This window comes from Sylvia atricapilla, chromosome Z, assembly GCF_009819655.1.
Source record: "Sylvia atricapilla isolate bSylAtr1 chromosome Z, bSylAtr1.pri, whole genome shotgun sequence".
In the NCBI taxonomy this organism is placed as follows: Eukaryota; Metazoa; Chordata; class Aves; order Passeriformes; family Sylviidae; genus Sylvia; species Sylvia atricapilla.
The window spans coordinates 33,494,609-33,563,128 of NC_089174.1; the positions used below are offsets into that span (position 1 = coordinate 33,494,609).

The 68,520-nt window shown below is 38.8% G+C and overlaps 1 protein-coding gene and 1 long non-coding RNA gene across 4 annotated transcripts; one reads left to right on the forward strand and one right to left on the reverse strand.

The window, feature by feature from the left end:
* Positions 1-34,178: 34,178 nt before the first annotated feature.
* On the reverse strand, positions 34,179-36,218 carry LOC136373742 (uncharacterized). The gene is made up of 2 exons (XR_010745718.1): positions 35,964-36,218; positions 34,179-35,878 (listed from the first exon to the last, which is right to left on the reverse strand). It is a non-coding gene; the product is annotated as an uncharacterized lncRNA (long non-coding RNA).
* Positions 36,219-36,321: 103 nt separating this feature from the next.
* ARRDC3 (arrestin domain containing 3) lies at positions 36,322-48,476 on the forward strand. 3 transcript variants are annotated; one of them, XR_010745800.1, is made up of 9 exons: positions 36,322-36,812; positions 40,097-40,178; positions 42,690-42,837; positions 44,028-44,130; positions 44,520-44,776; positions 45,178-45,340; positions 46,161-46,315; positions 47,706-47,857; positions 48,366-48,476. XR_010745800.1 is itself a non-coding variant. In XM_066339186.1 (8 exons), exons 1-8 carry the CDS (start codon positions 36,533-36,535, stop codon positions 47,760-47,762), a joined length of 1,245 nt encoding a protein of 414 aa, XP_066195283.1. In that variant the 5' UTR covers positions 36,322-36,532; the 3' UTR covers positions 47,763-47,905. The 3 variants fall into 3 exon arrangements, 1 of the variants encoding a protein (XP_066195283.1); XR_010745801.1 differs by lacking the exon at positions 48,366-48,476 and having other exon boundaries at positions 46,123-46,315; positions 47,706-47,905; XM_066339186.1 differs by lacking the exon at positions 48,366-48,476 and having other exon boundaries at positions 47,706-47,905.
* The last annotated feature ends 20,044 nt before the right edge of the window (positions 48,477-68,520 follow it).

Genomic DNA, 68,520 nt, shown 5'->3' on the forward strand with positions numbered 1-68,520 from the left:
ACAAAGGGCTTTCTGAGCACACGTTGCCAGCTCATGTTGATCTCATTCGCCAAAACACCCAAATGGTTTTTCTCAGAGCTGCTCCCAATCCGTTCTCTGCCCAGCCTGATCTTATACTTGGGGATTGCCCCAACACAGGTGCAGGACCTTGCATTTGGTCTTATTGGACTCCATGAGGTTTTCACATATCCAAGTCTCAAGCCAGTCTGGGTCCCTCTAGATCTCTTCCCTACAGCATATGACCAGGCACTACAGCCTGATTTCGTCAGTAAACTTGCTGAGCATGGATTCAATCCCACTATCCAGGTCACCAACATAGATGTTAAACAGGGCTGGTTCCAATACCAACCCTTGAGGACAAACACCACTTGGACATTTAAGCCTGTGACCACAATGCTTTGAGTGTGACTATCCAGCCGATTCCTCATCCACTAGTGATCCACCTTCTCCATACTTCTCCATCTTAGAAACAATGATGTTGTGCAGAACAGTGTCAAACGTTTTGCACAAGTCCAGGTAGATGACATCAGTCACTCTTTCCTCATCAACCTCTGCTGAGGCACCGTCACAGAATTTGTCAGCAAATTTTTCAGGTATGATTTGCCCTTATTGAAGCCATATCAGCTGTCATCAATAATTTCCTTATTTCTATGTGCTTTAGCATACCTTCCAGGAGAGTTTCCTCAAACTGTGTCACTTGTTGACAAGAGTGCAGAGATCAGTCCCTATCCCTACACTTTCCCTATTGAAGATGTTGAAGACACAATGAGATCTCTGTTCAGTCTTCTCTCCTCCAGGATGAACAGACCAAGTGACCTCAGCAGCTCTTCATACGGCTTCAAGGCCTTCATCATCCTCATGTCCCTCCCTTGAGCAGTCTCTAATAGCTTAATTTCTTTGGTATATTGCAGTGGCCAGAACTGGATGCAATATTGAAGGTGAGGCTGCCCCAGCTCAGAGCAGAGTGGGACAATCCCCTCCCTTGCCTGGCTGGCCATCAGCTGGGCTGATGCCCCTCAGGACACACCTGGCCCTCCTGGCTGCCAGGGCACTGCTGGATCATGTTCAACTTGCCACTGACCAGCACACCCAGGTCCCTTTCCATGGCACTGCTTTCCGGCCTCTCGTTCCCCATCCTGTCCATACATCCAGTTCAGTTCTTTTCCCAGTTAGTACCATTGGCAAACTTAGTATTCCTTTCAGTCCTCTGTCCAGATTTTTAATGAAGACGCTGAAGAGCACAGGGGTGAGGATGGAGCTCTTTTGGTGCCCCACTAGTGACAAGTCACCAGTCTGATGTCACCTCATTCACTATAATCCTTTGCAACATGTGAGCAGCTTGCTCGCTCATCACTTAACATGCTTATTGAGCTGATATTTTGTCCAGAAGGAGACTGTAAGAGCAGTATCAACCCTGAGATTAGCACAGTTGGTTAGAGTATGGCACTAAGAATGGCAGGGTTGTGAGTTTGATCCACAAGCTATTCACTGTAGGACTCAATGATCTTTGTCAATGTCTTCCAACTCACAAGATTCTGTGGTGACAAAGTCTGTGACACATAATTTTCTGCTCTTGTTTCAGCAAGTGAAATACCTGTACATAGGATACAAGAATGTCATCATGTAAGTACTGGGTTTCCAAAGGCCATAGTCATAAACCCAAGCCTTTTTATAAAAGACATAGCTATAAAAACACACTTCATAGGAAAAAAAATCTTATGAGAAGAAATTTAATGCATGGATGACAAACATGAACTTAAGTTTGATCCATAACAAGAATACCAACACTAATAATTCTACATGCTTATTCTTGTATATCAAGGTGGAAAGTCATATTACCAGACTGATATTAATTAACTAAATATATCTTTACATTTTGACTTGCTACCTCATTCTGTTTCTCAGATACTTTTATAAATAGGTCCATTAGATTGCATTATATTCGGAACACAAGGAAGATTCACAAATATTCAAACAGTTGTTTCATATAAAATACCGCACAGAGTTGGTAAGGATATTGCAATCTTTTCTCAGGATGCTATGTTTTGTTTTGAATTATTGCTCTTATGAATTTATGTGTCTCAATATAGAGCCATTTTGATGGAATTTGGGGATTTTTGGATAGAATCCATTAGTGGTTTCTTCAGAGGAGAACCACTATGTCCCAAAAATTCAGGCTGTAAATAATAATTTTATTTTTAATATATATTCAATGTTTTATTTACAAGCAATGCTTCTAATTGTCTATTAATCAGTCTCTTTGAATTTGATAATTTTCAAAATATTGACCTAATACTGATTGTCTAAGTTTGAATAAATCATGGCAAGATCCTGAAAACTTGAAAAATACCCTGATGAATTTATATCTGCCATCCTACACCAACTACTTGTTGATGGATGGAATGAAAAAATCTTCCATTTCTTTACTTTGCTTCATTAGTCATCATGAGGTGATGCATGCATTATCAAGAGCATGCAGCCTGCATCTCCCATGACAGCTAGAAATCTAGCATTCTCATAAAATTCATTAATTACTTTCTGCAATGATGATTATCTTGTGCAAAAGTTAATAAGATTATTATCTCTGCTGAAAAGTGTATTTATAAATCACTGTCAGTGAGAATATTAACTTGCACTCTGTCAACAGAACCTGTTGAAGCAACAGTTAATGTAGGAATAATCTTCAATTGTTATAAGCACTCTGCCAACTCTAAATCAAGGCACAGAAGGCAACAGCACTTATTTTTCCAGTTCATTGTCCACAGGTGTTTTTCAAATAGCTGTCAGAAAATGCTGCATGCTCAAAAGCCATGTGGTAAATTGAGTTTGATGGATTTGATATTTCCTTATGAAGGCATAGAACCAGCCTTCATAGTTCAATTGGTGACCTAGGGTCTTAAATTGCTGCAAAGTTGAAGGTCACTTTTCAAGTTGCAAGTTAAAAGGGTGATAATGGCTTGTTATTATCAATCTATGAAATTTCCAACCTGTATAGCTCATTTTTACATATATTGTGTGAGTCAGGTGATTGTAAGCATGATTCACTGAGATCAATCAGTATCTTTCCATACCTTCCCACAAGTTGAAGTTCATAGAATATTAAGGGGTTGGAATGGACCTTAAAGATTATGTAGTGCTAGCCCTCAGGGTTTGAAGGTTTACCTTTCTCCTCATGGCTGCTCCCAGTCACTTCTCTGCCCAGCCTGTAGCTGTGTTTGGGATTGCATGACCCAAGTGCAGGACCTTGCATTTTGTTTTGTTGAACTCCATGAGGTTTGTGTGCACCCACGTGAAGCATGTCAAGGTCCCTCTGGATGGCATCACTTCCCTCCAATGTGTCAACTGCAACACGCAGCTTGGGATCGCCAGAAAACTTGCTGGGCATGCACTCAATATCACTGTCTGTCGCCAACAAAGTCAGTGAACTGTACAAGCTCTGGTACCAACTCCTGATTCTGCTTGTCACTGGTCTCCACATGAACAATGAGACGTTGATCACAACTCTTTGCATGCAGCATGAAATCATGTCCAGACATTGCATCACTTCCAGTGAGAAACAAATTTTGCCAATTGCAAAAATTAAAGGAAAAAATTTAATCAACTAATGAAGAAGAAGAAGTAGAAGAAGAAGACAAGAAGAAGAATGAGAAGAAAAAAAAGTAAAAGAAGAATGCTTGTAATATCAACCAAATCTCCTAATTTGCATTCATTTTTATTCTTTTTAATTATTTGTTCTGTAGATTCATCTTATATTAATATGTATCAAGCTTTACTGTTATTTTATAGTTTTTTTAGTTTACTTATATTAATATGTATCAAAATTTGCTGTTGAGCTTCAACTGGTTATGGAATTGCTTCTACATTTCTCTGCATAAACAAGTCCTTTCCCAGCAGGTTGTGTGCAAGGGTGAGCTTAAAATGCAGCTCCTATAACTATTCATTCATGTGAATGATACTTGCTCTTCTGAGTCCTGCCAGCAAGTCTCATAGCATCTGCTGAGAAAGTATAAAGAAGAGTAAAGCATGTTTTAACACTTCCATATTTGTTTGGAATAGGAGGGGGCAGGTTTTTGTAGGGGTGTTGGGTGTTTTCTGTTATTTTATGGGGTTGATAGTATTTTTTTTCCATGAATCACTGAGGTCTAGTTACAAAGAAAGCAAGCAGAAAAAAGGCCAGATTCTAAGAATGGTCCTAGTGTGATGAACCTCCATGACAGTCTTTTAATATCCATCTGCTAGAGCCAGAGTCTAATGTGTTTCAGCTCATAATTCATGAATAAGATGTATGAAAGTGCTGTCAACTGGCAGTGGGTGGGAATGGAGGGGATGCTTTCCTAGACTCCTGGGAAATTCAGCTCATGCTGAAATTCTGCGATATCAAAGGATGCGACAATTGCTTTTTTTCTCTTGTCACTTAACCCATGTAGTTTTTTCTATCTCAACTCTGTCAGTGATTGCTTACTATTGAAGCTAATAAAATACTGCAGAAATCTCACACTTTAAGTTTCCACAAAATAAACTGCAATGAAAAGACTGTCAAATGAATTCCTTTTTTCTTTTCCTTTCTCGCATCTCTGAGCTGAACAACAGGACAGACACCAAAATGTCAAACATGACATTAGGTGTTTATATATAATAACTTCAGAATGCAGGTCCAAAATTTGTATTGCTCTTATGAATACAATTAGGATGCCTCAATTCAACCAATGGAAAATTTTAAATAAAAAACTTTTTTAACAAAACAAGTGCTGGAAAGAAATCTTAAAAATGTAAAATTGATAAGGAGAAAGAAAATGAGTTGTTTTTTAGAATTCTTTTGGCTCAAAGAGCAACCTTGCACCTGGGAGATGTTAAAAATACTCAGTGAGGAAATTTCATGCATTTGTGTTTGTTTATGGTTGTTTTCTGTCTCCTGAAAGAAATGGAATTCTGTCAAAGAAAATAACATGATGTTTCTAAAGAGTTAAGGGCATTTTTCCCGTAGACTTGGAGCTCCTTCTAGGGGTGGGAGAGAGACAAGAAGTTTGGACATTGTAAAACACACCCTTATGAAGTATTGCACCTGCCCCAGGCCTTTTTAATATGTGAGGGAACAGCCTGAGCACTTTTGCCCCTGTTAATATGGAATAAACTTAGCAGTGTATGTGCCCTCCTTTTGCCAGCATAGTGGTGGAATTAATCTATTCTTCATACTTCAGCTGTTAATTTTGGCCACCTGCGTTACCTGCATACATTTCTATTCACACAATAATATATTTGAATCTCTACAGTATGGTGGAATTGCTTCTTTTTCTCCTTAAAATGAAATAATATATGTTTATAAATAGATGTATAATCTATTATCAATTATACTTAACATTTTTTACCATTAATATTTATTTAATTCCTATCTAACATTAAAAGGAAAAGGCAAAAAATAAGTATTCCTCATGATTTCCACAACAACTTACTAAAGTATCTTCTCCCAGTTTTGAGAGAGAACATTTTTATATGAAAGTTAAGGAAGAGGTTACTTAATTCCTTTTTTCTTCCATCTGATAATAGTAAGGGTGGTTTACAGGGCTTTTCATAAGAGAACTGATTTTTATTAACACAATGTCAGATCAAAATCTATCTGTGTATTTAGTGATAATTTCAAGTTAAAGAAAGAAATACTCAGTATGATAAGTGGCAATAACTACTATCAATAATAAGGGAAAAGACTGAATTTTAAACCCTACATTTAATATCCTTGCAGCACTTAATTCAGTCATCAGTATTCAAATCCATTGACATCTGTGGGAGCTCAGAGTGCTCAGCAAATTGCATAAGTACCAAATAAATTGCTAGATTGAGCCTTAATCCTTCCGACAATGTTATGGGCGAGGGGAAAATCTAACTGCAATAAGATTTTTTCCTCATGTTTATTTACCATATGAGTTCAAAACAACACCATTGACCTCAAACTACAATACAATTAAATTCAAGAAATAATTATGAGTTGCTTCATAGGTCTGATCTTCATAAAAGCCTTTTATGAATTATGAGTCAAAAAGAGATTATGAACAGTTACACATCTCTGAGGATTTAAAAAAAAACCATTTTGCAAAATACACTTGCATAGTTGTGATTAGTGAGATCATTGCCATGGCCACTAGTTGAATGCAGGAATAGAGTTGGCTGCTGGTGGCTGAATTTCCATGATTCACAGGCGTGTCCATGCCTACCACACAGTCTACCACACAGATTCAACCCAGGATCTTTGTGGTCCTTAAGCAGCAAGTTTTCCATGCAGTTTCACCAGTTGGGTCTCCCACTAAACTGAGTCAAGAGTTGTGCAAAACTCATCTCAGCTAGACCTTGTCTTTTGCAACAGTAAAAATAAGAAGACTTAGCTGCTGAGTAAAACACTCACATAATGATGCTCCCAGTTGTGTGTGCTCGAATGAAGTCTGCTTTTTTAAGACTTTTAGCCACTTCAGTGAAAGGAAGCTTCCAGTGGAATGTGAAACAACTTGTCATGGTGCAGCCTGATTTTCAAAAAATACAAATATCTGATAGTTTCCCTAACAGAATGAATGAGCTAGAAAGAAACATAGAGGTTAAAGTACTACTACTTTATAGTAGCAGAACTTACACATGATTTTTTTAATTTGTTTGTTTGGTATGCAAACAGTAACAAATAAACTGAGGGCCTGATTCAGTTACATTCCTAACCACTCCTGTATTATCAAAACTCGAAAAAAACCCATAGAGAAAAAAAAGATGATAGTTTTTCTTTTTACTCTACTTACTTAGTAGCAGTGCAAAGTTCTCTGATGAAACTACTACCAGAAGCTTCACTTCAAATCTTGAAAAATAGCACTTTTTGAGGAAAAAACAGTCCAAATGGATAACAGTATTTAAAAATAGAGTTTATTTTTTAAATTCTTTCTAGCAAATGTCCAAATCCTTATGTGAGGTTGAGAGTTGTTTCTTGTTTGTGAGGGTTTTTTAATTTTCTATAAATGAAAACTTTTTTTTCTTCTGCAGTATTCCAAATTTAAATGGCATAAACTAAAGATGAACTAGTAATCTATCAACAAGAACCTCCTTAGAATACAAAACAGTTTTTCTTTTCAGTCTTTGAATAATTTCATTCAAAGATTCATAGAATGATTTGGGTTGGAAGGGACCTTAGAGACCCATTTAGTGAGTTCCAACCTCCCCTGCCATGGGCAGGGACACTTTCCACTGGACCAGATTGCTCAAAGCTCAATCCAAACTGGCCTTGAACACTTCTAGGGATGGAGCAGACACACCTTTTCTGGGCCAGTTGATTGAAATCTCTGCCAGTTGATTGAAAACAAAGATACTGAAAAACATTCATGTAGACTCTAGAAATGAAATTTAAATGCAAATAAAAAAACTAGCCAAATTCTACCACTATTTAGTATAACTGTGAGAAGAAAAGCTTCCCTTTTAGTTTATAGTTTAGAAAACATCATGTCTCTTCTAAACAAGTACCACAGGATTTAATACAGTCAACTAGTTGGGTTTTACATTTCTTATTTTCAATGGAGCAAAAAAGGTTCACACTGTCTATGCACGCTCACTAGGTTGAACTGCTTCATATGTGATAATAAAAATGAGATCTAAAAGACTTGGCTAATGTATCAGTGTGCAGTGACATTCTTCCCACATATTAGCTACAAAAGCACCTAAAAAAAATGGAAACCCAAGATATTCCCTGGTCACTTGAAGCAGCATATATTTTTTGCACACAGGTTCTTTCTACACCATTTTTGAGGGTTTCAGGAATCAAAATATGAATTAAACATGAAAATAGGCACTCTCAACCATCAGGGAATGACCACCAGAGATTTTGCAACCTGTTTCTCAATTCATTTCTCCTGCTCCTAAAAAGCATAAGAGTTATTGCAATAAAAGAGCCAGCAATGTCTCAAAACAAATCACGTTAGAGACTTTAATCTGAGGACAAGATGTTAAAGGTCTGTCGCCAGTGGTAGGAGATCATCTGGTAGGGTTGCAAGAAAAAATTGCCTGAGCTGTACATAAAAGACTATCTCCTGCTGTGGAGCATCATACAAACGCTGAAGATGCTGAAAAGATGCCAGAGCTCCCTGGAGACGGAGACTGAAGACATGAGGTACACACCTCTGTCTTGCCAAGCAGTAGAGGAAAACAAATTGCAGAATTTGATCAAGCACAGACACAGTAAGTGCCAGTGGGGACCTTTCTTCTACAGAACTGTAGAGGAAAAATCACGGCCTTTTGTAGAGAGTCTTCACTACAGTGATCCCTCCTTTGTTTATCATGAGTGAGGATGACTTAGATGGGGAAGAAATACAGAGAAGGGAAGTAACAAGACACTAACTTTTTTTTTTATAAATCATCTACTTAAAGAGTGAACTCAGCCCATGAAAAACAATTCTGTAGCCTAAGCTCACAGATTACGTCACCATCAGCTTTGTTCAGAAATATTTATGATAACTGAAAAATCATAGAAAAATGAAGAGCTATAAAACTTCATACATTTTAGAGAGCCATGCTGAATGAAGAAGACATTTACAATTGTCTAATACAGGTAAAAGACAATTATGTATAATAAATTTGCAGATAAGCAAACACATGCATAATATGAATTGATCAGAAAATAGAAGCAAGTCACAAATTGTGTTAGTTACAGTTTGCTAGCTTTTTAGATGTTCTGCCCTATCAACATTGTGCTGGTCAGTGTGCCAGAAAACAAAAATGGAAGAAAAATGCGGAAGATGTGCTAACCTCTAAAATCTCAGCAGATTCACAGCATTAAGACTTTGTGCTTCAAATGAATCAAAATAACTGTGAGGTTGGGTGGTTTTTTTTTTTTTAAAAAGTACCGTTGACATAAGGTAAGGCTCAGATTTGGAGATGGGTAAGGTTGGCAGTAAACAGTTATGCTGGTGAATATGAGAAGATGTTTATTACATTTATCTTCACAGAAAACAAGTGTGTGCTGATATGTTTCATATATGGATGAAATAAACTCTTAAAAAAAAAAAATCCCCAAACCCAGAAATTACAATGCTTGCCAATACATGCCCTCATTCAACATCACAGTGCTTAGGAAGGCCAAGCATTAAAATCAATATGTATCTTCCTCTTTTTTATTACTATGCCACAGTAGTAATCAACAGTACCTACAGCTCCAGCAAGTGTTTCAGCCCTGTCAGAATTTGCATGAAGTAAAAGATATGATACTGAAATATGCATGAAATATGCATGAACATGATATGAAAAAGCTTTTATATGAATTTTAAAATCACATTCATGTACAATACTGTAAAATCCATTTAGGTTCAAACACCTCATTGTTTCAAGCCATAGTGGTGTTGCTGTTTAAACATATTAACTCCACTTGAACACAAACAGCCATTCTCTGGGCAGTTCATTAAAATCTACCTTTTCTGATGCTCAAAGGGACTCCTAGCTGTTTAGTTCCATGGGAAATATTAAAACAAAGAAAAATAAAATGAAACCAAAAAAAAAAAAAAAAAAAAAAAAAAAAAAAACCACCCAAAAACCACAGAGAAAAACCATAGCATGTCACAACATTTAATAATAGCTACAAATGCAGTAATTTTAGATAGCTTGATGCCTTAGCTTGATGGGATAAATATTCTGATGTACTCAAGACCCTTAGGGAGGAGTGTTACAGTGATAAGTCATAGTATGAAATTGCTATTTGAGCACAGAATACCAATTATTTTTGATTTACTGTAATTTACTGTTAAACCCAAGAGTTTACCCAAAGCAATCAGTGTATGTTTTAAATGATGCATCAAGGATTGAGATGTGAAATATCCACAAGCAGCAAGAGAAACACCCTCAGACAATGTTCTAGTTAATTCCATCTACCATATGTAAAAAAAAATGAGGGAAATATGAGGTAAGAAGCACTGAGAGTGACACATTCCCAGATAATGCTGCATCCAGGAAAGTGCAGTTCTGCAAGCTAATAGAACTATATGCATTATTTTTGAGTGAGTTTACACTTGCAAAGAGCTGAACTGCAAGTGGAATGAAAGTGTTATAAATCGTTAGAAACCAATTCAAAATAAAAGAATTTGTTTAGCAATTTTCCAAAATCAAATTGAAAGGCCACAATAAAATTGGACAACATCGATCAAATGCTGGGTGGGCAGTGTGACAGTAACAAAGGTATCATCCAACCTCAACCACACACCACTGGGTCTTGGTGTATGGGTTTTATACAGTTTATTTATCCCAAGGTTAAGTCCATTGAGAGTCCAAATATTAATGTATTTCTTTATTTCCAGGTGAGGTTTTGAAAGGGGTTCCCTTAAGTAAGAAAAGACGATTCAATAGTCTTCCTGGATTTCTTCTTTGGAGTATTGATTTGATCATCCTCCAGATCCACCACCAAGATTGATATCAGATGTCGAGCAGCTGTGAAGTGGAGGCCCGTCCTTGAAGAATGGGCCACCTCCAGTCCAGCCCTGTCATTTCTGTTGCAAACGTTGTGGTTTCACAGCTTGCACCACAGGTCTTGGAATCCCAGAGACGCCCTCGAGTAGCTTTTTAATAGACCAAACTTTTGATACAATATTATGTACACAAATTTACCCGTTACATTTACCATAAGAGCCTTCTCAGTCATGCTCATTACATGGTTGTTGCATGTAGTTAAGAAGACAGATTTTGTCTTGCTAAATGGACCTGACTGGAAAACAGAGAATCTGGTTTGGGGAGCAATCTTATGCTTGGACCTCTTCACGTCATTGCATCCTGTCCTTTTAACACCTTTCTCATGCTTGTGGACCAACCTCTCCCTCTCCTCCAAACAAATTCCTGAGCAAGGAACTTCAGCATAGCTGTCTTGCCTGGTCTTTTGGAGAGCAGACATTACCTTGGAGTGGCACTCAATGCACTTCAGTCACCTGAACATTAAATTATGCAGCCAGAGTTGGCTGCTGCAGGCACCCAACACCATCGGTGATGCTAGAGAGGTACCTGCAAGAAGTGGTGCACTGCAGCTCCTGATTATAAGCTAGAATACAATATAAGCTACATGCTGTTTTCCATAAATTATTAAGGTGAGTCAAGAGTTTTGGCTGGTAATCACTTGATATGTAGTTGTTTCACTGATCTGAAATTAATCTAAAGCACATCAGTCTAAAGCACATTAATCTAAAGCAGAGTATTATTTACCTAGAATATGCATACACATTATGTAAGAGGCTGTATTTGCAAAATTTCTGCTTGAAGATATCAGTAGTTTAAGGCTAAATCCACACTGTACTCCAAATAGAAATTTCTACCTCTGACAAGTCCAAATCTGTTCTGCTCCCATTCTACAAGATAACAAGCCCTTGATCAGGCACAAGAATAAAGAGTACTAAGGAAGTAAGTAATGAGAAATTTTCAGAGCTCTGCTGTCCACTAATGAATATTAATTTGATTGTAACTTTCTATCCTTTCAGCAACCCTATCGAAACTTCTAGGAGCATCTAGTTGACACTCTTACTCATGTCATTTAGTTTTAGGTAGTCCTGTGAAAAGCAGGGAGATGGACTCAATCCTTATATGTCCTTCCAACTCATAATATGAGATTCTGTGCATCTTACACCTGGTCCATCTTAGGATATAGTAATGCCCTTTGCAGGTGCAGATCAAAAGTTATAAGCCTATTCATTCTCATCCTACAAGCTCTTGTTCTGGTTGTGGCCCCAAATTCTTTCTTAAGTCAAATAAAATTCTCTCATGCACAATTCTGCATATTTCCTGCAACCAGTGAGCTAATCTGTATTTTTTCAGATATTGTTTGACTGCATTGAAAAAGTAAATACTTGTAGAAGTTACCCAACACAGACTTCGGGTTATGAAAAAAGCATCTTTTACCTGATCCATAATGTCAAAAATACAAAGAACCAGCAAAGCTAACTATAATACCTGCAATACTTATACAGAAGACCCTGAAAATCTCACAGCCCTTTTACTTTCTGAAATTAAGTCTCTCTTTTTTATCTGGGTTGCACATTTGCACCCCAATTCTGTCTGAAAACTCTCTTTTAAGTTTTTCTGCTCTCAAGTTTTTTATAGACTCATTTTAACAAGTCTTTCAAGCTATTTCTTCCCAAACTAAAGTCTTAAATTGCTAATGTATAATCAAAATTAAAATAAATGTCTTGCTGACTACTGCAAATTTGGTACTTCTATAACTCAGCAGAAATGGCCTTCTGTGGTCAACCCTGAACATGTGGTAACCCAAGTCCCTTAGTTTAATTCCCCAGTTCCTCTTTGGATACATGGTGTTTCTCTGCCTGCAGTCTCTGGCTCTGCCTGTCGTCTCTGGCTCTGCCTGTCTCAGCAGTTCTCTCCTCCTTGGAGAAACTCGGTCCTTGGGGCTCAGCTCTGCATTCCAGGATTGGTGTTCAGCTGAGATCCTCTCTCATGAAGATTTGGTCTGGAAATCCCCTCTTTAGTTTTCAGACAAGTGTGTTTTTTCATGACCAAAAACCACCACAAGTTCGCATTATAAAACACAAACTAAGGGCAAAATATGGCCTAGCTGATGGAGGGCTGGTCAGCAGGAACTCAAATTGGCTGTCTTAATATAAGATGTCCAAACTTGATCACCACGTGATGGAATCTTGTGCAGGGTTCAGATATGATAAATCCCATGAAGGTCCATCACCTCTGAGGAGTCAGCCCTTCCCGAGAAATGGCTTAAAATAATTTTGCGAGACAGGTCTTCAAGTGTGTTTTGTAAAGCTAAGGTTTTAATAAAAGATTAAATAACAAACAATACAGAAACAAAATAAAAAGCCAAGCACAGGAGTCAGAGAAGCCTCTGACACCTTGCTAAGACACCGTAAAAAGCACTGAGCAGCTCTGAGCTTGTTCTTAAGTACAGGATGACCAAGGAGGGACAATTTCAGCTTACTGCCAATAGAAGTAGCTACAGGTTTTGAGAAACATTTCCAAAGCCCAATGGATGCTTCCATGCTGGCACTAGTACAAAGCTGATGAAAAGGACACAGAACTTTCTAGTTTGGCTCCTTATATGTTCAAAGGTAAACTGAAACATTTTTCCATAAATAGAATCATTTCCTTAGGTGCAAAAATGCACTTCTGCAGTCATGGGCTGAGATAAGAGCAATGTATTAGAAACAACAATAGAATAGGGCAACAAACTGTATGGCAACAATATTAATGACAGAATGCAGAAAAATGTGTACAGAGTGTACAGCTTGTACTACTGAAGTTCCAACATGTTCAGCATTGCAGTGCTCAGGTATGGTGTGACTTAATTCACACCGGAGTAGTTCACTCTCAGTCTCCACTGCACTTACACATGGGCTGTGTGGGACTACAAAACAGTGAGTGAGTCTTGCTGGCCACTCCTTGGCTCTCCAGCACCCATCTCATGGCTGGAGTTCAGAGTCCTGGCTGGCATGGTGTTGTTGACGGTGCACTGCTGTGGTAGTGGTTGGTGCCTGTTGTTCTTCAACCCTCAGCAGATGGATCCTCTGACAGACCAGGCGAGGCATTCAGCTGTCTGACTTCCTCTGTCTCTGCAGCAGCTCTCCCAAAAGCCCAACAGTGCCCTTTTTGGATCCTTGAAATACCCTCTCCTGAGGTAATCTAGGCCAAGGATTCACGGGGCCTCTGGGCCAGTCACAATGGGGTGTGTTTGCCATTTGTTCCCAGTCATGGCCACTTCAGCTCCCAGTACATTCAGCTGCCCAGCTCCCTGTCACCTCAGAAATAGAGATGGATTATGCCCCTACATATCTTGATGACAGCAAGGCTCCTTGTGCTCCTCAGTCTCTGATGTGCCAAGCCATTGGATCCACACAGTCCAGTAGACCTGATTGTCCCTTTCCTCCACATGGCTGGAGGCAGGGCCTCTCTAGTTCTGGTCATGGTACTCGTTGTTATTTCTTGTAAACATCAGCTCTGATTCTATCTAAGAACTTGCCCACTGGAAACTTGAGCTGCATTTATCCTTGAGTTTCCTCTGATATTTGCTCTTCCTCTCAACTCATGTACCTGTGCTGCCAGGGCAGAGGTAGATTTTCCATGCCACATCCTCTCTGCAGTCACACAACAAAAACCAGAGGTTACCTTGTGGTTTGTACCCTCTTTCTTGAGCAGAGGGATACTTGCTCCCAACAGCAGACACTCTGGTCCATAATGGAGGAGCATGGGACATTTCCTCTCTCATCTGCTCCAGTCTTTTGAGTCTGTCCACAGTCTTGGACAGTCTTTCCACAGACAAGGTGCGGATCAGCAGGGAACAAATAAAGATGATTATCATATTGCTCTAGCTAAGTAATCACCTAAAGTACTTTGCTTGTTCTTCTCCTTTCATGGACATCCATGCCAATGAGTTGGTGCACGATGATCGTGTGCTCCACACAAACTTCTGCCACATGGATTGTGCACACTGGACCTCATCTGGATCTACAGGGGACTGCACATTATTTGAAACCCTAGAGATTACCTCCAGCACAACCAGTTCCCTCAGGTACTGGGTTCTTCCCTCCGTGGTGTCACACCTGCCCGAGTGTGCTGCTAGGTCATCCTTGAGAGAGCACCTTTCTCTCACACTTGACAGCAGTCATCTGCAAAGGCTGAGAACTTCTGTCCTCTTCCCAATCCCCTTGTCAGTTCCCACATCCTGGGAGAGGGATGCCAGCTACTCGGCTCATTATCATCTAGTTTCATATCCTGAGCTGTGATAATGCAGCACTGGAGCAGCCAGGTCAGACTGTGTGCAAGAAATCTTGCACACTCTGCAGCTCACCCAGGGATAGGAATTGGTGATCATCTCTGCCTTGCCTCTTCTCCCTGCTCTATCAGCATGGGCTGTTCCTGCAGTTCAGATGCAGTTTGAATGGCCACAGTGGCTGTTGGTCTGATTTCCTCTTTCTCCCCTTGAAGGTGCTATCACGTGATGAGCAGCGTCTGATAAACAGTAGACAGGGCCCAGCTATAGACCACAGATGATCTACCTAGAACTTGAAAATTGAAATATTTTTTGCTGCACCAGTTGGTTTCATAAAGGAACTATTTCCTTTTCCAGAGTTAATTAAATGATCTGCAAAATACTTCCAGAATTTGGACTCCTCTGGAGTTTTTACTCTCTCCATAATTTTTAGCTACTATCTTCTGGTTCTATTTTTATTTCTAGTATCATGAATTGACAGTTAATGAGGTTACAATTGAAATTCTATTTAGTGAGAGCCAGGAGGACTGTTAGATACTAATGCTGGTTAGAGGAAAAAGTTGGTGAAAGCCCAGATCTAAGTTTTTCTGCAAGGATAACAGAATAATTGACAACTGATAATTAAAATTGATTGATTGAGACTCTCCAGGTAATGCAATGTTGTAAAGCAAGTCACTTAGGGGGTACTAATATACCCTTAGAAGTTATGGCCATGAAAAAAATAAAAATATTGCATTGCAGATATATTTTGTAAAACTCTATGTGTACTTTAGATTCCCCTCAAAGAGGCTGATTTAACTTAGCATATTAAGAAAACAAAACCCTACAAAGCTTGACACTTTAAAGACTTAATAGTAGATGTTGGATAATCAGGAACTCTTTAAGTTTTAAATTACACTAGAAACACAGCACTTTAACTCTTAAGTCAATAGACAGGAATTTCTGATTTTAAAACCATAAATATTTCAAAGTGATTTATAGCAGAGTACTGTAAGATTTAAAAAACAATTCTTAGGAAGATATACTGCCATACTGAAATTCTGCTTACATTATACCCAAGTCTTTAAATGCCACATATCTAAAATATTACTTTCGGCACAATGAAAAGATAGATTGATGATACCTGTTGTCACAATGAGTACCATATTGTTCTAAAGCTTAATAGAAATTAACTACCTTTGCAGCAGACCTCTTCAACAGCAACTGTGTTGGCATATTTGTCAACCCTCACCTTCTGCATAAGGGATTGGAGCTTACTCTGAGTCTGAACAGGACCTATCTTGGACATATGGGAGGCATGGTTGTCGTACAGCTGGCTAGTGCATTCCTACATCCTGTCAAATCTTTTAGGCAAGAATAAAGAATTGCCAATTTTGTAAATAATTTAAATCACTGTGGAGGGGGAAAGCACATGCATGTGTCTGGTATCAATCAGACCTACCCTATTCTACCTAAAGAAAAACAAAACTCCAGCTCATAATTTGGATGCCCTCTTCTGAACCTTCACACAGATTATCAGTGATTATCAGTGCTCACTGAATACTTTTTTTTTGGTGAAGATTGACAAACTTAACTTGGTAATGGGTGAAGGGTCTGTGAACAGCTGACTGTGGTTGCTTCTTGCCAAAGGAAAAAAAGAAAAAAAAAGCACAGAGCTCTTTAACACGAGCTTGATGCATCACGTTTGGATCAAATTCCAGCACAGAGGTGGCTCTGTAAGGATCACAGCCTGTGTATAATGTCCACATTTAGGATTATATTTTGAAACTTCTGCTTTTCTCACAGACAGTGGTGACTGGAGGAAGGGAAAAAGTCAGCTTTGTAAATGCTATGTGCCACATAGCTGCCCCTGCCTTCTCTCATGTCAGAAACCAACCTCCATCCCAATCTAAGCTAGAGATTCTTTTATCCATATACTGCTAACTCAAAAATAGGCATCAGGGCTCCTTTCCTACATTAGTGGTTTGTGAAAACTCCTCTGGTCTCCAGAATATTGAATTTCATACTCACATTAAAAAAAAAAAAAAAACAAAAAAAAAAAACCTCCCTCTCACAGTAACGAGGAAACGGAGGCTTATTTTTGCCAATGAGAGAGCCAGAAGTTTTGCCATTCTGGAGTGTGGAGAGTACTGTAGTGAAGGCAAGTGGCATGTGCTCTAAAAAGGCAATTAAATAGGTGGAAAAACTACTCATTAGGAATAAAAGCAAAGACTGATCTCTGCCATGTTTCCAAAACTTATACATAAATTTCAGAACACATATACAAACATATTTTATCATGCATAGTGTGTCTCAAATCCCACCCCTTCCTATGTCAGTCATTCTTTATGAACTTGCTGCAAGCAAATCAGAATTTTAGAAGTGATAGATTTTTCACAGGAGCTTGTTCTACACTCCTGGATTTAAAAAGAGACTTGCCCTTGCTATATTGCAGAGGCATGAAGAAGTTAAACATTGCAGCGCTTCCTGTTGGGGTAACACAATAACTCTTTTAGATTTAGTCCAGAAATAACATATATGGTGATGAAGAGTAGCAGCAGATGAGCAGAGAGACAAACTATATTGTTGAGACATGAGGAAAGGGAAAAGATGAAGACAAAAGTAATGCCATGAAGACAAAAGTAATGCTAAGTAAAATACAGAAACACAGTGGCAGCCGTGGAAAAAAAGTCACAAAGGAAATATCACTGCAGTAATAAATAAAGGAGAAAAGTGAATGGGAAAAAACCAGAAAACTATATGATAGCAGGAAAAATACATAGAGACTGAAATGTATCCCAAGGGACAGTGTAAGCAGAAAACACTACATCCCAAGAAAAAAAAAGGAAAACAGGGTAAAAAAAATCATATCAGCATTCATGAGAAAATTAAGATACAGGTAAATGAATTGTTGAACATTGTTAGCTGTAAAATAAAAATAATACCTACATCAAGAAGTATTCTTTCTTCCATTTCCATTACTAGACCAGGACTGGCAGCATGAAGCTGTATACATACAAGATGAATCACAGCCTCTTTCTCTGATGAGCTTTTTGTTCAAATAACCTGAAAGAAGCATAACATGACAGACACAACTGTGGTTAGCAAAAAAACAGTATCTGTTTTCCTGCCTTCTTCTTTAGTGTACACATACACTTCAATCTCTGCGTATTTAAGGCTACTCTTCTGGGCTGTACTGAAGTTTCAATTCCTCAATGAGGTATTTCTTGTACCTCTTCTTCCCACCTTCTGAGCACTTTTAAACTCAGGAACAGCTGCAGTTCTTGTGCAAAGACCTACTCAGAAAGGTCTTGATACTGGAGAAGAATGTTTTAAATTTTTCCAGATTAAAACTTCTGCACCACACTGGCAGCTTGTGAGTTTCAATAATTCAAATGCAGCATTTTTAAATTTTCTGAGATGCAAAAACATCCTCTATATATAGATGACATCCACAATTTTAATTAGGCAAAGTAGCAACCTGATGCTGTAGTTCCTTTTATGCTTTCTCTTCTGTGACACCATCTAACTCAGCACAGCTTCTATGGTAGCTCTAATCTCCCTTTAAAAAACTTTTATGTTGGCCTCTCTTTGTGCAATGAAGGATATCAGTTTAAACCCTAGTCAAGACCTTCTCGAAATATGTTTCTTATCTTTTATCTGGCTTACAGGTGGCAATTTCTATTACAAACACTGTCTTTTATTTAACCCAAACAGCAATAAAAATTGATTGCACTCAATTGTCTTAATATTTTGGCTGATATCTAGTAAATAAATTATGGAGAGCTGAAGAGAACTTCAAAAAAGCCCCAGTTATCTTTGAAACTCAAGTGTGCCATTAACAGTTGTAGCAAAATCAGACTTGCTCAGAAAGCATTTGCTTGGAAAAGCAATCATCATCCTGTTCCTTTGCCTCACAGGAACCATTAGAGATTTCCTTCAGATGAGGCTCAATAACAGTGCAGCCTGAGAATACATGTAAACTGAAGTAAAAACAGTAAGAAGAGTGTCTGAAACAAAAATAAAATAAATGCATACAGACCATGAAACAGAAAAAGTAAATGAGTATACAATAACACACCAAAAGTAGCTAAACAAATGAGAACAGCACGTGTAGGAAAGAATCTGAAATACCTGAATTCTAAATAATTGATTCATATTCCAACTTACTATTGCGGTATGCAACTAGCAGCACTAGTATTACACGTTTTCTGAAGGATTCACCCAGAGCTTTGTGGTACTGGCTATCTAACTGCTGCTGATAAATTCCAAATATCGGGGAAGAAGGCTCTACATATATTAAAATATATATGCCTACAAATTTGCTTTTTCCTTCATACTAGTACAAGTTAAGCTGCTACTGAGGAATTAGATCTTTTGAGGCAGAGCATTTAAAAATCAGCAACCAATGCCATCAGTTTCAGAGGAGAATATTACTAGGATATACTAGTTTTAAATAAGCAGGGTATCTTTAATTATAGTAAAATACAGACATGACTTTTACTAAGGAGCTACTCCAGTATATAAGTATAAAATAAATTAAATTTGTTTGGGTGCATTTCATCAAAAATAATTGTTATGGTGAAGTGATGGATAACCTTGACCATTTAAGGCAGAATATAGTTTGCTTCTGTGTGATTTTTTCCATGTTTTTATAAGCTCATTCTGAAAAAAATTAGGCAATTATCCCAGACCATCACAATAGAGATGAGTACACAATCAAAAGAATGCAAGAAATATATGCTGTATCATTTGGCTGAAGATTCAGCAGAAGAAGAAAGAACTGACCAGACAAGTTGATAAGGAAGGGCTGAAAAGATGCCATTTTGACAGTGTGAGAAAAATCAGCTCCTGAAATGGTTACAAAAAGACCATGCAGAAAACTAAGTCCTCAGACAGGACAGAAAATGTTTTTGTCCATTGGAGTTACTGGCTCTTTAAAGCACAGAGTGAGTTAAGAAGCATTTGGACAGAACCCTGCCAGCACTACCCTAGAAGGGTAACTAAAAATTGCTTTATGCTTTGGGCTTTGATGTATTGTTTGCTAAAAAAACAGGGCAGTTTTGTTTGCTTTTTCCTTCATATTGTGTCTTCCATTCAAAGGACACAATGGACTTCACAAACACTTGTTTCACTTCAAGTCTAAGTCCCAACACGGGTTATTTTCTTGCATTTTTATTGTTACTTCCATGCATGTGACATGTGCTTTGCAAACATGTTTCGTTACAGCCATCTAAATTATGTTAGTCATCGTTTAAAGCTCATAAGAGAAAAGGTTCAAGAACACCAAAAAGCAAGCTTGATGGGCTTTTACTGTCTCTATCATGACAAAGGTAATGTTGACCAGAAGTAACATGACCTATAGAATTTGCCAACTTTTTTGCCAAGCTAATTTCTTGCTCATTTTACATAGCTAGAACAGTAGAAAAGCTGATAGAATTTTGGTTTTTAATAATATACATCACAGGGCCTTGTTTTTATACTGATGTATTTTTCCGACAGAGTCTCTACTGAGTAATCTACTTAAGTGCTTTGAGGTTGCACAAAGGCAACCGATTTTCACTGACAATAGCATTTGGAAATTAACTTCATTCTCTAAGTTGTGTGTTGCTGTTTCTTTTCTGCAACGGTGGCGGCCTGGTCTTTAGGAACGACAGCACGGCGTACACATGCTCCTGTGTCGCCGGGCTTAGCAACAACGCTTACGCCAGTTTGGTGGACGGTTACAAGTGTTTATTATCTCAAGCATGCAGTTTAAATACTCTGGGGTCTTTCACTACGTCAGAGGGGTCTTGCTACATTTCCTGGGTTAGAAGGGAGAATAGAAAAGTACTGGCACATGTTAGTAGGAACTTACATTCTTGTGGTGATAGCTTATCTTTGGGAGGTTGGAGTGTTCTCTGCTCTTCCCGTTACAACCGAGATCTTCCGAGCGCCTGTCCCTATCCAACCACATCTGTTGTGTATGTATGAAATGCCTCTAGAGAACTGAGCATGAATGTGATAAAGCTACCGATGAATCCAATGTAACAAACAGAATAAATAGAAATAGCACAGTAAGACAGATTTTTGCCCCATATGGGTTTCTGAGGAATATTAGACAAAATGTACTTTGGGAGAAAAATGTGTGTGTGTGTGTGTGTGTGTGTGTGTGTGTGTGTGTATGTGTGTGTAATTTTCATAGACTCTTATGAAACAACAAAAAAATTTACATTGACTAAGTTTATGAGATCATTAGGGAGAATCTGCAATTAAGGAAGGGACTTGAACAATCATCTAGTCCTAATCCCCCCTGCCAGGACACTTCTCACTAGGCCAGGTTGCTCAAGGCCTTATCCAACCTGTCCTTGAACATTTTCAAATTTGGGGCATCCACAATCTCCCTGAGCAACCTGTTCCAGTGTCTCACTACCACCACCACAGTAAAAACAAATTCTACCTAACCTAAATTTCCCCTATTTCAATTTTTACCTCTTACTCCTTGCCCTATCGCTACAGCTCCTTTTGAAGTGTCCCTCTCTGGCTTCCCAGTAGGTGCCCTTCAGATACTGGAAGGTACAGAGGCCTTCGTGCTTCTCAGTAAATCTAAAGATTTCCCTTACACCACAGTATTCTGGATAATTGCCTCTTTTGGAAAGCCAACATCTAGAGGCTTCTTTCTTCTCTGTAGAATTTCAGTATATCTAAGTATTTTAATAATATCTTTTTAGCTTAAAACAAGTACTCAAATACCATTAGTTGAATTAGTATATGCCATTTTAATTCTGCTACTGTGTCTTTACTGATACCCTGCACCAGATAGTTTTGTCACCTATAGTCAAAACATTTTCTCAATAAAACTGTTTCTTTAACAGAATCAGCATTAGAAAATTCTTTTATAACACCATCTAAGGAATTTTTTCCTTCAATCTCAGGCTGCAAGCACTATAAATTAACAGGTTTACATAATCTCATATGCAAACTCCCTCTTTCCACTTAACTGCAGACTACCACCCATTTCTCCGGGAAGAGTAATGCTTCCTTGGGCATCCAAATTCACTACAATTCTTCTTTGAGTTTTTGGTACACATCCATGTTTTTTAATCCCTGAATGAATGATGGAATCAGGAAGCTTCTTTTGGTCCTCACAGACAAGCAGACTTCTGGATGTCTCCATGCCACTCTTTTGCAACCTCTTTAGAACCCACAACTTCTATCATCCTTGTTTAGGTAACAAGGAAGTGTTATCTTAACAAGAATGTGTTATCTCTAGTGTTATCCTAATTATTCTAAATGGTGTTTTTCTTTCTATCTATCTATCTATCTATCTATCTATCTATCTATCTATCTATCTATCCATCTATCTATTAATCTATCTATCCATCTTCTATATATCCCAGTGTATCCCTAGTCTTCGGGAATTAAAACACCCCAAATCAGAGCATTATAAATTAATCCATATACCCATCTTTGTTCCTCTGGCTAAGACTCCTAGGAAGCTCACTTTTAAATGGCAAGCAAGGTGTTAATACATTTGTTTTCCAAAGTATGTCTGCTGTCATTAATGCTCCTACAAATATTCTGCCAGCTGGCTGGTGGTGACTGAGCCAGCTCCTCTGCTGAGGAGCAGCATGACCTCTAGGTATTGAAGGCTCCAGCAGCAGGAATGTTCTTCACCATGATGAAAGAGGGTACTGGTTTAGCCCCCAGTGTGCTGGTAAAAGCACTACCATAGACCTATAGTATCAAGCTGGGATATACAAAACTACCCAATAATAAGCTCCAACACATTAATTAATACTTTAACATTTAATGAATTACTTATAATGCCAATACCCGGTGATGGAATAATCAATTTAATGTGTCACTTTCAGCATCAGTTCAAATAGTTATAAAATGTGTTCCATAAATTGTACTTTGGGATACCTACTCTGGTGTTTTTTTATCCCACAGTACTCCTTTTTATTTCCTCCCCTACTAGTTATTACAGTGACTCATTCCTCTAATGAGCAGGATCTGGACACAGAAACATAGAGGCTGACATAGCAAGTACTCAGTCCTGCTGCTGATTTTGGTTAGGGCACATTCCAGGTAAGAGCTGAAATGCAAGGGCATCTTGAACATTTCTTTGTTTTTAACAGAAAAAGGGACCATCCCTAGTATAAACAGGAAAGGACCGTAATTACCAACTACTCCACTGCTTTCTCTAGAAGTAAAAACAATAGAAGCCCAGAAGAGTTTCATAGAGTTTCAAAAGTTTATTCTATAAGGATGAACAAGGTCCACAATGACCTACACAGATAAGTCCTGAGGTGCAAATCAGTCTCACTGCCATGTTGAAGGAGGCAAAGTTGAGTGGAATCCAGCTGGGAGAGGCAATCCTAGCAATGATCCCATATCCAGCTGCCACCGAGTTCCCCACTCAGCTGAGATGGTGCTGAACGTTTAGAGAAATGCAGACACTCTCTTTAACCACATCTTTAGGACTAGAATGGGAGGCATAGAGGGAAATTCATGGTAGAGAAGAGGATGACATGTTTGCTGGTAGTGCTGTGTATCAGGAAGGTGTATGCTTTTTAAAAAATTAGCAGCAAAAAGCCTGTTTCAAAATGTCTCATATCTTTCACTGCTCTGGTAATAAATGATTAGAAAACACCAAGATATATGTTTTTAAATGTTTTGATTTAATAACAGCATCATATATGCAGCAGCTTGGAAAAAAAAGACCACTGCTTCTTCAGGTTCCATCTTCATTAGACACACTTCAGTATTTATATGTTTCCACTATAGGCAAGGTTTTGAGAACGTGCAGAAGGAAAGACAGCACAGCCACACCACCAAGCACCTGTAGGGCAGACGTTTCTGTCCTTATTGTCATTCACTCAGACATATCATCTCCCAGGGTCTGAATGATAAAGGGAAACATTCACACCTGGTGTTTATGGCTGGAGTCAATCCCTTGATATGCACCTTTCCCAAGAGACAGCAGAGCCTTTATCAAAGTCAAGATAAACATGATAGGCCACTGCTTCTACACATCAAGGTTGGATGGCTGCAGCAGACCACTGCTTCTACAAGATATAGCAGATTGCTTTTATTCTAGTATAGGCTGAAGAAACATGGATGACAGTCAAGAAGGCTAATGAGGCTCAATGTACTAAACTGTTCAGACAGCAGCAGAAATAAACATGGAAGTTTATATGAAGGAAAAACCTGGCAAACAATAACCTCAGTGCCATAGCTGGGAGATAAAAACTCAATAAAAATGTATCACAAACCAAAGTAACAGCACAGCAAGGATGGTAGACTTGGCATCAGCACTATAACTGAAGAGGAAATTACCTTCTATTTATTTCCTACTGTGCAAACACAGACAACATGTCATGGGGCAGACACAGGGAATTAAAATAATATATAAATTTATAAACTTAGTTTTAGACTTGTCAACTTCAGAAGGGTCTTCCTCTTTTGCTATTTTCCTACTGTTAGGACATTTACATCTTTTGTTGAATCAAGGATCGTGCTAAATTTTCATCCAAAATTTCTGTCAATAGAAATGGGTGCAATTGTTTCCTGGGTTTGCACTGAAATGAACTTCTTTTCCTCGCCATCCAAAGTACACTTGCATAAAACCTTACCATTATGCTGATCTAAATATTTTCTTTTTTTAAAAGGATTTTCTCTTTTAACAAGCCATCAAAAAAATCACAAACTTTACATATGGGTTACTTATTTCTGCCTATGAAGAATGAAACTGAAATCTCAAGGTGACACCATTAATTACACTGAAACTAACACTTTTAATGAAAGTACCACCATATATAAAAGTTATTGGCAAAGTAAAATACACAAACGTATCACTAAGATTAAAAAATAGCATCTGTTATTAACACTCAAATGCAGGAGACAGGATAGCAAACAAACACGCTGAAATAGAAACACCAGTTGAATTTTAGGAATAATGTACCATATATATTCATAGATTTTTTAAGGTTGCAAAAGCCCTCTAAGATCATCAAGTACAACCATTAACCAGATCCAGTATCCTCATACAAAAAAGAACTAATTCAAAGAACATCTCAAGATCTCAATTACCCTATTTCATTTTATGATCATTGAAAATTACTTTTTGCTTTTATGCTACAATTCTAGAGATACCTGAAGCTGCACATTGTATTTTGATTACTATGGAGGTCAACAGGAATTTAGGCTGCCTGTGTTTATGTGTCATTATCTCATAGCACCTAAACCCTACGTGTTAATAGAGAATATTTTTATATACCATCTTATATAAAAGATGGTATATAAGATATTATATAAGATTCTTAACCCTAAGATTCTTATATAGATATTAGAATATTTAGATTTAGAGTATTTTTAAATGCACTCAATACTTTTTACACAAGTGTTGATTTAATGTTTTCTTTTTGAAATCATATGAACACTAGTACACAAAATGAAACTATCTGTGCCGTATGAAATACACACAATAGCCACCAGATGGCAATAAACCCTAGCTAATGAGCAAAACTGTGGCCTCACTCAGTATTCAAAATAATTTTATTGATACGTTCCTTTCTTACAGCCAATGGACACATAAAAAAGAAATTCACTCACATAAGTCAAGGGCTATTCAAAATTTGTAAGCATCTGAAACGAAAAATTGTCCGTTTCAGCAATATTACCCCATTGCCTCAATGTGAATGAGCTCAGTGATAGAGCAGTTTAATACAGCCCACTATAGATGAATATGGCCTGGAAATTATAAGTACTAGCACAGTTCCCATGAGTAGCCATAAAAACTTTTCATAGTGTCCCGTTTTCACTATATCCTCATTCACTTTCTTCTTCTGTCATTCTTCTCTAAGTATCTCCTGAAATGTAATTAAATTAATAACATGAATCACCATGAGCAAAGACCAATTTACATTCTTCTTTTTCCACTATTTTGTAAGTTCAGATGCTACTAGTATAAATGTTTGCATTGGGACCTACAGAAATACTATCATCTGCTTTAACCACTCTCCCTTAATAACAAGAATGTCATTATTTTAATATATAGTCAAACATCATACTAACAGTTTTCTCTTTAGGGACCATTGCTTTTTCTCCCTATTATTTGTAATAACATCAAACATGTTTCATTTTTATTATTTAATGGTTTTACTCAGGTACATATGTAGAATCGATTCTTGGTGAATGTATTGTCATGTACATAAGAAATTTCCTTCAGATTAAAAAGAGGAAAAAAAATCCATCTACAAAAAATCCCACATTCTGGTAGACAAAAAAACTTTAGAATTTTCTCAGATTCACTCATTTATGCCACAACTGCCAACAATGCTTTATTTTCATACAGAACTACACAGTAATGCATAAAACCAAAGGTGGTTGTGGTGGATGACAATAAATAGCTTTGTAGCTGAGAGATGCACATGAATTTTGCCAAACAGCTTGCCTTAGGACTTCTTGTTCTTCAGCAACTTTTTTAAAAAACCTGTTTCTTAAGCATTTTATCACTCAGGGTTAGTTTCATAACAATTTATTGATGGCTGGGAAGGGTCTTATGCTGAATTACCAAATTCTGTATTACATTAATCAAGTTTGTCCCCTTTTGTAATGCTTCATTATTTTGGACTTCTCAGCTAATGCTTCCTGTATTCACATAACTGTAGAATGCTAAGGGGATTTACTCCTTTAACAATTAAAAAAAAAAAAAAAAAGGAAATACAGAGAAAATGCTAAAAGCATCTTCTAACATTAGGAGACATGAAATTGTTTAATTTGGAATTTTTTTAAATTTTATTTATTATTTTTATTTTTTCCTCCATTTCCTCTCCCTTTGAAACCTCTCCTGAGGATCACTTCTGAGGTAGGAGCATCAATTAATTAAAAAAACTACTTTACTGAAACCACCTGAGGCTTACTGACAAACTCTGGCAAGGAGCTCGGGCTGGAAGATCTGAGAGTTGTTTGGCCCTAATGAATGAACACATGTCAGCCACATTCATCATGTTTTGCATAATTTAGCTACTTAATACAACCCTTAATAAGGCCCATACTATTCCCTTAATCTAGCCCTCCCTAATGTTAGTTACTGCTCTGCTGCCTTCTTTGTGTGCCTCCTCCCCAAGAGATATTAATAGCAGTTTCAAAGATAAAAACTACTGACAACTCCATATGTTATACAGTAGCAAGATTCTTCCTTGACTGGTAGAGAAGTTGCAACAGTTTCTAAATTGTTGTTGAAGGATAAATCAACACCCTCTACCCATGAAGCGCTACATCTTTTGGGACTCCTTCTGTGCACCAGCCACAATCAATCCAAAAAATACATCTGTGCATCTCTTTGTTAGAGCGCAAGGAATTTCTCTTGGCTAGCAAGTAACGTGGGCCATTAAAAAGCAACGTTTCTTTTCCTCTTTTAAATTGCTATTTTTAACCCTTACCCATGTTGGGTGAAAACGCAGCAGGTAGCACACCTGTTATTCAGATTTAGTCATGCAGATGGCAGAAATCTAGCTTAACACTAAGGCACACATGATGGTCTTCTTAAGTAGTTTCAAATGAAAGGAGTGTTATTTTCTGACTTCAGTGTGTTTGTGATTTTAAATATCTCCAGCAGTCCAATGAAACAGCAACTAACACTTCTGGCAGAGCACCATGTTCAAACCTGTTCAGATACATTATGTTTCTCAATAAATCTTGCCATGCTGCTGAAAAAGACTTGTCTTTTGCAACCTTCACAGGGTGCAAGATTAACTCATGGGAGATATTTAAATCCATGCGTGTTAACAATTTGGGTGTAAAATGAGATATTTATACAGAAACTTCAGGGGGAAAAAGCAGACCTAATTTGTATCATATACATTGAACATTTGAATGTCATTACAGGTTTCATCATCAAGTATTTCACTTCTTTGTAGTATCCATGGTCTATATTCTACTCCATTGGTGACTTCAGAGAGTCATTCACAACTATATCTATAAAGTTTAATCTCTTGGAATAAGAGGAAAGCCTGAAGCATTTCTTCTATTCCTTAGTTAACATGTCACCATCACAGTCATAAATGGAAGTGAAGGAGAATGCTACTAATTTCAGTGTATGAGTTCATCCACATAAGTATTGCACAAATCATCTTGTGTCTTCCCCTGTACTGGGCACTTTCCCCTGTCCTGGACACTGGTGAGGCTGCACCTCAAGTGCTGTGTCCAGTTTTGGCCCCTCAGTTTAGAAAGGACATTGAGACACTTGAGCACGTCCAGAGGAGGCAACGAGGCTGGTGAGGGGCTGGAACACAAACCCTGTGAGGAATGGCTGAGGGAGCTGGGGTTGTTTAGCCTGGGGAAAAGGAGACTCAGGAGTGACCTTATCACTCTCTACAGTTTGCTGAAAGGTGGGTGCAGTTGGGTGGGGGTTGGTCTCTTTCTCCAGGCAGCAACTGACAGAATGAGAGGACACAGTCTTAAGCTGCACCAGGGGAAATATAGGTTGGACTTTAGGAAAAAGATTTTTACTGTTAGAGTGATAAAGTACTGGGATCATCTGCCCCAGTACAATGCTGGAGTCAAAATCCCTGGCTGTGTTTAAAAAAGATTGGATGTGGCACTCAGTGCCATGATTTAGTTGAGGCGTTAGGGCATAGGTTGGACTCAATGATCTTAAATGTCTCTTCCAACCCAATGATTCATAACAATACCTAGGTACCAGTCATCAGCCTCACCTCATCCCCTTTAACCATGCATAACATGCCTTGTTATAAATCACGTCAGCCGAGGAGATATGGATGTTCACAAAGATTCTCTGGTGAAGGTCAGAGGAGGAGGACAAACATTTATTCTCCCTCCTCTATGAACTATAAGTTTATCAAACCACACCTAAAATATGTGATTATTCTATGTTTCTTACTTTGGGGCAGATAAGAGTCGGGGAAAACACTTTTGTCTGATCACGGTTGGGTCAATGGACTGTGTATCTCCTCTCCGAAAGGATGCCTTTAGATGAGCTTTGAGATTCCAACTGCATTAGAGCAGACCAAGAAATATTCATTTATATACATATATACTGTGCTTATATCTCTGTTACTCTATTTCCTGCATAGAAAAATACCCTTTGTCCAATTTGGCAGCCTGCTTCCTGGAAAAGCAGAGAGAAACTCTAACTACATGTTTCTCTTAAAACCCTAGCTCCGTAATTGAATCCAGGCACCTCTGCTTGGTCCAGGCACCTGTACTACACAGCACATATGGAGAAGTAAACATCTGTGAATGAGACCCCCTAAGCAATGTTACTCTGCATCCCCAGCTATCTGTATCCTCAAACAGTCCTGAGGAGTCCTGAGGACAGAGAAAAGTCTTTTCTTGCTGATGCACAGCTACTGTGTTGATGTGGCAGGGAAATGAATTTGCTTGCTTTGGATCCAAAGACTGAAAAGGGGAATATTTCAGATGGGTTGGAAAAAAAATAGTATGAATATAACTGCATAAATTACATTTGTTACAATTTTTCTGCCTAGACCCTCTCCTGCTATTATATGATCTTTATATGAAAAGAATCTCACACATATGCAAAAAATATGCCAAAAACCAAAACAAAAAATCAACCCTATAAAACTCCCAAACACACTGTAAAGGCTGATCTCTTGTTTTTTAAAAGCAGAACACCTGTGAGGAACCCAGAAGTAACTCTGTCAACTACAATAGCCTACAGACATATGATCTTTCAGAGACAGCATGCAAAAGTCCCTTCTGTGCATCACTGCACAGTGATGCCTGAACCCCACAAGCACCCTGCACACTGCCAGGGGCTGCTTTCTGTGTGGAAAGCACTGATGAAGTGATGTAACCTGCCTGACATTTGCTATGAAAGCAGCAGAAGAGTAGCCTTGCCTTGCAAATTGTCCCCAACAAATCTGACATGCGCCCATTCATGTCACACAAACAGAATGCCGTCATGACATAATTGCGATATGCGTTCAGGTAGTGAACAATAGAGTTGGTTGGTAGCCGACGAATGCCAGAAGTCTGAATTCTAATTAGCCAGAATAAGGAAAAAAAGGGCCTTTTGGCAAGGGCCTGTAGTGATAGGCTTCAAATTGACATAGGGCAGGTTTAGATTGGATATTAAGAAGAAATTCCTCCCTGTGAATGTGATGAGGGTCTAACACTAAAAATTCTTAAATCAGTCAGTAAAGCACCTTGCACTGCCCTTTTGTGTTTGAGCACCTTCACACTTGCTGTCACTCCTCCTGACATTTTGGTTTTGGTCTGGGCATGAGGGCTGATTCAAAGTAGTGAGTACCCTGCATATCTCTGCATGCTGTGTAAACCATCCTCCACACAGCTGCTGAGTAAAAAAGCACCCATGTCTTCACCTTTTAACAGCACACACCAGTGAAAAGGAGAGAGGCATTGCTTCCACTTTGTTTAAGGGAAAAGGAATAAAGCAAGAAGCATGGCTATGCTATCTGTATAACAATCACTCCTGTTGCTGGAATGCTGATCTCAGTAATAAAGGCAGATGTGCTTATTAGTTTACCTCAGAAAGATAAAGTAAAAGAGATGGCCTGAAACAGAACTGATCTTACTTCATAGTCACTTTGTTTCTAAAAATATTGCTCTAATATAGGTTGGAAATCATGCTAAGGAAGAGCTGGTGTACTGAATGCTGGTCTGTTCTTTTTTCAGACTACAAATTAGTCTAATAAAAGATCTCAGCTCTCCAACAGCTCTTGCTTAGCAAGAAAAATAACAGCTTATTTCTGGATATAAATCATTGTATATATCTTACTATTTTCAAATATAAAGCCAAAGAGTGTCCTTCGACAAACCAAAAGAAAGAATAATGAAAAAATTCTTTGTTTTCTTAGAAAACTTCATTTCAAATACTTTAAACATCTTTCTAGTGTTTTTGCTGGATCACAGAATCACTCAACTATCAACTCATAATAGTATGAGTTGGAGGGGTCAAAGAAAGATCATAGACTCCAACTCTTAAGTTAATAACCCATACAAGGATCAAACCCACTAGCATGGCATTATTAGCACCATGCTCTGACCAACGGAGCTAACGTCACAGCATGTTGGAAAGATCCTGTGACAAAAACACACACTTTGCATTAAAAAGGGATTTTATATAGACACAAATATCACAGGATTCCTCTGCAAGGAGAAGGAGAGATCAGAAGGAGAGATCAGAAGGAGAGATAAACATGAAAAAAGGAGATGCAGAAGCAGAATTACCTCAGTACCACTGTGACCCAAGCACAAAGCCAAGTCCTTTTTCCTCTGGCAGGATATGGTCAAACCTTAGCAGAAAACCTGTGTAACATGTTTTGCTCTTAGGCTCCCAGTACAGTTGGTGGCCTGCTTTATTTTGTAGCTTAATGACTCTTAGATCATTTGGATTTCATAATCCTATATTTTCTTATAACCTTTACAAAGGCAGTGACCATCCCACATTTTTATACATGACCATGTGCCTCAGCCAGGTATGGAGGCCTTGCAGCTATGGACCTAAATGCCACCTGGCTCCAAGACAGGCCTGCCACTGGCCAAGGCCGAGCCTATCAGTGATGATGGTGCTGCCTCCGAGATATTGTATTCAAGAAGGAGGAAAAAAACTGCAATAGCAACTGCAGCCAGAGAGAGGAAGAAGAACCTGAGAGAGAAACAGCTCTGCAGAGACCAAGGTCAGTGAAGAAGTAAGAGGAGGTGCTCCAGATACCAGTGCAGAGATTTCCCTCTATCCTGTGATGAAGAACATGGTGAGGCAGACTGTCACCCCACAGTCCATGGAGGTACACAGCAGAGCAGGGAGGCTGACCCTGTGAGAAACCTGCACAGGTTTCCTAGCAGGCTCCTAGCAGGACCAGTGGCCCTGTGGAGAAAGGATTCGATGCTGGAGCAGGTTTGCTGGTGGGACTTATGACCTCACAGGGGATCTCCAGAGGAGTAGCAATCCTGGAGGACTGACCAAGTAGAAAGTGCAGACAATGGAGCTGTTCATGAGGAACTGTAGCTCATGAGAAGGACTGACATTGGGTAAGTTTATGGAGGACTGTCTCCCATGAGAAATACCCTTCCAGTGTAGGTATTTCTTCACTCTGAAGGAAGAAAGAGCAGAAGAGATGTTTCCTCAAGTCAAGTCTGTTTTGCCTGTGACAGTAATTGGTGTGTGATCCCTCCTTGTCCTTATGTTCACATGTGAGCCTTTTGTTGTATTTTGTCTCCCCTGTCCAACTGAGGAGTGCTAGAGCCTCTTTTGTAGGCATATGCTATCTGCTCAGGATCAATACTGCTGAATACTGAATGGCTTTGAATCAACTCTGGCTTAGGCATACTCCTCAGCTTAGTCACAGTGCCAGCCCTTTTGGGATGAGATGAAGGAGTTGGCAGGAGCCTACAGATGAAGCTGCTGCAAGGCAAGAAGGGGGAAAAGCCTCAAAGGGAGCAGGGAATAACAACAGGGACAACCAAACCCAGTGCAGATCATGGCCACATACCTTCTAAACTGTCTTTATTGTTGTTTGTTGTTTGAATGTCCATCATCGTCTATGGAGCACATGCTTAGATATTACTGACTGCAACCTTAGACTTGTCCTTTGTCATGTTGTCCAGGAGAGATTGCTTCAAGTATGTGTTTAATTGTTTTCGCAGTTTAAGAGCACTAGCAGTTATTTTTCAAATCAAACATTCAGTTCAACATGATTAATAGTTACATGACATTCTGATTTTAATAGTAAATACATCTCAGAACTTAGTCTAAAATATCTTAGAGTAAAAAAAAAAAAAAAAATCCCAAACTACTAAACATTTCAAACAAGAAGTTTGAGTGTTGAAACTGAATACTTTCTTACAGTATGCATCCTCTGAAAACAGAATAATCAGAAATACAGTCCATTCTTTCTTAATAATAAATGCTATGATTGAAGGATACAGATAATACCAGAAAAAGCTGCTCCCAAATCCTGGATCTTTCAAATTCAGGAACCAGTTTCACAAACTCCAAGTTTCTTTCCATCACTGATGATTTCTCCATCACAAAATCAAGCCCAAAGGAAGACTATTTAGCAAAATTTTCTCTTCTGTCTACAGCTCCAACAACTGAACAGCTGTTCCAGTGGAGATAGTACTAAAACAAAGGTTTATAGACATCCTTTTGGAAACAGCTCCTCAGTACATCAATCCACAGTATCATAAAAGATGATTTTTATCTCATCACTCTACATTTTAATGTGACAATATTTCACAAATGAAGCCTCACAACAGGTATGATGAAGAGAAATATTATTTCTCTTATTTTTATGAATTAATTTGGTATCAGACACAGGGATGAATTAGGAGAACACTTCACATTTTCCATTCATTCACTGCATGAAATACAGACACCATCCTGGAGTATGTGTTTATTTCAGGATTCTCCCTTTGATAAGCACACATTAACCTCCAGTAAACACAGAGCTCCTGCTCTAACACTCTCTCTAACCCATTCTCTGCTGTGAAAAGATACAGCTACACAGAGAGGGCAAACATTATCTCCACAACAAACCAGGCCTAGTCTCAAACCAGGATGGTCTGTAAGAAGAAGAGTTCACAGTCTGGATCTTCCTGCTAACACCAGTGTATTAACGAGTCAGGAGATCATTCCAAGCTTTTCTGGCTTTGCTTTTAGAAAAAGTAATGACAGCTGTCAAGATCATTGTGCATCACATCCATCCTTGCAGATTTATCAAGTGCACAGTGAGAAGACTGATTAATTCCTAAGATGCTAAATGTACTTAACCTCTGAATTTTGAATGGTCTTCAGCAGAATGTACCATTAGGTCACACAGAGGTTGGGAGAGCTCTAGACATGTTCAAAGGGGCAAAATTAGGCACACAACAAACTTAAAAAATGTTTCTTCTTTTTTTTTTTTTAATAAATTATTTTAAAAGGAGAAATAAATTTAAAACTTCAAGAAAAGAAAAAAAAATAAAGACATACAAGCAAGAGCTTGCCAGTTTCAAGAAATGATTTATAAAGTCAGGTATAATCTTCATGCCTTTATGGAGGCTGGAATATTACCACCTTCTTTGGAGATACTGACTCCAATAACAGATAGCATTATCTTCATTGGTTTTGCCAGCTTAAAAAAAATGGATTAACTAATCAAATTAATAAATAATAAGCAATATTTTTTTAAAAATTATGTGGATTTTTATGTGGACTGTATGATGCATAAAGCGTGTAAAAGGATAGTGAAGGCTCCTGATACTTTATGTGTGTACAAAGCCTTCACTGCCTGTTGTTGATCTAAGACTTGATCATTTTTGCAATCAATTTTTTAAATCCTGTATCACGAGCTATAAAACCTTTAATATTAAACTAGAAGGTAGTTCATTTCACAAATGCAAAAACTAAACTGCTGAAAATATACTAGTATTTGGTTAAGTAAACATCTGAAAATAACTGCTACTTTTGGCTAAACCTTATAGAATAGTCTCCATTTAAATAAAAGTAAAATTATTATATATTTTATTTTATTTTACTCTGACAAAAAGGCTCCACAGAAAAATGCCAGTTTTGCAGAAATGCAGAGGCCAGAGACTGGTGGAAGACAGTCTTGTTGGCACTTCACCATGTTTGCCACGAGGTGGCATGAAGCGTTCAATTTAGAAAGATAAAACGGAATGAATACACAGCGAAAAGTATTAAAAAGAGCAGCAGAGGCTGAATGTGCATGTGTGACTTTTGGCAGGATGTGGAAAATGCATACATATACACACATAGATTCTTCTGCAGAGCTGTCAATCTAAATCTTATTAAGCATATCACAGGCTTAATTAAATCATATCAGCCTGTTCAGTGGTCCAGATTTAAATCATACATAGCCACACACAAAGTGTGGTGATCTAGGAGATGGCTGGTGTCTAGTGAGAGGGGGAGTAAGACAGAGCTGTGAGATCTGCAGGGGATGACTTGCAGAGCTTAGCAAAGCATTTTATTTTTCTTCAAGCTTGAAATGGGCAAATGCAAGCAGTATACAAAGCATGCCACATTTACATTAACTATGTAGTATGATCTTCTTCCTTAACTATCTAGATACAAAATAAAATATTTAAAAATATGAATATCCACTGGAATAACAGGTTTGGATCTTCAACTTCCTAGGAAATGCAGTTGCTACTTTACCATGACTGCAGATTTGTCATTGGGAAGGTGGGCATTAAGAACCTGACCAGAACTGGCAGCACAGGAGAAATGACCCAAGCTCTGTGGATGAAAGCTTCCTCTCACCTGGCTGCCAGCTTTCACAACTTCTGTAGGAACTGGAGACCACAAAATTGTGGTTTCTGTGACTCGCAGAGGACACAATTATCTTTGAAATCATAGAATAGAGGAAAAATGTGCAAATAAACACATTCAAGAGACCATCTGAATCTGAAGGCATGAAAGGAACAGGAAAAGCACTGGCAGGAGAAGAATTAAATCACCTCTGCTCCTCTTGCAAGTATTCTTTTCATTGCTGGACTTCAGGATTTGGAAGATCTTTTCCAGCCTCAAGGATTCTATGATTCTCTGAGCTAAGGAAATATGAATGCTTACCAAGAGATGGTGCAAAAGCATAGAAACTCCTAACTTACCACCAAGAGACTTGAACACCTTTGGCCACAAAAAAAGCATGAGGATATCCACCAGGTGTTGGCCAAGGAAAATATGACCTTTTTTACCTGAGAAAAAGCAGCAAGAATAGGCAAACAAAACTTAACTGTTGGCATGAAATGTTAGCAGTGCATTTCAAAATGTTAGCAGTGCATTTCAGTTTAGTCCTGCCAAAGCATAGTGTCTTGGGGGATGTCATCCACCATCATTATATTTCTCACTGAAAACTTTGTGTCAGTGGGGAAGTGTGCAAGAACTAGCTAACGTAGATTAAACAACCAAACCCAGACCATTTATCAAAGAAACAGAACTACCAAACAATGAAAAAAAAATGAACAGTTGGCAAAGTTTCCAGGGAGGACTTGCAGTAATGTAATTTGTATTACTGGGGCAGTCATTGATACTGAAATAGTTACATTCAGATGAACCAGTACTAATTTTCAAAAGTTTCCAGAGAGGATTTTAGGTAGTGCAATACGTGCTACCCTGAAATCCAGGATTGCTCTTTATTTCTTGCCATGTTTTTCTCTCATGTCCTATCAAGCTGGATTCTTTCCCATCTTTAGACACACAAAGGAGAAAACAACAACAACAAACAAACAAACAAACAAAAAAACCCAAAGCAGTAAAATCCTACCAACTGACCAAAACCAAACGAAACAAAACCAAAAACCAACGACCAGCACAAGGGAGAATTTGCCCGTCTCAGAACAAGGTCTGTTAAGCGAGTTACAGCTTTCATCTCTCCGTAGAGGCTGCCATAATACTGCAGTCTTCCCCAGAGCTACCGACAGCAGCAGGTCAAGCATCCCCGGCGCCGTCCCGCCCGGCCGAGGGGCAGCGCGCTCCCGCCCCGCCCGCGCCCCCGAACGCGGCGCGTCCCCGAGCTCGGCGTCGGCGCCGCGGGGCCGGGGCTGCCCCGGCGGGGCGGGGCGGCGCATGCGCGCCCGCGCTTGTTTGTCACACGGCTTATAAGGCGGGGCCGGCGGCTGCGCGGCAGCGCCTTTGTGGGAGACGCCGCGTCGGCACCAGCGCCGCCCGCGCCGGGGCCGGGGCTGCCCGCCGCCCCCATGAGCCGCCTGTAGGGTCCGCGCCGCAGCACCCCGGGGGCTCGGGGTTGGTTGTACTTAGGTTCCCCCTTCCCTTCTTTTTTTTTTTTCTTTTTTTTTTCTTTTTTTCTTACAGTCTATTTTTGTACACTTTGCTATAAAACCATGGTGCTGGGGAAGGTGAAGAATCTGACGATAAGCTTTGACTGTCTGAATGACAGCAATGTCCCCGTGTACTCTAGCGGGGATACAGTCTCAGGAAGGGTCAGTCTAGAAGTAACCGGGGAAATTAGAGTAAAATCCCTTAAAATCCATGCGAGGGGGCATGCTAAAGTGCGTTGGACTGAATCGAGGAATGCTGGATCCAACACTGCCTACACACAGAACTACACCGAAGAAGTGGAATATTTCAACCATAAAGACATCCTGATCGGCCACGAGAGAGGTAAGGGTTGCCCTTAACTGTGCGGGTTTATTTTTTAATGGGAAAAAACACGTATCTTTGTATCGCTCCGGTTTAGCCCTTTTTTAATGGGTGCATTGGAGAGCACGACATTCCCAGGGTCGTATCTTGGCGATGGAGTTATAGGAAATGCATTCGCAAAGTACCTGCAGGCAGGACTCCCTTGAACTACTTGCCCTTCAGCACGGCCGTTTATTAATAAGTTTTTTCTCTAGTGTTTTACCTTTTCTTTTCTTTTTGTTTTGTTTTTGTGTGGTAATATTTAGTAGGATTTGCCGTTCCGTGGGGAAAAACAGCTGTAATATCATAGCCAGATGGGTAGTGGACTTCATTGCCAAAATCCTAATAACAAATTTTGAAACACGGTGAAAGCATAAATCCCATGCTTTCTGACAGATGCGGAGTTTGCTGACGCTGTTGGGGTGATAATACAGTTAATTTTTCAGGATGCCTGATTATTGGCAAATGAAAGAGTCTCCCTGGCTTAGTTTGACGTATCATTACCCCACGTGTAATTTTTTTCTCATTTCAGTATTACCCTCGTCCTGGTGAAAAAAAAAAAAAAAAAAAAAGCTTTAATTTCCTCAGGTCGCCCATATACCCGTCTCGGCAGTGGGGGTCACCCCGATGTAAAGATGTGTCCGAAAAGCCCTTGATGGGGAGCAAAAGGAGAGGGGGGGGGAGGGGGGAGGTGGTGTTGCGTAATCGGAGCATCTCTCCCAAAACTGGGGAGATGAGGACCTCCTGCTCCCCACTCGAGCTGCCCACTCGAGCTGCCGTGGTGTCTCCACAAAGTGTAGACCCCTTCCCCGGGGTGGTGGTGGAAGCGCCGTGGCCCGGGGTTCCTGTGTGGTTTTTTTTTATTTCTTTTCTCCCGAACTTCGCAGCCTTTGTTCGAAGCGGTTCAATCCTGTTTGGGACCGGCTTGGAGGAGGGGGGTGCGCCGCCCGCTCCGCGCAGATTGGCCGCACGCGTCAGGTGGTGGCGATGACTTAATTCCCCAGCGCAAGAAAATAATGTTAAAAACCGGTTATGTAATTTTTTGTGCTGATCGTCGTCCGTCACCCCCCCCCCCTTTTTTTTTTTTTTTTTTTCTTTTTTTTTTTTTTTTCCCCGAATATGCATCATATAGACTGCAGCGATGCGATATTTCTCGTTCTTTCCAGGAAAAAAAAAAATAGCAACTCCGAGGGGCACCGAGCTTCATCACATAATATTCTCGACCTCAACGCTGTGGCAGAGCTCGGGGCTTTTTTTTTTTTTTTTTTTTTTTTTCTGCTTCATGCCTTGCGTATACCGCGCTAACGAGGGGAGTTGTGGCTCCCACCCATCTCCTGCCCCCGCCTCAGAAATCACTCGCCCGGGAATAACTTCCCGCAGCTCCAGACCGGGAGTCCCGAGAGCTTGACCGCGGGAGTCGCAGTCGCGCAGAGCCGCCCGTGGCGGGGAGCACGCGTGGCAGCGGGTGGGACGGGGGCTCCGCGGAGCCGCTGCCGGCGGCCGCGCTTCAATGACGGCCCCGAGCGCAGACCCGCGGCCCGGCCGCGCCCCCCGCCGCCCCCTGATTGGCCAGCCGCGGTTTGTTGCCCTGTTGCTAAGGCGATGCCCGCCACTGATTGGCGGGGCGCTGGCGGCGGGGGTGTGGGAGCAGGTTTCGCTGCCTGCCCCCGGCGGGCAGCGGCCGTTCCCCAGGGCGCTGCCGCGGCACCAAGCCGCTCGGAGAGGGAGGGCGGGGGGCCGCGCTGCCCTCAGTCACGTCCCTACAGCCTCCCGTCTCCGGTCCCATCCCCTGAGGGGTCTCGGCGCGGGCGGCGGAAGGGTCGGCCCTCGGTGCGCAGCCGGCGGGCGCGGCGCACGCCGCGTGTGTGAGAGCGGCGGGGCTGGCGGCGCTCCGCGCGCGCCGGTTCAGGCCGGTCGGCTCCTGCTCCAGCCCGCGCTGATTGACAGCTCAGCACTTGTTTACCGCGGCGTGGCGGGACTGCTGAGCTGGCAGGAAGGGGGGGAGCCGGGCGGAGAGCGGCAGCCACAGCCGAGAGCAGCGCTCCCCCCCCGGCCCCCTCCCCGGGGCGAAATCAAACAAATTTATAAATCGTATTTGCTGAAAAAAACCCAAATGCAAGCCAGCAGTATAGAATCCCACCGCCACGCCGACACGTTGTCTCGCTCTTTCAGCAGACTTTCCGTACCTAAGTTGAGTAATGTTGTGTGCTGAAGGTGCATTTATTTCCACGACTTGCTTCTGGGAGATGTTTTGTTTGTTTTGTTCATTTATTTTTTAAATTTTCGGTATTTGCACTGGGGGAAATAGAGCACCGGTGCATCTGTAGGACAATAGGAACTTCGAACCCTCCTTCCTGCCTCCATTAATGCTTCAGACCATCGCACATAAGCCGTTCCCTTTCACTTTGTCTCGTTATATCCCCTTCTACAAATCATGCCTTTTTAACGTGCGAAGTGCTCATTTTTCACTCAACTTTTATTTTGACCGAGTCAGCATTTTTCTCGTTTTATGTCAGAATAAACTACAGTTTTCTTGTGGTGTTTGAAGCTGGACAAGTAATCATGGCCATAAACAAAGGTCAGTCAGTATTCCTGGCATAAAACTAGTAAGTATTTGGATCTTTCTGTCTGAGCAAGATCAAGTTAACCTATTAAAGAAAGAAAAAGTTTAACTCTAGATAGCATTAATTGGGCAGCTTGACATTTCCTATGCCCCTGAATCTGTCTGGTACTTTCTGGGTGGTGCTCATACACTTTTATTCTCTTCTCACACTTTTTTTTTTTTTTTTTTGTATGTGTGTGATTAATGTCTGGGCACTGTTGCCAGGCAGGAGATACAAAGAAGCTGAATTTCTAAATTTAATCTTAAACAGCAGACTTGGTACTGTTAATGCTGGTAAAAAGCCAGCTCTAGTTCATTCTGACTAGCAATTGCAGCAGAAAGCAGCATGAATTCATTTACGGACCTTGCATGGAGGCCTTGAAATGGCAGCAGTTGAAACTGTGTCACTGTTCTGAGGCAGGATTATAATAAAACAAATTAACCTCTACTTTTCTCTAAGCTAAGCTAGCACCTTTCTGCCGGTCAGAGGCGTCCCTGCGTTCCAGCAGCTAATAACTAATGGCCTGGAGACCCTTGTTTCTGGGATGTCACATTCTTTGAGTGTGATAATATGTGAGCAAATTGGTTTTTTTCTGGAAGAGAAGCCAGTGCTTGGTATAACGTGTGCAGCTTGTGTTAGTGTGTTGGTTTTTTTCTCTTTTAGATGATGACAATTCAGAAGAAGGCCTTCACACCATCCATTCAGGAAGGCATGAATATGCATTCAGCTTTGAGCTTCCACAGACGTAAGTACCGACTCACAGTTCTCCACACAGAGCCCTGCTGCCCGCTCAGCTGACCAAAACTCCTGCTGTGGGTGGAGGGGAAACCTTTTCAATGGTAGTTTTCAATTCCTTTTCAATGGAATTGTGCTCCAACATGCGGTAGCGAACATAATCTCATTAAACTGAAGAGGTTGCTTTTACACTGATACACCCATCTTTTTTTTTTTTTTTTTTTTTTTAATTTCCACAAAAAAGGAGCTCAGTGCTGTCCATTTGCATACTTTATTTTTACCAAGTCTACTGACTTCCTAGATATTCCAATTTATTACCTCTTCCCAAGAGGAGGGAGAGAAATTTGAACTGTTACTGGAGTCCTGCAGAGTGGCTGAGATAACTTCTAAATCAGTCATTCACTGGGGCTGTGCTGACCAGCAGAACTAGAGATAAGATCACAGTCGAATTGTTCAGGCTCAGGGCTGGAACACATGTGGCAAGGTTACTTAGATTTCAACAAAAGAGGAGGTTGTTTTTATTCAGACAGGATGTATGTACCCAGGATGGCTATCTATGCAGAAAGCCAGGATGGAAACAAATTTGGTGGATAAAGTAGTGAGAATTCTTCTACCAAATCCCCCTTTTTTTAGAAAATAAAAGCAAAGAAAGAGTAAGAGCAGAAGTTTGTTCTGTTCAGATAAAAATTGTTGCCCCACACCTGTCTGAAATATGTTATGTAGACACTGGATGTAACATTGGGCATAGTAGAGTTGCCAGTATGGAAAAGAGCTAAAAATAAAAGTTCCAGTAAAGTCAAATACACAGGAAAGGAGGGAGTATGAATATGGATGAAAAATGAGTGGTAGCAATCATTAAAAATTTGAAAGTCACAGAAAATTTGGCACTTCTTTGTGAATAAGCTCAGTGCCTAATGTTAAGGTTGTTTATTAGAGGTGTTGGTTTTAGCACAATGTGCAGATGACAGACACAATTTCAAAGTGAGCAGCAGAGGACTTCTCCACTGTTTCAGTAAGATTTTCTGTGAAGACCTGTGAACATGGAGATTTTGAAGACAGTGTAGCATTCTGTGAGACTCTCAACTACAAGTGGTAGTAAGGCCAGTACTGTTTTTTCACTTGAGTTTGATTTTTCACTTGAGTTTAAAGGGGGCATTTAAAAAACAATAAAAAACCCCAAACACATAACATTAGAAACATGAACATGAAATGCTTAGCTTGAAGTGAAACAACCAGATAGCAGAATATCACAAGCATTGGTCAAATCGTAGGTTCTTTTTAAGTGCTATGAAGAGTAGCTGTTAACCCCATTTTTAATAATACTGGAAGAACGAAGAGTGATATTAAAAGCCTAAACTTGGACACTGCCTACTTGCTATTTTGTGTCCATAGAATACTTCCAAAACTGATGTAAACTTCAGAACAACAGTGGAAAGATATGCATCATCCTTACTGATTTTTCCTCTATAGAATATAGGATAGAATGAAACACTGAAGTTGAATTAGAACATCCTTTTAATTTCATTTTCAGGGGAAAAATCCCAAACATTTCAAATGTACAAATAGAGAAGTCAAACCTATAACTGGAAGATTAATTCTAGTAAAGCACTATCATGGCTAACATTACTCTCCGTAGAGATTATGCGAATGTTACAGATACTTTATTTTAAAATATATCTAACAGTGTATTCAGAGCATACTAAAAGAGATAGATAAAAATGAAGAGAATAAGTTAGAGAAACAAGTGTTATTGGAAAGAATTGAACTATAAAGATACTTTGTTTCATTTTATGTTACTACAGTAAAAAATGCTTACAGGTCTGGAAAAACTACCTCTATCGCCTCTCCTCCAGCTTCTGAAAGAGTCTTCCTTGATTTGACAAATTTCAGAACAGTCTTAATGATTTTATATATGCATGTGTATGTATGGATATATATAAATGCATATATACATACATTCTTAGGTATTATAAATGTTTTAAGCTGTCTCGTCAGAGTAGAGAAAGATTAGAAGGTGCTCAAAACAGCCTCTCTTCAGAACTCCAAGTAGTAATATTTACTCTGCTTAAGGTGAACCTAACTACGGAAGTGCTGAGTTACAGCTAAAATTAACCTGATGGTGAGCTGCTGGCCAAGTAAATAATGCACAATGGTTTTCAAAGTGGGATATCCAAAACTAAGTGGTTGATACTAAGGGTAATTTTAAAATTGGTAGTCAAAAGGGCATGCTTTACCCTACATATGGAAGTAGCCTCTTAAGCTTAAAGGAAATCTATGCTCTCCTGGCATTTTCTAGTACAATTCTTTAATTGGCTCTTAAAATCTATGCAAAACTACAGTAGGATAAATTGGAGATGATTTTTTTCTCCCATCTTTAACCTTGATTTTTTCTGAGATACGCTTCATTAAGTACCACAGTGCATTAAAAATGCAGTTCTATATGCTAATCGCTGACTTGATCAATTGTATCATTATTAGACAGAAAGACTTTACTCAGTTTTGACCTTTGTGTCCTGCACAGACCACTTGCTACCTCATTCGAAGGCAGACATGGCAGTGTGCGCTATTGGGTGAAAGCCGAATTGCATAGGCCTTGGTTTCTACCAGTAAAATTAAAGAAGGAATTTACAGTCTTTGAACATATAGATATCAACACTCCTTCATTACTGGTAAGAATTGACAGAATTATTCATTTTTTGTTTCTGGCATAAAAAAAAAGTTTAATAACTGAAACAATATCAGTATCTAACTTTATCCAATATAGTACCTAATTCTTATTTGATACTAAGTTACAGCCAATATTCTAAGTATTACATTAGTTTTTGCAACTCTCTAAGTACTGGTATTTTGAAAGCTAAGTTTTCCTGTACTTGGAGTTGCTTCACTTTTAAAGATATGTAAAATGGTTTTGTCAGTTTAAATTAATACTAAATTGCTAAATGTAAGAAGGAAAATTTTGAGAGCTGTTCCTCTGATTCTGAACAAAGAACAGTGAAACTTAAAAGAATTAATGTGACAGACTGCAAAGTTAAAAATGCAAAGTAAATAATGTACCAGTGTGCATAATTGATAATTTTCATATTGATGTACCAGTGGGGAGAAATTATCACAGTGCTTTATGATCTTTTTCTGAAATGACATTTCAATAAAATAATTTCAGTATCACAACTGCTTTCAGTGAGGATTTGATTTCAATCAGGCCTAAAATTCCATTCCCTTCCACTCTTCAAATTCACCCTCCCATGAAGAGGAGAAAAAAAATGGCAAAATCCATTGAAATAGGTTTCTTGTGTGTATGGGTGAAAAATCAGACTTGCAAGGGGATGCTAGCCTTGTGCAAATTCCATTAAAATCAAAAGACTCTTATTTGACTTTAATGGGCTTCGGATCAAGTCCTAAGTCTTGGTGTCTTGTAAAGTAACAAAGTCTGTTCAATACAGATGAAACAGGAAACAGTGGGAGTCAAGGTTTTACAGTATTTTAGTTATTGTTTCTGAAATATTATACTGGATAGACATTCTAGTTTGTTGGTAAATTGAAAGCTCTTCAACAGTATGGTGGGAAATATAGGTTGTAAAGCCTTTCCTTAAGCTGTACTAAATTTATTTATATATAAAAACTTGTTTTAAATGTAACTGTAGCATGAAGTGTAGCAAAAAAGGAGTTAATGAGTGGAATTAGAATAAAGCTTATAGTTTGCTTAGTGCAATTTGCTTGAGATTTTTTCCTCTAAATAAAACTAGATAAGGTTTATCAAAATGCATAGAATATAATGAAATTTTTTATGTGTGTTGATTAAAGCAGATTGAAAGATTATGGAGCACTATATTAAATGGAAAATACTCTTCTTTTCTTGCAGTCACCCCAAGCAGGCACAAAAGAAAAAACTCTCTGTTGTTGGTTTTGTACCTCAGGCCCAATATCCTTAAGTGCCAAAATTGAAAGGAAGGGCTACACCCCAGGTACGTAACAGAAGTAATTATAGGAAATGTTTTTCCTTCCTTTTCAAAATTACAGTTTGTACTTAGCTGCTGTTATGTAAAAGAAATGCTTAAACTGTTCTTACTAGTTTGATCTGCATTCATCTGTCTTGCTGTTTTAAACTACTGATTTTGTTAGTTTGCTGTGTCTCCATATTGTTAAAGGATATCTGCTTTTATTGGGCCTGTGCATTTTTCTGTTAGATGTACCACATGGTGACTTTACTCCTGTGAACATCAGTGGATGTTGTTCAGAGTGTGGAGCATTGCTAGCAGTGGCCAGTGCCTTAAAATAGTACACAGTGTGTGGCAGTTTAATTTAGCTGTGCCTTGCAAATACATATATAAAGTGAAATTCTGCTTTGTTTCAGGTGAATCAATTCAGATCTTTGCTGAGATTGAGAACTGCTCTTCCCGTGTGGTGGTGCCAAAGGCAGCCATTTACCAAACACAGGCATTTTATGCCAAAGGGAAAATGAAGGAAGTCAAACAGCTTGTTGCCAGCCTGCGTGGGGAATCCTTGTCATCTGGCAAAACAGAAACCTGGAATGGCAAACAGTTGAAAATTCCACCTGTTTCTCCTTCAATCCTTGACTGTAGTATAATCCGTGTGGAGTATTCATTGATGGTATGTTGGGTTGTTTCATTGGAGGATGAATAGTTTCCATGATTCCTTGCAAATTGTTAATTAAGCATTGTGAACTGTTATCTAGTCTTAAAAAAAATACATAGCCTACCATTAGGTGTCCTGACAAGAATTCTCTGAGTAAATTCAGTTTAAATCTTTCATGTTCTAAGCAAATGTGTTATGAGTACGTGACATTTCCATGTGAGGACTTGTGTCCTTAAGAGTACAGACTTTGACTTTGAGGGCTTTTTGTCTTCATAAGGACATTGGCTCTGAAACAAACAAAATGAAATTTTAGTTCCTTGCGAAAAATTACGTGCCTGGAGATTTTAATCTAATAATTATGAAGTGCTCATACAAACCTATTTTTAATCTATGTATACCTCTTTGTTTTTGTTCAGGTGTATGTGGATATTCCTGGCGCCATGGATTTATTCCTTAATTTACCACTTGTCATTGGCACCATTCCTCTACACCCATTTGGTAGCAGAACATCAAGTGTAAGCAGCCAGTGTAGCATGAACATGAATTGGCTTGGTCTGACGCTGCCTGAAAGACCAGAAGGTAACCTGACAAAAATGTCCATTTTGATTTTTGTGTGTTTATTTTTATTCGTTGCTGTCATGCAGAGAGACACAAATTACATTCCTTCATAATGAGGTCCACATAAAATCCTTTGTGGATGTTTCCTTGCTGTCTGCTTGTGCTCCATAGAAGGATAGAGTTCCACTCTTTGCCTTCCTCTCTCAGGCATAAAAGCAGTGGAATTCAGTTTCTTGGAAGCTGGTGCAAGTGAAAGCACAGAATGCCACTGGACTTGGGCAGAATTCATTCTGCCTCCAGTATTGCAGCCGAGTGTACTTGGTTGTAAGGCAGTATGACCTGCCAGAGTAGCAGTTAAGGTGACCTTTATTATCCTTAGTAGCTTTAGTATCTTTGTGAAAAGATTAAGTTATCCATTTCAAGGAGAATCTCTTTTGTCAAAGAGGAAACTCTGTAGCTTCTTCCCTCTTTTTGCATAAAAAACGCCTGGGGGGTTTAATGTACAAATTCCAGACTGATGATGGAGTCCAGAGGAGTGCAATGTTTTATCATTCCTGCCTGTAACAGAAATTCAATATTCTGAGTATGCTTTAAAATTTTGAGATAATAATTAAGCCACAATGAGCAATGGTCAGTCTGCTTTGGATTTGAGCATAGTTTTAAAATAAACTATAGCAGCCTACCTTCTTTTTCATTTTCAGTATCTGTGGGAAAAATCATCGAAGTAATTTATCTACATGCTGGTGCATTTTACAGTATAAAAGTTTAATATTTACCCTGTTATATGTTTTGACATGCATAAGAACTTGTTGTTCGAACTGCGTGTGCCTTTTCCCTGCAGCACCTCCCAGCTATGCCGAAGTGGTTACAGAGGAGCAGCGACAGTCCAGCCTTGCACCCTTAGGTGCTTGTGATGACTTCGAGAGAGCGCTTCCAGGACCACTGTTTGCATACATACAGGAGTTTCGTTTTCTGCCTCCACCCCTCTATTCAGAAGTAAGTTCCTCAAAATATCGTTATGAATGCACTGTTTCCCCGAGTTCTGTCATGTGGAATAAGTGTAAGAAACTGTTTCTACTTTTGAAAACCAGAACAAATAAGCACAAATATGGAAAGGCGGACAGGTAGCTTAGTTTTAGCAAAGTGCAGGTAAATTGCATCAAAAAATTTCTAGTGTTTTTCACTATTCTGGTGCTTTGTAGAGATTCTGAAGCTTTTTTTGCACCCTCTGGGCAACTTACTGCATTATATACATAATACATGACATTATCGAATACATAGCATTTTGAATTTGTAGATGCACAACAAACTGTTTTTCACCTCTACTCTGTAAAAATATGCTGTATTTTTAGTTCTTCGTATGTATTACTTTCAGAATTTCCTTTCAGAGAACATACAAAGGTGTTCTTTCTTGCTCAGGTTTCTCTAAACATACAGTTCAAATGTTTGTCTGCAAGTTTAGTTCTATGAAAGTCACTCAATAACTGGGACAGAGATTTAGGCTTCAAAAGCCATGTTCATATCTTTCAGAGAAAAGCAGTGGTATAGTACAAAATAGAATAGTGTCCTTTGGGTAAATCTTGCCTGGATCCACCCACTCTTGATTTTTTTCTTTTCTTAATCTGGGAGTGAGTGAGTGAGTGGCATGTTTTTTGTATCTTGTTTGAGGAGTCTTCTGTAACATAAACCAGGAATATAACTCAGGGCCTTTTCATTTTAGGCATTCTAAATATTCAGAAATAAGCTTTTCCTTTATTAAAAAAAAATGGCGTCTTAAAATAACTGACCAAACTGTATAGTGTCCACTGAAACTTCCTATCAAGTTTTGGACATCTAAGTTAGAGACAATGTTCTTTACCTTCTGTTGAAAGGAAAAGGGGGTAATGCTTGAAATACTTGAAGTTCTGAAACATTTTTAGGGTTTTTTCAGGATTCATTACTTAAAATTAGAAGAATGTTTTGTTAATAATTTTGTGCCTTTTTAATTAAAATGTCTTCTGAAATTAGTTTTGTATTTTAAGTAACGTGTTCAGTGGTGAGTCAGGTTGTCTTCTTATTGTGCAATAAAAAATTTAGAACATTTGTGCTATATATAGCACAAATATATGAACTATAGCAGATTCTTTTCAATACTTTATTACATCTTTGTGCTTATCCTTGAGCTACCATCAATCTGTAGTTTAAAGTGTTTCACTGTACTTAGTAATTTTCAATTCAAAGTTTTATCTAATTTCTAGGGAAACTTCAGTTACTTGAATAACCTTTGGATTGGGAATACCGTTTATCTCTGACGGACTTAAAATTTTTGGTGTTTGGATTGGTTTATTTTCTGGCAATCAGTTTTAAAAATACTTTTTGTTGTTGTGTTTTTTCCTCTTTTGTTTAGATTGATCCAAACCCAGATCAACCCACAGACGACAGACCATCTTGCCCTTCTCGTTGAAGGAATGCATAAGAAGCTGACTTGACTTGGGTTTGGAATCATACCTGCCATGTTGAAGGTCAAGGCATCATGGTGGAGACACACTTTCAGAGAAAGTGGGTTTGCTCTTGCCTGTATGGTGAATAAATGAAAACAACCTGTGATCATGCTTTGAAGCCTACAGTACCATTGTAGGACTGCTCCATATGCTTGAAGAACTGAGCTTTCCCCCTCCCTCTTAAATACTGGCACATACTAGGAGCAGCCTTACTAACCTACAGTCATGTGTGTCCAGACACTCAAACCACATTAGGAGAGGTTTTGGCTTCCTCTTAGGATTGAAAATTTGCACATGCTTATTGCTTACATTGTGCGGTTCAGTGTCACTACAGCTTTTTCTCATTTATGCCGGACAGTTGTTACCCCTTTCTTTTTTTCTTGTGGTCCGCACAATAAGGAGCAAAAGAAAGCTTTTGACACAAAAACAAAACAAAACAAAAAAAAAAAAAAAAAAAAAAAAAAAAAAAAAAAAAAACAAAAACAAAAACAAAAAAAAACCCAACAGCAACAGACTTTAACAAATGCACTGATTTTTTTTTTTTTTTTTTTTTTTATTTAATGTAGCCTGGACTTTACCTGCATATGCACATGCTCAGAATTGTCCTAGTAGGCTGATCCTGTATCACCTCTTCAGCTTGGATCCTATTGTGGATTTATTTACAAACATCAAATGCCTTCAAGCCAATCCTTCTTGCTGTATGTTTTGCAGCCTACTGTAGTAGACAAGCAACAGATGTGGGGATAAGGGTGGGAGGGTGAAGAGTTAATAGAAAGAAATAATAGACTTCATCAAGATTGTATACTTTCTTGATTTCTTTTAAGAATTTGTTGCCTTTCTACTATTACAGCAAAGCAGCATTTTGTTACAGACTGCCTAAAAATCACTTAATCTCAGGTGAACTCATCACTTGCCAAACTGTTGGAATGCTATTTGTTTTTTTATGTTGCACTGTTAAGTTAGTTTTTTTTTTCTTTTGTGTTTGTGTTTTGTTTTTGTTCTTTACTTGAGAGGGAGATCTGGAATAGGGACATACACAAAAGTTACAAAACCCACCTCATTCCCATTTCTCTTTCTACATTATAAAGTTGTTCAAGGTGTGAAGCTCTAAAAAAAAAGGCATAAATGAAAGCAGCACCAGCAGACACCAGCTGTTCCTCAAAAGAGTTTTAAAATGAAGCAGTCATATGCTGTCTAGGACTCACAGACAGATCAATATCTCAAATAGTAGGGATTGGAAGGGAAAGTAAGTTTATTTTTATATATAGCTACTTAATCACCAAAAATTCTATGTGATGAGTCTAATGGAAAGTATGTTTCCAACTGCAGGAACAGCTTCTTTTATGCTAAGAGCTCAGTTTGTGCACTTTGTATTGCCTTCAGGGTTTATGATACTGTACAAGATTAGAAGTATAATTGAAGTGGGGAAGATCAGTGTTACCAGCCATACTTAAATATGAGTTAGCTGGAAATGCTTTGGTGACTGCATCTTCTGTGGCGCTCTCAAGAGCTTTAAAACGGAACACTGAGTTACACTGTGTATTCATACGGAATGCAAGAAACCGTATGGAAAGAGCACTTGCCCTTGAGTGTGCCCCAGGAAAAAGAGTGCAATGGAGCCATTACCTGTGCTGACAAAGAACAGTGCTTGCATGCTAGGGCTGTACAATGGAAGTCAATTTTCTCTTCTGAAACCATGGAACACAGATCACTGACAAAGGGACACTGTTCTGGTCTTGACTAGTTGAACAAGTCAAGATCTAATCCATCAAATATCTGTCTCCTTGTGCAATAAAAAAGCTCAGAAGAGGGGGAGGGGAGGCTGGTGTTTCTGCATGGTGCTCATTTTTAGAAACCTCTGCCTTGTTTTTAAGGCTTCATAAATGCGACAAAATAGGCTTTTCCATAAGTGGCCTTTATAAGAACATGAAAGATCATTCATGTTTCAAAAATGACAACAGGGTGATAAAATACAAATTATGAGTCGCGTTTTAAGTGATTCAGTTAAAAGGCATGGGCTTTGAGCGGGAATATTGGCAAGAAGGAAATTGGGTGATGTTACTAGGCCAGTTTTGTGGATGTCCCTTCCCTCTACCCTCTCCAGCCAGACAATTTTTAAAGCTGATGGGATTGTTGGTATAAAAGGGCATTTGGTGGTTTTACTTTTTTTCCTTTTTTTGTTATTTTTACAGACTAGGGAACAATTGCTGATATACATAGCATTAAAGTACTTACAATACAATGGAAAATTGCATATGAGGCAGGATTGACCAATATCGTAGTAATTAACTTTGCATCACAGTCTTTGTGATTAGAATGAAAAGTTATATGAGCTTATCAAATAAAGACTTCCAGTTTAAATTACATTGTTACTCAGAGGCATTACTCTTCCACAAATATTGGTCAATTCTCAGCATTATAAAACTTGAGGTTCACAGTTTAGCCCAGTATTTGATAGAGAATTCTGATCTGAATTAGGGAAAAGTAAGTAAAATCCAAACATTAGAGAAACAAAGTGCAATATTAAATGTTTGCTTTATAGATTATATTCTATGGCTGTTTGTACTTTTTTTTGTTTGTTTGTTTTTAGTTTTGGTGCTGACTATGTCCTTGTAGACTCTTTGTTTTAAGAAAACAGTATGTGGAAAACGGTTTAATTTTTCCTATTGCTCTTCCTTGTGGAAAATAAACTTTTTTTTAAAAAAATGAATGTTATATCTCTGCATAAAATAAGAAATCAAAAATATCACATAATACAGAACTTACTGCAGGAAAATATATATTGCCTTCTCAAAAAATAGAGAAAAACTATTTCTAGAAGTATACCACTGGGTACCGCAGGAGTCTAGTTTTGGGATCCTGTCTGTTGTTTACATCACTGAGCTCATGGTCCCAGGCAGGAAATGCCTTTTAGGACTCTATATCATATTACAGCTGCAGTGACCCTATTCTGAGGTGTCTGATCCTTTTCCCTGAGGAGGTGACACAAATTTGGGGGGATAGGGGGAAACTGGGGAGTGACATTAAAGGTCTGGTTTGCAGATGGAACTTGACATGAAGTTTGTTGGCTTGGGATGTAGAAGGTGTCCTTTGATGTTCTCTTGGAAGTCAGGAGATGTTGAAATGTCCACCTGTGCCATGTGCAGTGTTGTGTGCCAGCAGTGTGGCGGTGCTGGAGCATGTCCTGTATGCCACGCATGGGCAAAATGGATTGTCACTGTCCTTCAGGATCAGCATGTCATTTGACCTGGGAAGATCAGGGGCTTGAGTGGCAGGCCTGTCCTGTGTGCCTCTGTTGGTGTTTGGGGTACTGGGCCGCTGTGTTCCCACAGTACTGTATCTTCCAACCCCTTCAGTGTATCACCACTACTGTATCACCACTTCAGTGATGCAGCTGCTACTGTGGGTGACAAAAACATTGATCCAACGCCCTACATAATACAAACAAAGGATCACCCGCTCTGAAAAAGAGCATTTCAGCTTGATTTGAGTTTGTTTTCGGTAAAGAATGCAGACAGAGTTAATTCCTTATTAATAACACTTAATAATTTTTGCCCAAGTTCAAGTTAAAACCAATAAGAAACATGAAGGTTTTCATTTTGCTAATCTGCTTGGAGATCTGTTAGTGTTTAACCTCTGCTAACAAGGACTGCAGCTTCTTGCTAACTGTCCCACCAGTGGACTGGGGGAGAGAGTCAGAAGAGTCAAGTGGAAAGGCTGGGTACCTCATGGGTCAAGATAAAGCCACAGACACGAAGCAAACCAAGGAATTCATTCCCCGTTTCCACTGGACCTTGTGTTCAGCTGTCTCTAGGAAAGCAGGACTCCATCATGCCTTGATGGTGACTTGGGAAGACACACTCTGTCACTCTGAATGTCCTCCCACTTCCTTCTTCCCCCAGCTGTGTGTGCTGAGCATGACACCATGTGTCGTAGAATACCCCTGGGATAAACTGGGGATGAGCTGCCCAAGCTGTGTCCCCTCCCAAGTCCTTATTTACCCCCAGCCCACTTGCTGGTGGGGTGACTAAAGAAGCAGAAAAGGCCTAGATGTCTTGTGAGCTCTGCCCAGCAGTAAGTAGAACATCTCTGTCTTGTCAATGCTGCTTTCTGTGCAAATCTGAAACGCATCCCCATAATAGCAACTGTGACAGAAATTAACTACCCCAGTCAAAACCAGAGCAACTGTGACAGAAATTAACTACCCCAGTCAAAACCAGAACAAACTCCTTCATAGACAAGCGGCTATATGTATATATATATATTTAATACCTGTGCAACCCTTCCTAGAGATTTCTAGTGCTGTGTGACAGAAATTAGCACCATTTAAGGGATGGACACTCTTCTTGCAGTTCTGTGAAACATCTTGAAATCCTACATTTTCAGACCAACACCACTACCAAACTTAGCTGTATGTTGGGGGTTAAGTCTTGTTCCTTTTTACTCTGAAGATTTTTTCCCCCATAAGTTACCAAGGAGACTAAATGTCATACTTAAAACTAACAAAGGGGTGGTCAAAGCTCAGAGGGGAGGGGATGATAACGCGAGTTGTGGGGCAACTAAAGGGCAGAGGTTGGGGCAGCCTGGCACTCTGGTTTTCAGTGTTCGGGGAGAAAACACAGCTAGATTGATGCTCCTGCTAGAAGAGTTCACTGTCTCTGGAGGAGTCCAGTCCTGGGAAATCTGCCATCATATACTTGCCCTGGAATTCTGAGCTTCTCTGCCGCCCTGGGAGAGCTGGGCCAGCCCTGCCCCACCGTCGTGGTTCCATCAGCACTGCTTGTCTGCTACAGAGTGACCCTGCACCCCCTGCCCTGCTGGGACACCTTGCCACTCCAACTATCAGCCCAGGACTTTTCTACTGTTTCCAGCTTGATGCTCCTACAAAGGCACTGAGACCAAGCTGTCCTGGGTTTTTGTGAAGCAAAGTCCTCGAAGTTCTTGGTGCTGTTTTTGTTACTAATGCTGTTGTTGTTGTTGGTTGTTTGTTTGCTTTGTTACACACACTAGTAAAGAACTGCTATTTCTATTTCCAAGATCTTTTGCCTAAAAGCTTTTAACTTAGAAGTTATAATTGGAAGAAAGGGAGTGGTGGTGATGGTACTTTACATTCTCCATTCCAAGGAAAGCTCCAGCTTTCCCTGACAGATACCAGTCTGCCCAAACCAAGACACTGTATTGTCAGTATTATAAATTTGGAAGTTATCAAAGTTTTATTATTTGAGACTTTAAGATTTTTTAAATGCAGATATTTATTTCTTTATATAAATAGTTTAAATATAAATGTATAAATACACTACATCTGTTACACCAGGATGTAAAACTAAGGGCTCTCCCACATCAACACATCAAGAACAGCAGCAAGTTGCAATTGCTTAAGCACTTGAGCTTTGAGAGGTAATGCAGCAGTATGGATCAAAATATTTTCTGGGAATTAGCTAGTTAAAACATGTACCTAGTACTTTTTAACCCCTTGCTAGATTTAAGCCTTCCCTTGTTTTACTGGAATGGACCACTTTGCCATGATCTTCATCCACCTTACATTTGCACAGCACAGCTGCAAAGTGCCAAGTCCAGCTACCACAGTGAAAAAGGGCCTCCAGAAGTCTCCAGCTTGTGAAGCTGGGCAGCTGCAACCCAGCAACACTTTTCTGCAGGAAAACATCTTTGGCTGGGCAGATGCTGCTGATCTGAACCAATTCCTGTGACTAGGTACATGGCTAAGGGCAACTCTTGCAGAGACAAATGCCCAGCGGAGGTTTTCCATAGGATAGCAGTTCCTGGGGCCATGGAGGACAGATGTCCCACATGTTGTGGATTTTGAGTGGAGTCCCTGTTCAGAGATCCGCAGATATGTTAGTGTTACCCAGATTTGCACTGTATGACCATTACTTTGGACTTTAGCTCCTGGACTTTGATGTTATTAGTGAAAGTCACTTGCAAAGGCACATTGTCAGGCGCATTCCACCTTGACCTCCAGATTATATCCTGGAAACAGGAGAAAAGTAACCTATATCTTCTCCCAGCAGTCATTCACTCCTTCAACTCCACCTGGATACAGCATGCTATATTTAGAGCTGGATCTCCTTATCTCCCAACCTAGTGGATGTTAGGACAGAGGAGTAGCTTCTGAGTGGAGTCCAAATGCTGCCATGAAATTCAAGCTGAAGAGTGCACCTTTCACCTAGTACAGCTCCTAAGGGGGGATTCAGAGTTCAGAAGGACACTGCCTGTAGAATTTGCTTCAGGCTTCTTGCCTGAAATGTTTGCCATATTTGGATGAAAGACAATTAACTGGATGAGAGTGCTAAATAAAATGCAAAATTTGAATTATTTAGATGTATTTTAAGGAGGAGAGGAACAATTAAAAAATTAAAAATCACATCCAGAAAGTTGGCCTGGCATGATGTAATAATTCTCCCATGTCTTACACAGGAGTAGTTCAGCCCTCTCTAAGACAGTGCATTCCATCCACCATGAGCAGCTCCCTGCATGATCTTCTGCTGGCACACTTAAGGGGATAACCAAGCACACAATGTTTTCTCTTGCTCCCATACATCACTACCAAGACTCTATCACCTTCCATCCTGAGTCTCTCCAGGCTAAAGCATGCCTTTGACACCCCAACTCTCCAGCAAATGCTTTGTAGTGGGGAGGCCACAACCTGTTTTTTGGTGTAGTAGATGTTATTTCTAAACTGAACTGATAAATGTGATGCCATTCAATCTTTTTCGAAGGAGATACGATACTTTTGTTTTCAGCTGAGTAGTAGGTTGGAGTATAGGAGTATTGCAAAAATTATTGCAAAACTTGGTTATTATTTATCTGAAAATTAATGCAATTTCCCAGAGCTAAAAAAGGCCTTGCTGTGATTGGACTGCCTTGAATTAGAATGAAACTCCTCACTAGAGATGGTCAATATTCAAGGCAAATCTGTCATTGTTGCCCATCAGCTAAGAAACAGAATTTAGGAATACCTTCTGTAAAATATGTCAAGTATTCAGCAGGTAATGTCTTCTGATTAATAAATTGCTTTTTTATTATTTACACTTTTGCTTGAGGTATCTACCCTAAGTCAGTTGAAGTCTGTTGAAACTGGTCCATTTCTTCTGTAAGTAGCCTGTTTTTCCTAGTTAAGAATTCCAAAAAAATAGATCATGATAATAACTGCAGATCTAATTAAAAACATTATTCCAGTATTAAATATGCAATATAAATAAAGAGAAGCCTGCCGCAGCATTTTACACCTGTATAATTATCTCCTATAAATTAAACTAAGTGGTCCCCTTCTTTATCATTCGACAGGATAAGACAGGAAAGACAGTTTTACTGCTGTCCATTATTTTTTTAGTCCATCAACACTGTTTATGGTGACATAGTTGCACACCTCTAAAGTAACAAAGTGATTCTTCAGTTGTACCATATGAAACTGATCTCCCAAACAAAGTGGAAGAAAATGATACCTGGCATTTGCAGAAGTAGAAAAAATGTAAATTAAATAAATTTTTAAATGACAAAACTTCTACTTTTTTTTCTGATTTCCCCTCTTTTTTCCCCTCATGGTTCAAAGTAATTCAAAGAAAGTAATATTCTACTCTTAATCAATTCTTTTAATTGCTGTCTTCCTCTTTCTATATTTTATTCAAACTTTTTAACACTTCAAAATATCCTACTTCTTTTCTGAGCATAAAAATTATGCTACCATAAAGCCGCATATAAGCCTGTATTTCCTTGAAGAGAACCCATTTCATCCAGTTTTTTTACCCAAAATACCTTCCCAGAATAAGCTTGAAAGACACTATAGTCTTTCTCCCCCAATGAAGTTTTGTGGAAGAAAAACCTAGGAGTACTGACTAGATAGACTTTGGAATTCCTTATATAAAACTAACTTGTTGTTCATGGAATGAAGTACTAAATAAACAGTTGCAATATGGGAATTATTTTAAGGTATTTCAGCATTATTATCATGAATTATTTCACACTGAATTCAAATTCATTTACCTTGAAGGTGATTTTATCACCGGTTTAAAGCATTGAGAGGAACCATTAATATTAGAGTACACTGCAGTGAGCTTGTATCTTTTTACCTGGGAGATAACTGAACCTACCTTTATCTCACAACTATGCCTTCACCCCAAAAAACCCTCAAAAAACTAAAGTACAACAGACAACAAACAAATTAAACTTTCAAAAAGGTTTATAAGCAGCCTTTTCATGTAGCTAACATAGGGAAACACTGTTCTAATGAAGGTTCTTATTACCCTACACTTGTGCTTATAGGTTTTTTTGCTTCCCATATGCAATTAGAAAGTAATTTTAAATTACATTAATTTATTTGGCATATATTTGGTACTCTTCTATGGCTTTGCACAACTGAATACTAACTAGGTTTCTGGCACAACCAGAAGAAACATGAAATATTACACTTGAGAGGATGGCTAGGGTTGAAACACAGTACAAGCAGCATTTTATTTGCTACTGCAAAAGGCAAGCTTCATTGTGCTAAACCTTACTCTCTTGGCAGCTAGTTGATAAATAAAAAATACTCCAACAAATCATTCTTTAACCCTTTGCTCAAAGTGAGCAGATCTGAAATGGACAAAAAGTTGCTGTTATTACAATTAAAGAGCAGTGCAGGGGGAAGGAAGAAACCCAAATTCTGCAACTGGCAACTGGCACCTTCACCCAGAGTGTCCAAGCAGCCACCAAGAGAGAAGCCAGACATCTCACCTCTGACGAACACATAGATATTTTTAGCTTGGTAGTGCAATCTGCAATTTTTAAGTGCATTGCAACAGGAAAGTCCCTTGCTGAAAGCAGTGAGAAGCCCTTCAGGAACCTCTGATAGAGCAAATTCCCCATCAACATGCATCTACCTCCATCACCTGCGTGAGTCCACAGGGACAACGTGCACAGCCCCAAACACAGGCAGATATGGACAAAAGGGATGGCGGGTAAGGAACAGCTTTGATTTATGTGATCCACAAATCTGTTGACTGATTACACAAAACAGAGATCTGTTAGGTTCACACAAGGACAGTTTAGACTTGAACGTGCTGTTTTGTTTTCCAGCTTTATAAGAAGATGTTCTTCTTCTGCAGCCCATAGATCTTTCTAAACATGGTGACAGTTTTAAAAAGGGGTTTCAAAACACTGTTACTGGATTATTCTATGGTGCTTTCAATTGTACCCAGGAATGGAACCAAACACTTTTCTCCAGCCCTCTTGCAAAGCAAGTTGTTGACAGGAGGAGCAAGCACTCTTGTGACCTTTAAAAAGTTTCACATTCATAAATTGCAATGCAGACCCCCAAGAAGCCTTAGGGCTGGCATTATTACAAGAAGACAAAGAGTGGAAAAAAACCAAGAGCAGTGGAGCATGCTGAAAATCAAAGCTACTGGGATTTGTCAGTGGAAGCCGTGCATGCCATGGACATAGCCAGCATGACATAGCAAGAAAACTTGTCATGGTGCCTCTACTTAATTTCCTGAGAGGCAAGGAGTGCCATCTGTTTGCTTTAAGTTTATTTCTACGTCACTCAGAGAGGTTTGAATGTCGTGGGTGAGCAAAGAACACTCCACACTGAGCAATGTAATCATGGGCAACCACCTCAATAGGGGTGGTGTGGGAACACTCGGTCGTGTCAGCGGGATCCAGGCACCATCCCCTCCCAGCAGGGATAGCGAAAGTGCAGCCTCATCCTCAGCAAGGGCTGTCTGACTCTCAGGAGCAGCTGCAGGGAAAATCAGTCCCTTGGCTCCTGGTCTAAAAGTCCCTTGGCTCCTGTCTCTAAAAGGTGCTGCTGACAACAGGCTGTCCGGGACAGGGAAGAGAGACTGTGTCACCATGTTCCTGGTGAGGGTCAGATCTGTCCACACATGCACGGGTTTTATGTTCTTGGCTTCTCCTCCAGAATTCACAGCTGACACTAGTTATTTCTAGGGGTTGTTTCTCTCCAAAAGGAAAAAGCAAGGGTGGGGGAAGAAGATGACTGTGATTATTTAAATAAATAGCATATAAGCAATTGGTCTTATTAAAGAAATAGAAATAATGGGTTCGGCCTTTTCACATCTTGTGTGCTTATATAGATTATGGCAAGCTCAGTTCTGTACAATAAATTTCATGAACATACAATTTGCTTCTACATGAAAGTACATATACCTAACTTTTTTCTTCCCTTTCTTTTTTTTTCTTCTTTTTTTTTTTAAGGGATTATATTACATAAACAGTATATAGAAAAGGCAAAAATGATCATCAAAAGTAGGATTTGTGGCTCACCGACTATGTTTACTGAGTTAAAAGGATGAAATTTCTTCCATTCTGTTGATTTCCTTGTGGTTTACAGATTTTAATTACTTTTGGCTCCTTAACTGGGTTCGTCTAGCTCTGATTCATGACTGCTGCATCAAGTAAAACTGCAGAAAAAGAAATTTTCAACCTTCCCAGTCACCTCCCTTTTATGGAAAAAAAAAAAAAAATAGAGAAGTACTTGTCTCAGTCAATCCACACAAGGTCAACCCAAACAAAGACAAGCAGAAAAAGGCAATTTGGGAGAATGACTGGATACAGATCTGTAAAGAACATTGTGTGTTCCCCCACCAACATCTAAACAGTCATTGGCAATTTGCCTAGATAGTTTGGATGTTACATGTCTGTCAAATAAATCAAAGATCCAGATGTAGAATCTGGCAGTGATGACATTCTGCTGGTGTCTTTCAACCCGTCAGCTCATGATTAAAATACAGAGAAGCATAAATATAATGGGTTTTAATCTGGTATATTTTTTCAGGCACTGTTTTATTTATTGTAAAATTGACATGTATTTCTTTCAGTTGATCAAAAAAAAAAATTTCTAAGCCTTCTTTGCTTTTAATTCTTTTTAGAGGAATGATTCTAAGAGGAAAATTCTCTCTTAAATCATGGACAACAGTCATTCAGTTGTGGCATCAGCCTTCCCAATACCACAGAACATATAGGAGGAAATTGCTAAAAGGTTTACATGAATGCCAGTTATGAAATTTCAACTCTTGATTCTGAAGTGAAAGGAATGAAGCATCCTGTAAAATTGTACAGGGTAGGTACACTGTAAAAATTAAGGGACACAGCTTATCTCATAGAACTTAGTAAAGATAAATTATCTGGTGCATTCTTGTGTTTCACTTCATGATGTCTTTAGCCCAAGTCTTAGAGTTCTGCAAGCAAAACTGCAGAGTACTCCATTGGGTTTGCATCTTCAGAGATCCAGCATGGTACAACCAATGCACTCTCAACTGTTCTGCATGTCTAATACATGGCAGGCTGACAGCACACTGGTTATGTCATTAAGCCCACAGATTCATTTTGCACAGACTCCGACAGGTTCAGAGGAACTTCTTTAATTCATTAGTAACATATTAGGTAACATTAAGAGAATTTCGCAAAATATGAATTAAGAGAATTACAGCAAAATATGCTATATTACTGAAAAATATACTATATGCAGTTTTGTCCTGTAAGTCCCTGTGTGTTCCAGTAAGCTGAAAGTCTTGCCAGACAGCCCGTGTTCAGTTTCCTGACAGCCACATCGTCTCCTAATAGACCCTGCTCTAATTTCCATTGCTCTCTAAAGCAACTGATGCTCTCACCAGTGAGCTATTTGTCCTGTCACTCTGGAAGGGCACCACTGGTGTCCACCACCCCCAGCTTAGCACTTGGATAGAGAAAAGTAGGTCATTTAATGCAGCTGAGGCGTAAGCAACACAGAGGTTTGCCACTTTGAAGACCTTTCATCTGAATCCCCATTTTCCTGCAAGCCTCAGACACTGCTGTGCACAGAAACACTCCTCCTATGTTTGCTTAAGAGGAGGCCGTTGAAGCAAGGAAAGCAAATCTCTAGTATGCCCTATGTTCATGTAACCTGTTTTCTCAAAGTGCTGCAATTTCCTATGGAGTGACCTAAAACATTGGTCATAGAAGAGATAACGACTAAATCTTATGATTTGCAAGGATATTGTTATGTTTCTCATACAATGTTTTGCTGCCTTTCTCTTTTGAGCCATGAGTGGAGTGTGTACTCCCCATGTATGAAAGAGAGAGACAGACATTCTGATGATCCATCCTAATACCTCTTATTGCCTGCATGGGGAAAGTTTAGCTACAGTTAACTCTTACAACAAATCTGACTTCACCTTTTTAACCTAACAAAAACTATAGTTGTAGTCTTCCATTTAGTAGGGACACATTGGTGCCTATCTTCTCCTTTGATTGATTCTTGGGGTAAAGGAGAACTCTAAGAACTATGCAATATTTATGCTATCCATTGGAAACCTTCTTTTCAACAAAAAACCTTTGCCTAAGTCTCTCTTACTGAGAGTATCCTGTGTGCATTGGAGTAAATAAATATGCACACAGTAAATAAATAAGTAGCAATAAGTTAGAACAAAAAACCCATGATTTGCTCTCTGAGTTTTCTCCAGTTGTCTTTGAGAGAACATTTATAGGACACACATATAGAGAGATGCAGTTAAAATGTCATTATCCAATCTAACTGCTGCAACCGTAACCTACATCAAAACAACTACCAGAAGTTTCACCTTGATAATTTCTACGAAGCACACATTTTTGCTTGTGAATCCAGGGTAATTATTCTGCCATGAGAATCTTAGTCTCTTTCTGCCTTGCAGAAGACTTAGTATCTGGAAAACAATGTCTTGATGATCTTGTTTTTCTTTTCATAGTAATATATTAACAATTTTGAAGAACACTTTCTCACTTTCACCCTGTCTACTTTTTCTCACTATGATCTCAGTAGTCTTTAAAGTTCCAAAACTGTGCAAGCTTTAAATAGCAATATATTCCACATACTTTCCATCTCCCACATCTTATAGCATGACCATAAAGTGTTAAGGAAAGCCTCGGATAATTCTGGATTTGAATGAGGTTTCATGTGAATGAAACACACAAGGAATACTTGGGAAGTGATTCTTTGCTAGGTAGAGCTACTCAAATAATTTCCTTTAATTTTTTTTTTAAAGCCATTATGTTTTTGTGGTTGTTTTTGTTTTTGTTTTTTGTTTTTGTTTTTTAATAATGGCAGACCAGGAAATTGCTATAGACGGCAACGCATTCTAGCCTAAAGTACAACACAAAGTAACTTGACAGGAAAAAACTTAAAATTTCATTTTAAGATTACAAAAAATATGCTTTTCAGCAAATAAAAGAGACACCATTAACTTATTTTCCATATTTAAAATGCTTTGCTTATTCTTACATTTAAGAGTATTATAAACAACTCTCTGAAGGCTTAAAACTTTTTCTTTACAAAATAAATTTGTTCTACACTTTATTTTATGTAGAGGCATATTTTTTAAATGCCCATTGAAGCTAATATGGTAGAACACAGCATTTAGAAGCCAGATTAAAAGACTGCATGTTGAATTTCCTAGTTTCCTGGGCTGATATACATACATGTCACTTGGATAAACACCGAAAACAGAAGCAACAGGTTCATCTATTATTGAAGAGGTTCTTATAGCTATTAACTATTTCAGCTTCTTTGGTATGTGTAAAGGAAATTTTGGAGGTGAACTTTACAGATTCACATTTTCCTTTATTTTATTACATGCTCTCTAATGGTATGGCCAGTATTGGTAATTTTTGCTTAATAAATTGCAAAACAAACCTTTACATATATTTTCTCACTTCTTTTTTTCTTTACATGTATTCAATCCATATGTTTGAAAAGTTCCTAAAAGCTACATGATTAAATTATTAGTTTTAATGAGTTTGATTTAGAAATAAGGATATATACTGGAAAACAAAAAGGTGCATTAAAAATAATAAGCCTTTAAATGGCACAAGCCTATTTTTGTTTTATGAAGTATTCTGTCTGGGAAAACACTTTGACCGTAGGAGCAGGAACACAGCTGGTGTGTGCATACCAGAACATACAACTGCTGCTGGAATGAAAGTATTGTGTTTATTGTTAAAGACTGGGAAAATGCCAAGACATCTCTGGATCTAAATCCTGCAATACTTGCTCTGGCATGAGCTCCCCTGCAGCCCGGGTCCAGCTCTCCAGCTATTCTGACAAGTTTTGTTCCTAGCCTACTGTAAACAGGAAATCAGAGTTGAGAAGCCAGGAAAGAAGTACGAAAACCCCTTCTAAATGTGTTGTGTAATGAGCTTGAACAGAGTGCTTACCGAACAGAAGCTGAGTCGTGTTTAAGTAACCAATGCCAGGTTTCCCTTCCCCAGTCCCCCCCCCCGCCCCTTATTATCATTATTGTTGTTGATGATGATATTATTGTAACTGTAACTGTTATTGTTATTGTTATTAATAACAATAATAATATTTTCCTTGTTTTTCTGATTGTTCTAATGTCAGCCCTGACATACCCCTTCACTGCCTTGGTTGCCTTGGTGATTGAGAGCAGCTGTTTTTAGCAATTGTCTTGATATCACACAAGACTGAACTTCCCACAACTTCTCAGAAACATCAGAATCGAGCAACAAGGTTTTAAAAACTTTGCAATGTCATTGCCATTAAGCGGGACCTCCTCTTTCTTGGGCTGTACTATTTTTTTAAGGAGAAGCAGCAGGACAAACTGTGATTGCAACACACACTGGGGCACTGTACAAGTACAGGGCAAGGAATCCATTATCAGACCCTCATGAGCCTTCAAAGATGATAAGACTTTTCTATTCTTACCTTGCAGTTGGTGAGGAAGTGATCCACCACAAACTCGTTCTACTGCCTGGAGGAGAAATCAGAAATAGTCAGGTTCTGTAACTCTTAGTAGTCTGCCAGGCAAATAGGTCAGAGCTCCAGACGTGACTGGGCTGGTGGTGGGAGCAGGGTGGCACAAGTTCCAGGCTGAACTTTGTTGCTTAAACAAGCACAATGGAAGAGACAACTTCTCGGCTGGAATACAGGTGTGGGGATTTTTTTGTCTTAGGTGTAATCATGTAAGACAGATGCACCTTATGGAATCCATACTTTCCTAAAAAAGTTAAAAGTTAATGGGAGAAAAAACCCAAACCCAAACAAACAAACAAACAAACAAACAAAGAAAACTTAACAAACCCCCTAAAATTAAATTAAAAAATCCAAATCCACCCACCCAACCAGAAAAAAGAACCCAAACCTGAAAAGCAAAATATATGTTCTAATTTAAATTACTATTTTGTTATCAGAGCATACAACACTATTCTGAGATTTGATTTTTGATTGCATTCATATCTGAACATTAAAGACATTTAATGTCTTTAATCTGAATGTTATTTTCTCGAGTGAATTCATAACAAGAGAATCTCCAGTAAAATAAAAATAAGTAAACAGCTAATGCATTGCTGAGGAAGATACGAAAATATAACTGGAATGAACTCAGATATCACAAACCTGATATTTACACTGATAGACACACCATCTTCAAACTTAGTCCTTTTTAGAAAATCCTCTTCTAGCAATTTTCTTTAAATGGCCAGATTTGAAAATACTGATTTTTTAAAATGAGAAAATAAAAGAAGCTGAGCTAGCCTTATCTTGTTTTCTTGGATTATATTTTGTCACCTTTTAGTGCTATCTTAATTTCTAAATAAAATAAAACAGTAATTATATTTCTCACCAGTATTGATCTTCTCATAATAACGGTAATTGCCAAATAATTAATATTTGCTTATTTTGCTTTTCCGATCTAAATCTAAGCCAGTTTACTCTTTCAACTGCCCCTAAACCTGGCCTTGTTCATTTTATGCAGAAAATAGAGGTGCTCTATGATAGCAGCTTCAGCTTGGGTGCTTAGCAATACCCAGTTTTAATTAGTATTAAAAAAGTTGCCAATCTTCATTTCAAATGGCTTTGATGGTTCATCAGCATCCTTCACTGAGATGATTTACAAGCACCTGGGGACAATGCCACTATAACTGCCCAGAGCTGGGTCGTCCACCAGCTGTCTCTTTCTGATGAGGCCCAGTTTATTCCTAAGGGAAGTCTTCCTACCTGTGAAAAATTCAAATATCAGTAAGATTTTTGTCTTGCCTAGCACTCCTATCAATTTTTATCTGACAGTGTGTAACAAGCTCTCCTTGCCTTCCAATGCTGCTCTAACCCTTGTGTTGCACCACTGCATGGTGAAAAAAACCAACAGACCACATAACTCAATGTTTGATGAAGAAAGGTGTGAAGGAGACTAAAGGGATAAAGAGGAGCAATAGAATGCACCAAGCAAGTTTTCAACTCTGTGATGGTGGAGGCAGCTGTGTGCTAACCCTGCGCCACAGTCTCTCACTGGGAGATTACTCCTCTTTCTTTATCAAGTTGTGCCCAAGGGGGTGATTTCATCATGTGCTTTCTAGTAGTTCCAGAAAAGCCGCAGTCTCAGGAGTGAGGCAACATGACCCTCACAGTAGTTTTGGAGTTTTGTCAGCAGTAACTTTCTAACCACCTTGTTTTGTGAGAAAAACTTGAAACCTAGAAAATAAAAAATTTCAAGTTCCAAAGAAAGGACAAAAAAACATATCATCAGCTACACCATGAAATGTGTTTGGAATCTTACCAAAATTGTACTTAGCTCATTGCTTTCCAAGAAACTCATGTCCTATGCAGTGTCAGCAAGTACATTCTGATCTTTCTTTTTGACCTACATGTTCCTAGATCTGCCCTGTTCCAGTCCAGCAAGACTATGTTCTTGTATAAATTCAGGAGATGCATCTGGGAGAAACAAATTCAGTGATTTAGCCCATCATGAGTTCATCATTAAGGCTGTGCAACTTACCTAGGTTATTGAATTAAAACTGTTATTTGTCATTAATTTTCTCAGATGATAGTGTAGCATATCCTGGTCTTATCCTCAAAAGTTAATGAACCCCTAACTCCACTTCTAGAAATGAAAATGGGGAAAGTAGTCCACTTGGCACTTCCTAAACTCATAGCTTATGAACATTTTCTCTTGGATATTCACAGCAAATGTTATCTTTCCTTTCATCCTCCTATTTGTGTTTGCTAATGTCATAAATAACCTTACAAGAAATAAAATTACTTATCTCTTAAGTAAATAAATCTTAGTTTGTTTTATAACATTTACAGAAGGATTTTTCTTTTAAAGATTATACAAATGCAAAACCAGACATTCATTTGTGTAAAAGTATCTATAGATTCATAATTTCATACCTCCACTTTTTGTGAAGCAAACAAAAAAAGTAAAGGTGCTCATTGTCAGCTACTCCAGCATGGCTTCTGATGTTTTGCATGTTGTTCCTTTGTCCCCATCATATTCTGAACCATATGGAAAAGGGGAAATATATTTGCATATAAGGTCAATCTGCTTCCAATTAACAAAGAAAAGGTGTGGGGAAAACAAAATTGTTAACGATTTTTGGATCTATTCTCATGGTAAGGGAAGGCATGATGAGGTGTTCAGAGAGCTGAGCGCAAAGCATTGCAGATGAGGAGCAGAAGGCAGAAATTTTGGGACAGGGATAGAAATGAGTCCTCCAAGTCTTTTCCTTTGTCTTCACATGTACTACCTTGTGAGCAGACAACATGTTTTCAGTTTTCATGTCCCTCTAGTCATGAAAGCCCTTGTGAAGATGCTAAGTAATTATAAGGCAGAATATAATCTGAGCTACTGCATCAGGATTTGGCCCTAGATCTTAAGAAGGCAATTTAAAAGAACATGTCATTACCATCCAAATGATTTGTCAGTATTATCCCAGTGTCGGGATTACAAACTTCATAATTAATTACCTCAATATACAAATGAGGAAGTAATATAACCATAAGCCAGTTCACTTCTGCATTACTCAGCAAATGGTAAAGAACTGGATATTAAAGAAACAATACTGAGAAAGTGGAGGAGAAGATTTTCTTTAACTTGGAGTAAAGTCAGTAAGATAGTTATCTGCAGCTATTTACTGTGCAAAAAGCACAGTTTTAAAAACATGGGGTGTAAAATCCATAAACAGAGAGAAGGTTAGGGGAAAAAATCAAACAAAAAAAAGGTCTTGAGTTCATGTTTTAAAACAGCCACTCAATGGCTAATGAGAGCTCTTATGAGAGAAAATTCACACACAAGACAAAAAGATTTAAAAATGTGTGATATGTAAAAACTATACTCTAAAAGCAATTTTATATGACATGGACTCATACATGCTTTGGAATGCAGTGTAGTTAGCTCTCAAAGATGCTGACAGGGTGAAGAATACTTAAAGGACCTTAAAAAATGACCGTGTTATTCATCCCCAAAAGACACATACGAAGAAAAATAGAGAAATCCTACAAAAAGACATTAAATCTGAATCTTATCATTTACTGATCTATATGCTACAGCTAATAAAAAGTCTGGAACAGCATTTAATTTCATTTCATCTTAGCTAGCACATCCTTATGTTACAAAAATCTAACCACTACCACCATCACAAATCTTCAATCGGCAACTTTCGCACCTGAAGAATGATTCCTATATTAGCATAAAATAATTAATACTTTATTATTCTTCTCTCACTTTCATTACTATCCCAGACCCTTACAGATTAAGAAATATACAAAATATAAATAAGGGAAATTACCTGTAACTCAAAAACTTCCCCAAGCTCTCAAAAGAACCTTTACTTTGCCAATGTCTTAGATAAGGCATAAAAAAATTCCATAATGTGGAAGAGTTCTCTCTTAAATAGTTTATCAGGGATGGACAGAGAAATGAAAGACATGGAGGAAAAGCTCCACAAGAAATCACTGATTCTTGCTGGGTAAAGCTCACGGTATGACCTATCCTCCCTTAGAAAATAGCTCTGGATTTTAAGGATTTGGACATACATTTACAAACCTTGAGAGGACATTTCATTTCCCTTTAAATATTTATCCTAAATCAATTATTTCCTTTCCATTATAGCTGACATGAATGACAAAACAGATCTAATAGTGTTTGAAGGCCTGACACACCTTAGAATGGGAGAATGCAAAGTTAGGATACAAGGACAGCAGTAGACAGCCACAGTTTTCCAACAAGCAATCTTTTCCACCCTTGGCATCTGCTATGATTCAGTTGTTACTCAGAAGGGAGAGAGCTACTAGTGAATGAATCATCAGGCTGTACCATCATCATATCCTGTACCAATTTTATTTTCTGTAGCAATTTTGTTTCCATTCTTCTTTGGAAGGGGTCTTCCAAAGATGAATGTCTCAACCTCTGCAAGTCAGAGGGATCCAGAGGGACACACCGCCAGAAGCAAATGAGTAAAGTGATGAGAAGAACAAGGCCATACACAATACCATTTACATTTCCCAGACTTGATTATATGTAATCAAACATTTCCATGCAATCACAATCACACAGCAGTCAATAAGGTTATTAATGGAGTTAAATTGACTTCTGTTTAATAAAAAACTATCCCTGGTAAAAGGCATCTTTAGAAAAAGAGAAATCTGTTGGCTACATGAGTTACTCATGTAGAAGGTTCCTGTTTTCTTTCAGATATTCAATTTATTTTTTCTCTCAATATAGACAATTAAAACATAGGTGAATGCATTTGTATGAAATATAAAAATAGCGCAACTTTAGTCCAATCATATCAATTTCAATTGCACTGTCAATCTAAGGATAGCATTTTGGAAGAACTATCATGATTAGATCTTTTCACCTCATTAATGGAAAATGATTTCTAAAAGCCAGCAAAAATGATATGTCCAAGCTTTTCAAATGACAGTACATTGTTGAAGGTCTAAGGTCTGTGGGCATGCCTTATTTTCTGTTACAGATTTAAGACTGGTAGTCCCAGAAAAGAGGAAAAGTTTTGCTTTCTTCATCCCAAATAAAAATTTCTACTGGTGAAAGAAAAAACAGGGGAAAAAATCCACATTAAAAGCTGCATATCCACATAAAAATGTGGTAGGTTCTAAGTCAGTCACATTAAAACATTTTTGCCCTGGAATTCTTGTTACAGATAAAATTAGTTATTACTAGACATACATATTACAAATCATTAATGATAGTACTTTGTTAAATATCCTGTGATCATTTATGATCACTTGTGCACTCCCTTCACATCCTTGATATTCAATGGTTAATATTTTTTCCAATTCTCAGGCTCTTTCTAAAATGTCAGCTTTCTCACACTCATGATGATATCTTCAGATGTTATGAAACCTCCTGAGGCTAAGAGAAAAGCCAATGATGCAACATCCCTCTGCCAAATGAGATTTCACAATTTGTTCTTTAATGTTTGCTTTGACTTCAAAAAATATATACTACATATTTCTACATCCATATTAAGTGGAACTTAGCACTACCAAGAACATAGTTATAAAGCTTAAGGAAATATTCTCTGAAGGGTGGAGAATTTTGTTGAGCCTCTGCCAACTCCTCTTCATTTCCTTTCATCCTGTGTTTATCCTTGGTAGAGATATTGACTCAAACACCCAAACAACAAGTACTGCAGTTTCTGGACTACAGAAGAGTAACAGCCCACTGATTCCAAACTCGTTCCTCTGGTGTCCTGGTGAGGGCAATAAACTCAAAAGACACTGGGGAAAGAGTGCAGAGGGTGACACAAACAAGGAGGAAACTATCATCTTTCTCCAGCTCTCAATCTGTGCACATACACAAATAAAGATGGAATGTTAACCCACATAAACCTAGGTGCTAAACACTACATAGTACCAGTTTAATTATATTTCATCCTATTTTCTCAGTAGGTTTCTCCTGTTTGTCAACCTTTCGTAGTTCATTTGGAAGCCAAAATACC

Coding starts and splice junctions, on each gene's coding strand:
- ARRDC3 (XM_066339186.1), top strand. CDS start 36,533: ATGGTGCTGGGGAAGGTGAAGAATCTGACGATAAGCTTTGACTGTCTG. Junction 40,179..42,689: donor AGCTTTGAGCTTCCACAGAC/GTAAGTACCGAC, acceptor TGTCCTGCACAG/ACCACTTGCTACCTCATTCG. Junction 42,838..44,027: donor TCAACACTCCTTCATTACTG/GTAAGAATTGAC, acceptor CTTTTCTTGCAG/TCACCCCAAGCAGGCACAAA.